The following is a 72,089-nucleotide window of genomic DNA, read 5'->3' as shown; positions in this document are numbered from 1 at the left end:
AGATATGTAATATAATAAATAATAGATATAGATAATACAGAAATTATCAGTGTATGATAATAGTTGTTTAAGACATGTGTAAACAATGACGGGTCAGAATGCTTCACAGCAGAAGGATAACAAGAGTGTCAAAATACTTAAATACTCTCTACCTGCACACTCGTCTTTGCAGGACAGTGGCTCACACGTATAAAAGTTCTGTTTTTAGAGGTGGTTGAGGCCATGTGGAAGGTCCCAGGGGGCAGCCTGGTGTTAAGGAGTCTAACAGCATGGGGGTAAAAACTCTCCTGCAGCCTGGCAGAGCTTTTGATGCTGCAGTATCTTCTCTTGGATGGCAGAAGTGTGAAAAGTCCATGTAAGGGGTCCTGCACAATGCTGCAGGCCTTGCGGACACTGCGTTTGTAAAATATGTCCTGTAGTGAAGGGAGAGGCACCCCAATAATGTTCTCTGCTGTCTTCACTATCCTTTGCAGGCGCTTGCGGTCGGATATGTTGCAGTTGCCATACCAGGCCGTGATGCAGCAGGTCAGAACACTCTCAATGGTGCCTCTGTAGAACATGGTGAGGATGGAAGGGGGAAGACTTGCTCGCTTCAGCCGCCTCAGGAAGTGTAGTCTCTGCTGGGCTTTCTTGATTAGTGATGAGGTGTTATGTGTCCACGTAAGTTCCTCAGTTATGTGCACACCAAGGAACTTGGTACTCCTAACAGTCTCCACATCTAAACTGTTGATGCTGAGTGGAATGTGGGCAGGACGTGATTTCCTGAAGTCCACGATTATCTCTTTTGTCTTGTCGACATTGAGAGATAGATTGTTGTCTTCACACCATGCAGACAGCCGTTCCACCTCATCTCTGTATGCTGTTTCATCGTCCTACTAACTACTATATCCTATTAACTACTATACTGTTGAAAATGACAAGAATTAATAATGTACCATGTTTATGATTATGCCATTCGTGTTTGTTGATCTTTTAAGTCAGCAAGAGACAATAGGAAAAGATGTAATAATAAAAATAAGTTAATATAATAGTTCCATAATTTTAAAGTCAGCAGTTATAAAAAGCCCTGATTCTGAGTCAGTAAACCTCAAACACTAAAGTAAAAGAAAATGTCAACGTTAAGACCCTCTAGGATCAGCGAAGGTGTGCTGCTGTCCTTGCGTTCAATGTTGATCTTTTAAAGCAAAAGCCAAAAAAAATGAATAGGAAAAAAAGCCGCTGGTCATGTCTGAGGTAGGACATGTCCTGATAATATGAGGATATGTATTGTATCATAATAAAGAGTAACATGCTAAGCAGGTTCACTTGCACACCTCCATAATTAATTACTAGACCTCTACTTTATTAATACCTTTTTATTAGTAAGATATTAAAAATACAAAATGTTCTGAGGGTCTTCTAGTAAAATTGAAACACTCCTAAAAGCTGATAAGTCTGGTCAGGCACTGGTCTTGATGATTTTCTGTCAGATGTTTTGTGCTTTTATTCAGTGTATTAAAAGTCTTATTTTTATCAATGTTTAGTTGAAGCCATAATGTACTACGTCATTGGCCTGCTATGGACTTCTGCTCCACCTCTCCTGGTTTCCCTTTTGATTAGTTGCTGAAAAGACTGTCACTGTCTGTCACATGTCTTGCTATTTTATGACAGTCATATAAACCTTTCCACGTTTTCCAGTAACACACCATACACCAATCAGCTTCACGCTTAAAGTTGCAGGCACTCAGTCTTGAGATATTGCTTTCTGTTTCTTGGTTTTAATAGACATTTGTTAAACATTTGAAGGTTTTGAACAGCTGCTGACTTGTGGTTGTTACGTTTTTGCTCAGCAGTTCCTCACACAGAATAATGCTTATTTCTACCAAGCTCTGATTTTTAAAAAGGTGGACAAGAGCCTTTCATTTCAGTTTGTTCTGCTTGCTCCCTCCCTACAGGCTCAGAATGGCAAGAAGTCTGATTTGGTGACAAATTTGGAATGCATTGACAGACTGTGAGCAGACACAGAAGAGAAGAGCACACTGGTGAGTAACCTTTAATGATTTTATGAGGTTTTTATCAGCTTTGTCCTTAGTGACGCAAACATATGAGGGACTAGTCAGCTGCTCACGGTCATGAACAAGTAGGTGCCATCCATATGATTCTCAAAAGCACAAAGAACAATGACATTTTTCAGACTGTTTCTTGTACTTCTCTGTTGAATGTAAACTTGTCAGGCAGGATGAGATTGTAGATATGAGCCGTGAACTATCAAAGCTCCAGAATGGTTTATTCAACTCCTGAACGAACACATTAGAAAAATATATCACAGTTTGAGTATAAGGATTTAGCAGCAGTCAGTGCTTACAACAAAAACAAACACATTTCTCTTTATAGCACATGTTCATACAAAAAATAGAATTTAAAGTGCTTTACAAGATGTCAAAGAGAAAGTTACAAGAAAAGAAATACAAATAAGAGTAAGCAAGAATATTAATGAATAAGTAACAAATAAAAAAACAAATCTATATGATCTTATAAAACAGATAAAGAACTAGTAGAAGAGTACCATCCTTGCATACGGTATCATTATGTAAGTCTCTAAAGATGAATCAGAGTGTTACAGCAGCTTGAAGTGGTAATTAAGTTAATCACATTTATCCTACCATGTGTGGATTTTTTATAAAATAATGGCCCATTATTATAGTGCTAATACAGTGCACATCTATGAGTGAAATAATAATTTAGTCATTTGCATTTATGCAGCTCTGTCCAGGTTTTCTTAGGTAGACAATATTCTGTTGTTATAGTTCTGATAAGTGCATATCTATAGGTGAACCCACTACAGAGTTATCACATTGTAACATGGAATTATACTAAACATTAGGACAAAAGATACATAAGTCAAAAAAAAAAAGATTGCCTTTGAGATAGTGTCAAAGAGTACGCGGGGACTGAATCTGTTTGGATATAGGCAGTTATGTTTGGAAAAAAGCAGTCTCTCCCAAAACAGATCCCTGTTCTAAAAGAAGACAATGTTTCGTCGACTCGCTGTGGACAACCAGGGGGCGAACCAGCCACCCAAACCGACACAGACAGGAAAAGACAAAAGTGAAGGTGCAACACACGTTTATTTTTCCCACTTCCATGGGAAACCCATTCTCCAGATTCCCGCATGTAGAGCAGAGTTTAGCTATACACATTTTGGTTTCACTTCGAAGCCAGTCATGCCTGCTTTAAATCGAACCCAAATATATGTTTGTGGCTGTTTCGCTTCACCAGCAGGGTGAGACTATAGGGGGCTATTTTCTGTCGCACTCCTGTCATGTGCCGACCTGTTTTAAGCATTAATGTCCGCGTTGACTCTAAAGAGGTAGAACCCAGAGCTAAATGAAACCATTCCTGCTGTTCACCAGCAAGTCTCCTCTGAAGTAAAGCCTTAGTTTTAACTGTGAAAGCGTTTGTAGAAGAGGAGCATTCCAAGAAGTGTTTACTTTAAGGGATAAGTGCTGTGAGACTTGAAACACGAGTATCTATTGCTATTTCGTGACGTCTAGAACGGCCAACAAATCCCTGGGGATGATGCGTTTGGTTTCATTTTGAAGCCAGTCATGCCTGCTTTAAATCAAACCCAAATATATGTTTGTGGCTGTTTCGTTTCACCAGCAGGATGAGACTATAATGGTCTATTTTGTTTGGCACTCCCATCACATGTCGTCCTGTTGTAAGCATTAATTTCCACGTTGACTCTAAATAGGTAGAACCCAGAGCTAAACGAACCCATTCCTGCTGTTCAACAGCAAGTCTCCTCTGAAGTAAAGCCTTAGTTTTAACTGTGAAGTCGATTGAAGAGTAGGAGCCTTCTGGGAAGTGTTTAAGGGATATGTGCTGTGAGACTTGAAACGCAAGTGTCTATTGCTCTATCGTGAAGTCTAGAACAGCCCACAAAAACCTAGGGATGATGCGTTTGGTTTCATTTCGAAGCCAGTCGTGCCAGCTTTAAATCAAACCCAAATATGTTTGTGGCTGTTTCACCAGCAGGATGAGAGTATATGGGGCTATTTTCTGTCGCACTCCCATCACATGCCGACATGTTTTATTTATTAGTGTCCGCGTTGACTCTAAAGAGGTAGAACCCAGAGCTAAACAAACCCATTCCTGATGTTCACCAGCAAGTCTCCTCTCAATTAAAGCCTTAGCTTTTACTATGAAGTCGTTTGGAGAAGAGGAGCATTCCAAGAAGTATTTAAGGGATAAGTGCTGTGAGACTTGAAACGTTAGCGTCTATTGCTCTATCATGAAGTCTAGAACAGCCCACAAAACCCTAGGGATGATGCGTTTGGTTTCATTTCGAAGGCAGTTGTGCCTGCTTTAAATTGAACCCAAATATATGTTTGTGGCTTTTTCGATTCACCAGCAGGACGAGACTAAAGGGGGCTATTTTGTTCCGCACTCCCGTCACGTGCCGACCTGGTTTAAGCATTAATGTCCGTGTTGAATCTAAAGAGGTAAAACCCAGAGCTAAATGAACCCAGTCCTGCTGTTCACCAGCAAATCTCCTCTCAATTAAAGCCTTAGTTTTAACTGTGAAGGCGTTTGTAGAAGAGGAGCCTTCCAACAAGTGTTTAAGGGATAAGTGCTGTGAGACTTGAAACGCGAGTGTCTATTGCTCTTTCGTGAAGTCTGGAACGGCCCACAAAACCTTGAGGATGATGCGTTTAGTTTCATTTCGTAAACCAGTCATGCCTGCTTTAAATCAAAACCAAATATATATTTGTGTCTGTTTCGTGTCACCTGCAGGATGAGACTATAGTGGGCTATTTTGTTTGGCTCTCCGGTCACATGCCGTCTTGTTTTAAGCATTAATGTCCGCGTTGACTCTAAAGAGGTAGAACCCAGAGCTAAACGAACCCATTCCTGCTGTTCACCAGCAAGTCTCCTCTCAATTAAAGCCTTAGTTTAACTGTGAAGTCATTTGGAGAAGGGGAGCTTTCCAAGAAGTGTTTAAGGGATAAGTGCTGTGAGACGTGAAACGCGAGTGTCGGAGAGTAACATAAAGGCACAGTGAATTTCTCAAATACACATTCCTAACATTCATATTTTTGTAACAGTGAGAATATAGGAAGTTTGATGAACAAGAGAAAACAATTCAGTGCATCAGGCTCATTCGTTTAGCTAATATCTACATTGTGTCAATATATTATCCAGAGGCCTCATACAGATTGTCAACTACATAACTTGGTAGATTGTTCCAGATTCCCACAATCCTTTGTGGTAAGTAGTGTTTCCTGATTTCAGTCTTAAATACTATTACTATTTACTTGAAATAATTCTGCTGGATCCAGTTCATCAATGCCTTTGAGAATTTGGAGTACCAGAATTAGGTCTCCATGTAGCCATAAACTACACTGTAGCCATTAATCTAAATCCCCCTCAGATTTAACATGCTCCGTTTTACAATGTAATTTGTTGATTTGTGTTACAAGATAAGAATGTGGTTCACAAAAAAAATTGACATTGACTTCGAAATGAACTTTTATAGATCAACTACTGTAGCTGATTACCCAGTGGCTTCGCTCACTGAGTGCAAGGGAAAAAAATAAAATGTAGTATTTATAAAATAAGTTTGTTAATTGCCAATTTTATTTTTCAACAAATAAAGAGCACTTACAATAACATAGAAATCAATATAAACAACATTATTAACATCATTATCATATGAGAATATGAAGTAATATATAAGAAGCACATTGCATATAAATATAAATTATTAAACAGTAAAATCCTCTTCTATAATACGCTACCGTGGCTATTCGTTTGTCTGTCCAGGATTTTAAATCACCTGTAGCTCGCAAACCGTTTCACCTATTGACTTGAAATTTGGTACACATATACTACGTGACGTCTAGTATCCGCTTTCGGGGTGATGATTTGTATTACTCTTCATTTTTATTTTATTTTATTGTTGAATCAACTCTCTGCAGCGCACAGCAGGGCGGCCGTGAGGCGGATGTGTATGGGCGCCATTCTCATTCCCGACCACCTTCGTAATCATTCTTGAGGCAGATTGAAGATTTAAGTGCCAGATTAAGTGAGAGGTTAAAGACAACGTACTAAGTAATTGCAACACAAAAACTAACTTAATCAGTTTTAACGCGAAAAGATGCTGACGAAGAGAAGCAGCGGGCCACTAGGGTGGAGTAAAGAAGAGCTGCTCAGGAAGCAGCAAGCACATCAACTTCTGAGCAAACGAATGGTAAACGTACAGAAAAAGAGGATGAATACTATGAATGCTCAAGTCAAGTGTATTCACTGCACGTTATCGTGCAGTGCGCCATTACTGGTATTTTGATAAAAGAATTTGAACAACATATAAGAAGAGTATAAATTATTAAACAGTAAAACATTAACATTTAAGAAGTAAAGATACATTGAGTGCTACTGCAGTGCTTTCGGTATACTACATTTTTTGTTTGCCCATTAAGTGCATAAATGTATAAATTTTCTGGTGTACCTACCTGAGAACACGCAACATATAACTGACTGTGGGATAAGCATGGATTTTAAACACGCGTTGAGTTCATCTGCTGGTGTCCCTCGTGGAATAACTGGTAATGTTTGACGAAAATCTCTTGTGAGTAAAACGACAGTACCTCCCATTATTTTGGTAGGATCGCTGAGATCTTGCATTGTTCGGTTCAAGGCTTCATAAGATCTTTTATGTGCCATGGTGCACTCATCCCAAACTATTATCTTTGAATGTTGCAAGACTTTTGCCTTTCCAGAGCCCTTGCGTATGTTGCAAATTGGATTTTCGTCGTGGGTGAGGTTTATTGGTAATTGCAATGCCGAATATGCTGTATGGCCTCCATCTAATAATGTAGAAGCAATTCCCCATGACGCTACAGCCACCGCTATGTCACCATTCGCTCTCTTGGCAAGAATCAGGTTTATTAAGAATGTTTTTCCTGTTCCTCTGTGGTCATACGTAATTTCCGTTTTAAATGCTCATAGGTAACTTCCGTTTCAAACGCGAAAAAAATTATATATATATATATATATATAGATAACTGTACTGTCTTTATTTAAGCTTCGATAATACCTTTTATACATAGAAGCTGACTTTTACATTAGTCACGTTCTTAAACATTTTATTAAGTAGAAAGTTGTCTTTAACTCAAACTCCCATTTTGTTCTCTGCTTCATTTTACAGTATACAATATTAACCCTTTAAACTTTTCCCCATTGTTTTAGACGCACCAGGAGGGCTGAACAATAAAGCAAAATTTAAAAAAAGAAATAAAATTCTTCATTTGCTTACTGCTATAATTAAAGTGCAGTGCTTTGCCATTAAAATGCCATATTGCACACCACAATACCACACTGCAATGATTTTCTTTCATTCCTCAAAAATGGCACTTACCCACACACACCCCCATCCAACCCCTCCCCAATGGCATGTCCTGATTGAATTGTGTGCAATTTGACGGACTGATTATTATCTAGTAAATATAAAAGGGTATTTCTGCTTTCAAATGACACTACATTCCACTTTCTATTTCTTTCACTTTATATATTTCAGACTTTTGTTTGTGAAGATGTTTCTGAATCTTGCAACTATTGGTGTTGTAATTTCGATGCACAATACACTTTCTTTACCAACTACATACAGTTAGGTCCATAAATTTTTGGACAGAGACAACTTTTTTCTAATTTTGGTTCTGTACATTACCACAATGAATTTTAAATGAAACAACTCAGATGCAGTTGAAGTGCAGACTTTCAGCTTTAATTCAGTGGGGTGAACAAAACGATTGCATAAAAATGTGAGGCAACTAAAGCATTTTTTGAACACAATCCCTTCATTTCAGGGGCTCAAAAGTAATTGGACAAATTAAATAACTGGAAATAAAATGTTCATTTCTAATACTTGGTTGAAAACCCTTTGCTGGCAATGACAGCCTGAAGTCTTGAACTCATGGACATCACCAGATGCTGGGTTTCCTCCTTTTTAATGCTCTGCTAGGCCTTTACTGCAGCGTCTTTCAGTTGCTGTTTGTTTGTGGGCCTTTCTGTCTGAAGTTTAGTCTTCAACAAGTGAAATGCCTGCTCAATTGGGTTAAGATCAGGTGACTGACTTGGCCATTCAAGAATTTTCCACTTCTTTGCTTTAATAAACTCCTGGGTTGCTTTGGCTATATGTTTTGGGTCATTGTCCATCTGTATCATGAAACGCCGCCCAATCAATTTGACTTCATTTAGCTGGATTTGAGCAGACAGTATGTCTCTGAACACCTCAGAATTAATTCAGCTGCTTCTGTCCTGTGTCACATCATTAATAAACACTAGTGTCCCAGTGCCACTGGCAGCCATGCACGCCCAAGCCATCACACTGCCTCCACCGTGTTTTACAGTGATGTGGTATGCTTTGGATAATGAGCTGTTCCACGCCTTCTCCATACTTTTTTCTTGCCATCATTCTGGTAGAGGTTGATCTTGGTTTCATCTGTCCAAAGAATGTTTTTCCAGAACTGTGCTGGCTTTTTTAGATGTTCTTCAGCAAAGTCCAATCTAGCCTTTCTATTCTTGAGGCTTATGAGTGGCTTGCACCTTGCAGTGCACCCTCTGTATTTACTTTCATGCAGTCTTCTCTTTATGGTAGACTTGGATATCGATACGCCTACCCCCTGGAGAGTGTTGTTCACTTGGTTGGCTGTTGTGAAGGGGTTTCTCTTCACCATGGAAATGATTCTGCGATTATCCACCACTGTTGTCTTCAGTGGACGTCCAGGTCTTTTTGCGTTGCTGAGTTCACCACTGCTTGCTTTCTTTCTCAGGATGTACCAAACTGTAGATTTTGCCACTCGTAATATTGTAGCAATTTCTCAGATGGGTTTTTTCTGTTTTCGCAGCTTAAGAATGGCTTCTTTCACCTGCATGGAGAGCTCCTTTGACCGCATGTTGTCTGTTCACAGCAAAATCTTCCACATGCAAGCACCACACCTCAAGTCAACTCCAGGCCTTTTATCTGCTTAATTGATAATGACATAACGACGGACTTGCCCACACCTGCCCATGAAATAGCCTTTGAGTCAATTGTCCAATTACTTTTGAGCCCCTGAAATGAAGGGATTGTGTTCAAAAAATGCTTTAGTTGCCTCACATTTTTATGCAATCGTTTTGTTCACCCCACTGAATTAAAGCTGAAAGTCTGCACTTCAACTGCATCCGAGTTGTTTCATTTAAAATTCATTGTGGTAATGTACAGAACCAAAATTAGAAAAAAGTTGTCTGTCCAAATATTTATGGACCTAACTGTATATTCTGACAGAGTAAGATCTGCCCTGCAAAATGATACACAGGCTATGTGTCTTCAATAATGGATACATATTGTGGTAGATGGCTGGGTCTCATGCCCAGTCGGGACGCCTGGAGGATGGAAGGACCAGGACAGGAGCAGTACCTCCCCTGGAACACTAGAGGGCAGTCTCCCTGGTGGGTGTTGGGGCCACGGGAACACAGCTTGGAAGCTCAACCTTGTGGGGACCGGTGGACACCGCCATGGGGCACCTAGATGGTTAAAAAGACATGGTATGCAGCAATCCCGCCGGACCAGGAAGCAGGTACACCCGGAGTGCTTCCAGGTGCCCTTGCAGCACTTCCGCCACACCTGGAGGTGCTGCAGGAAGGTCATCAGGGAGCACCTGGAGCACATCCAGGTGCATTATAAAAAGGGGCCACCTCACTCCATTCGAGGAGCCAGAGTCAGGAGGCAAAGGACAGAGCTTGAGGGTGGCAGAGAAGAAGGAAAGAAAGGACTGTGAATTATATTTGTGGTGATTTGTGCGTGATGTGTGAAGTGCAAAAGACTGTAAAGAAGAGAACTGAAAATAAGAGGCACACTTACACAAGTTCATGCTTTTTATGTCTGTCTGTGTCAGGTTAAGCACTGGTATAGCGCAATCTACTGTCACAATATGCTATGGATACTAAAAGCAGAGAAAAAGAGTCCAGTTTTTGTACTCCTTCAAAACAGTAAAACTTGACATACAACTTGTAGATATTTCAAAATAATTTATTTTCCTGGGTGTTTCTGACACATTCACTGATGCTTTTATAGTGTTTGGGAGTTTATTCCAACACCTAAGGAAATAAGAATAGCATTGAAAGTGCATTTTATATTCTGCTGTAACATATGTGTGCAATATAACTAATGCCAAGCTGTAACAATTTTGAAAGACAAAAATGCATGACCTTTGTTTTGAGGGGTAGAACATGAATATTGAGTGAAGTATGATAAACTTATAGCCAGTTTAATTAAAGTAGCAGATAACTAACATAAATGAGTTTAAAGGGTTAAAAAAATCCCCCAATTTCACACAGCTGAGGTAGCATCAGAAAATATGGTACTGATAAAAACAAAATCACAGTAAATATTCAGCATTCATTTCATGATATCACTTCTATTTCTATTTCAGAGAACCAGAGTCAACCGCTGTAGCCACTGAGAGTGCGGCAGGAACAAACCCTGGACAGAGTGGCAGTCAAACAGCCCAACATTAACACATGCAAAGACAGTTTTAGAGCTGCCAGTCAGTCCAACACAACTGGGCACTTGAACAAGGCCCTCAACCTGAAAACTGCTCTGGGGCGCTGTACAATGGCTGACCCTGCACTCTGACCTCCAAAGGTCATGTGAAAGGATAGTTTCCCCTCAGGGATTGATACAGTGTACCACATACCAAAAAAAGGAGAACCTCCTCAGAAAAAGTTAAGTCCACAAAGACAGTGGCCAGGCCAGGAATCAAGCAGCTGCTACAGAGCTAACCCAGGAAGCATCGTGCCACTCTGTTTCTTTTTATAATAAATCAAAATTGAAAGCATGCAAGAGCTGGACTGCCAAATACACTGAAGCACAACTGTTAGTGCAAGCCATTTCATTCCTAAATCCAGTTCAGCACTTCTGTTTCACAGCACTCTAAAAGGAGTTCCACAAAACCAGTGGAATTCTCAGCTTACATTTTCACACTTCCTTTTGCAGACAGGAATACTATTTCACAAACTATTTTTGGCATGGCAAAGTAATACTTTGATGAATGTGAGTAATCTGTTCTCTAAACATTCTATAAATACCAGTTCCTTCATTTTAAAACAACATGTTTATACATTGCCTCACATTTAATATAAAGGAATGTTCTGTACAGATTCAAAAAAAGGCCAGTTGTGCTATCCCTGTGAGCCGGGGGACCAGACACCCTGAATGTGACATACTGTGAATTGCTATAGGACTTGACACAATCCTCTTCTCTGCTCCTCTGTAAACCACATAGTGAAGGGGGGTTGGAGTGGTGGGAATGAGTTTTAGTCCTCCTTCGTACTTCCCAAATGTACATAAAAGACACACAAGCAGATCTTTGAAGTCCATCCAAAAAAACACTGCACAAGATAAACACGTCAAATATTCTGACACTTTTACTTAGAAAAGTCAGTATGAAGCACAGTGCCTTACAAAAGTAACCACCCCCTTAAAAGTTTTCAAATGTTTTAGTTATAAATTACACTTAAATATCTCGTTTCAGTTTGTATTTTTATTACAAATTCACATGTTCAAAAGGAAAAAAAAATGACCACATTTTCTCCCCTAAAGTTAAAAATGTAAATGTGCTGCTTTTATTAGTCCGACGGCTCAAAGTGCCCTAACAAGGTTCCCATTGGCCTGTTTGTGCATCTCTTAAGGCCATGTCACATTATGCGACTTTTCCAGAATTTAATTTACATAATCTTAGCAAGTCAGAAGTGATCAGCAGCACACTCCTGTGAAACCAGTGACATACACAGTGACTCAGTCCAACCGACTCATCCCAACTAAATCAGACAGGTTTCATTTTGTCTTTAGTTGTATTGGCGGGCTCTGTGTGCATGACAGCTGACAACCAATACGTGTAATACATCGATGAGGAATTTGAAACATGTGTGTTTTAGACCTGATAAACAGAAGAGAAGCTGCTTCCTCTGATGTTTCGTGTTTTACATACTGCGACAGAATGGAAAAAAAGAAAAAGGGGGCAGAGAATGCAGCTGAACTCGCCGTAGCTGTTAACCCCTCGAATAGCGCCAGGTCTATCAGGCAGCATGAAATTGGTTGTCATACTGTGCTAGAAAGACTATACTTCCTTAGAAGGCTGGTGTCCTTCAACATCTGCAATAAGATGCTGCAGATGTTCTATCAAACGGTTGTGGCGAGTGCCCTCTTCTACATGGTGGTGTGCAGGGGAGGCAGCATAAAGAAGAGAGACGCCTCACACATGGACAAACTGGTGAGGAAGGCAGGCTCTAGTGTAGGCATGGAGCTGGAGAGTTTGACATCCGTGGCAGAGCGACGGGCACTCAGCAGGCTCCTATCAATTATGGAGAATCCACTGCATCCATTAAACAGGATCATCTCCTGACAGACTGAGGAGATCGTTCCTCCCCCAAACTATGTGATTCTTCAATTCCACCCGGGGGGGTAAACGTTAAAATTATACAAAGTTATTGTCTGTTGAGTGATAAAAAATGCAGGTACTTTAATTTATTGTTCTTTATCAGTAAGCTGCTGCTGGAGTATGTGAATTTCCCCTTGGGATTAATAAAGTATCTATCTATCTATCTACAGTGCATCCGGAAAGTATTCACAGCGCATCACTTTTTCCACATTTTGTTATGTTACAGCCTTATTCCAAAATGGATTCAATTAATTTTTTTCCTCAGAATTCTACATACAACACCCCACAATGACAGCGTGAAAAAAGTTTGAGATTTTTGCAAATTTATTAAAAATAAAAAAATTGAGAAAGCACATGTACATACAGGTGCTGGTCATAAAATTAGAATATCATGACAAAGTTGATTTATTTCAGTAATTCCATTCAAAAAGTGAAACTTGTATATTAGATTCATTCATTACACACAGACTGATGTATTTCAGATGTTTATTTCTTTTAAAGTTGATGATTATAACTGACAACTAATGAAAGTCCCAAATTCAGTATCTCGGAAAATTAGAATATTGTGAAAAGGTTCAATATTGAAGACACCTGGTGCCACACTCTAATCAGCTAATTAACTCAAAACACCTGCAAAAGCCTTTAAATGGTCTCTCAGTCTAGTTCTGTAGGCTACACAATCATGGGGAAGACTGCTGACTTGACAGTTGTCCAAAAGATGACCATTGACACCTTGCACAAGGAGGGCAAGACACAAAAGGTCATTGCTAAAGAGGCTGGCTGTTCACAGAGCTCTGTGTCCAAGCACATTAATAGAGAAGCGAAGGGAAGGACAAGATGTGGTAGAAAAAAGTGTACAAGCCATAGGGATAACCGCACCCTGGAGAGGATTGTGAAACAAAACCCATTCAAAAATGTGGGGGAGATTCACAAAGAGTGGACTGCAGCTGGAGTCAGTGCTTCAAGAACCACCACACACAGACGTATGCAAGACATGGGTTTCAGCTGTCGCATTCCTTGTGTCAAGCCACTCTTGAACAAGAGACAGCGTCAGAAGCGTCTCGCCTTTGGACTGCTGCTGAGTGGTCCAAAGTTAAGTTCTCTGATGAAAGTAAATTTTGCATTTCCTTTGGAAATCAAGGTCCCAGAGTCTGGAGGAAGAGAGGAGAGGCACAGAATCCACGTTGCGTGAGGTCCAGTGTAAAGTTTCCACAGTCAGTGATGGTTTGGGGTGCCATGTCATCTGCTGGTGTTGGTCCATTGTGTTTTCTGAGGTCCAAGGTCAACACAGCCATCTACCAGGAAGTTTTAGAGCACTTCATGCTTCCTGCTGCTGACGAACTTTATGGAGATGCAGATTTAATTTTCCAACAGGACCTGGCACCTGCACACAGTGCCAAAGCTACCAGTACCTGGTTTAAGGACCATGGTATCCCTGTTCTTGATTGGCCAGCAAACTCGCCTGACCTTAACCCCATAGAAAATCTATGGGGTATTGTGAAGAGGAAGATGCAGTACGCCAGACCCAACAATTCAGAACAGCTGAAGGCCACTATCAGAGCAACATGGGCTCTCATAACACCTGAGCAGTGCCACAGACTGATCGACTCCATGCCACGCCGCATTGCTGCAGTAATCCAGGCCAAAGGAGCCCCAAGTAAATATTGAGTGCTGTACATGCTCATACTTATCATGTTCATACCTTTCAGTTGGCCAACATTTCTAAAAAATCCTTTTTTTGCATTGGTCTTAATTGATATTCTAATTTTCCAAGATACTGAATTTGGGACTTTCATTAGTTGTCAGTTATTATCATCAACATTAAAAGAAATATTTTTTAATTTTTTTTTTTATCTGGACTTTATATGTTATATGTTTATGTTTTAATCAGAGTTATAGAGTTATAGACGTGAGTGTGAAAATGTGGAAGTGATTAAAGTAGGATTCGTTTTATTTATTTATTTTTTTATTTCTTTTCTTTTTTTTTTATTTTTCTTTTTTTTTTTTTTTTAATTTATTTATTTATTTTTTTTATTTTACTATACCTTAAAGTAGACCGTTTAACTTCATACCCTTGGTTTATTGCTTGTTCTACTATTTATATAATTACCATTATACTATTACAGTATGAATTACCAGGTTTATCCTGGACTAGTTTTTAAAATCACTCCCAGGGTTGTTTTTTTTTTTTTTTGTTTTTTTTTTTTTTTTTTACCCTTAATATCTTAACTTAAAAGCGCTGAAGATTATTTCAAGCTTAAATATTGTTAATGAGAACATTTTCGGCAGATAGTATTAAGGATTTAACTGTAAAAGATATCTCTGTTTTAATTCTGTAACGCCGCTGCAGGGTGGGGTTTGTTTTGTTTTGGACGTGCTCTGTCTCTTCGTATGTCAGAGGACTGGAACATCGCGAAGTGGGGTCTAGCCTCATGTGGGGAGGCAAAATGGGGGGGGTGGGGGGATAAAGGGGGGGGAGAGAAGGAGAGCAGGTTATATCTAATCTATTCTTATAATCCTTATAATTATAAATATCAATGCAGCAACAGGCTAACATGCAACAACTCCTGGGGAATCTTGAAACTAAGATTAAAACTGCCATATTACCAATTAAAACTATAAAATGACATTAAAAACTCAGAATCAATGTCTCCATGATGGGACAGTTAACTTTGTGAGCTGGAATGTCAAAGGCCTGAATCACGAATTAAAGAGAAAGAAAGTATGCTCTCACCTAACAGGCTTAAACGCTAAAATAGTATTTTTACAGGAGACCCACTTACTAACCAAGGATCAGTTCAGATTACAAAAAGTCTGGACTGGCCAAATGTTCCATTCTAGCTTTATAAAGAAAACTAGAGGGGTGGGAATTCTCATACATAGAACAGTTCCATTTGTAGCATCAGAGGTAGTGTCGGACCCTGAAGGGAGATATGTGATGGTCATGGGCAACTTATATAACAGTAAAATGATTTTGATAAATGTTTATGCACCCAATGTTGATGATAAGGAATTCATGCAAAATCTATTTGCATCCATTCCCAGTGTGAACACTCATAAAATTATAATGGCTGGGGACTTTAATTGTGTTTTAAATCCACTCTTAGATAGGACTCCTGTGACAGGGGGGACGACATCTAATACTGCAAAGATAATTACACAGTTTTTAAATGATCACAACTTATCAGACCCCTGGAGGTTTCTTAACCCAAACTCAAGAACATACTCGTTCTACTCACCAGTGCATTATAGCTACTCAAGAATTGATTATTTTTTTATAGATAATAATTTCCTGCCTACAATTAAATCATGCAAATATGACACAATTGTTATCTCTGACCATGCCCCTCTAGTCTTGGAGCTAAAATCAATAAGCCCCTCGTACTCACCTCGCAGATGGCGTCTTAACCCTCTTTTATTGGCAGACGAGAACTGCACAGAATTTATATCCAAACAAATCAGCTTCTTCCTAGAGACAAACACGTCTACAGAGGTTTCTGCAGGAACACTCTGGGAAACTCTAAAGGCCTTCCTAAGAGGCCAGATTATTTCATATCTTTCCCATAGAAATAAATTAGAAACCAAGAAAGTGTCAGAGCTAAGAAATGAAATTACTAGAATAGATGAAGAACAAGCCAGGCATCCAAGTGAAGCTCTTCACAGGAAAAGGCAGGCCTTGCATACAGAACTTAACATCTTAACAACTAAAGAAACTGAACAACTTATTTATAAGTCTAGACAGCATTACTATGAACACGGAGAAAAAGCTAATAAGCTTTTAGCTCAACAAATTCATAAACAAGAAGTTCACAATGCAATACCAGTAATCACCAACAAGAATGGAGAAGAAATCATCGACCATAATAAAATAATGCACACATTTAGAGATTACTATAAGTCTTTATATTCCACTGAGCCCAAAGAAGACAACACGCAATCTAATGCATTTCTGGATAATTCACAAATACCACAAATAGATGCTTTAAGTGCTGAGGAACTAGATAAACCTCTAACGCTAACAGAATTACTAGACGCTATAAAGTCACTACAAAGCGGGAAATCATCAGGCCCTGATGGTTACCCCGTAGAGTTTTATAAGAAATTCTCCACTCAGCTAGCTCCACTCTTATTGGTAACATTTACAGAAGCTAAAGACCACCAAATACTACCCCAAACATTTCGACAAGCATTAATCACCGTCTTTCCTAAACAAAATAAGGACTTGTTACAATGTGCATCATATAGACCAATTTCACTCCTGAATAATGATGTTAAGATACTCTCAAAAATCCTAGCTAGAAGGATGGAGAAAGTGCTGCCCTCAGTAATATCACAAGATCAAACTGGATTTATTAAAGGCCGACATCTATCTTCAAATCTCCGACGCTTGTTTAATGTTATATATTCACCAGCAAAATCAAACACCCCAGAGATATTACTATCATTAGACGCAGAAAAGGCATTTGACATGATCGAATGGAATTACCTTTTCACTGCATTGGAGAAATTTGGGTTTGGCCCGAATATTTGTGCTTGGATTAAACTACTGTATACCAGTCCAGAAGCTTCAGTTTGTATTAATAAAATTTGCTCAGACTACTTTAAACTAGAACGTGGTACCAGACAAGGATGTCCCTTGTCGCCACTGTTGTTTGCAATCGCTATTGAACCACTGGCGGTTCACTGCCGAAATTCTCATCAGATAAAGGGGATTGTCAGAGAAGGACTGGAACAGAAAATTTCTCTATATGCAGATGATATGGTCTTATATATATCGGACCCAGAAAACACTGTCCCTGCTGTTTTAACAGCACTAACAGAATTTCAAAAGATATCTGGTCTTAGAATTAATCTGAATAAAAGTATACTCTTTCCAGTGAACTCACAAGCATATAATATTAAATTAGACACCCTACCTTTTACCATAGCAGATCAGTTTAAATACCTAGGGGTAAATATCACAAGTAAACATAAAGCTCTTTATCAACAAAATTTTGGCGTCTGTATGGAAAAAATTAAGCAAGACTTGCATAGATGGTCAACCCTTCATCTCACTCTAGCCGGAAGAATTAACAGTGTTAAGATGAATATCCTTCCTAAACTTCTCTTTTTATTTCAAAACATTTCAATATATATCAATAAATCGTTTTTTAAACAGTTAGATTCAATAATAACCTCATTCATTTGGAACTCAAAACACCCACGTATCCGAAGAGCGACCCTACAAAGACCTCAGGCAGAAGGTGGCATGGCTTTACCTAATTTTCAGTTTTATTACTGGGCAGCAAACATACAAGCCATAAAAACCTGGACACAAATAAATGCACATACACAGGCTTGGTCTGCAATAGAAGTAAAATCCTGTAGTACTTCTTTATATTCCCTGCTTTGCTCTCCAATAAATGAAAGTTATCGCAAATATACTAATAACCCAATTGTGCTTTACTCACTCAGAATATGGAACCAAATTAGGAAGCATTTTAAGATGGAAAATCTTTTATCAGTGGCACCTTTGCAAGGGAACCACCTCTTTCAACCTTCGCAAGTATATCCAGTTTTTAATACCTGGAAAAGTTTTGGGATTAAAATGCTCAGAGATCTTTATATAGACAACATATTTACATCTTTTGAACAATTACGTTCAAAATTTAACCTCCCAGCTACACATTTCTTTTACTATCTTCAAATTAGAAATTTTGTTAAACAGAAATTGCCCGATTTCCCCCACCTTGCACCCTCCACAATGCTGGAAAAAATACTGCTCAATTCCGAGGAAACAAACACTATTTCCGCAATATATAAAATCTTATTAGAGTCCCTACCTTTCAAAGATCCAAGAGGACATTGGGAAGAAGATCTCTTAATCAATATATCAGAAAAGGAGTGGAAGGTAGCAAAGCAGAGAATTCACTCGAGTTCTATATGCGCAAAGCATAGAATTATTCAACTAAAAATTATATATCGAGCTCATCTGTCTCGCTTAAAACTGTCCAAAATGTTTCCAGGCCAGGATCCAACCTGCGAGCGCTGCAACCAAGCTCCTGCCTCACTGGGTCACATGTTCTGGGCCTGCACCAAACTAACATCATTTTGGACAAAAATTTTTAAGTGCCTCTCAGACAGCCTTAGTATCACAATCCCTCCTAACCCACTAACAGCTGTGTTTGGTGTCCTTCCAGATGGACTTGAATTGGAGAAGGACAAACAAACGGTGATTGCATTCACTACACTCTTGGCACGCAGACTTATTTTGTTAAATTGGAAGAATCCTAATTCTCCTCTTATAAGTCAGTGGGAAACTGATGTTTTATATTATTTGAAATTGGAAAAAATCAAATTTTCAGTTAGAGGATCTGTACAAAATTTTTTCAAAACTTGGCAGGATTTAATCAATATTATTTTAGAATAAGAGAATTAACTATTATTGTATTTAACTCCCTTCTCCATCTCTTATTTATATAGATATTTACTTCTCCCCTTCTTTTGTCTAATGTTGCCTTATTAAAAAGCTTAAAGAAATTTTCCTTTAGCTAAGCTCTCCTTCTCAGGGATGGGGTTTGATTTGTTTTCAAATTTGTTGGGTTATAAATGGATCTGTTTGTATGGAATGATTACAATGAAAATTAATAAAATAAAAATATATAAAAGAAATAAACATTTGAAATACATCAGTCTGTGTGTAATGAATAAATCTAATATACAAGTTTCACTTTTTGAATGGAATTACTGAAATAAATCAACTTTGTCATGATATTCTAATTTTATGACCAGCACCTGTAAGTATTCACAGCCTTTGCCATGAAGCTCGAAATTGAGCTCAGGTGCATCCTGTTTCCCCTGATCATCCTTGAGATGTTTCTGCAGCTTAATTGGAGTCCACCTGTGGTAAATTCAGTTGATTGGACATGATTTGGAAAGGCACACACCTGTCTATATAAGGTCCCACAGCTGACAGTTCATGTCAAAGCACAAACCAAGCATGAAGTCAAAGGAACTGTCTGTAGACCTCCGACACAGGATTGTCTCGAGGCACAAATCTGGGGAAGGTTACAGAAAAATGTCTGCTGCTTTGAAGGTCCCAATGAGCACAGTGGCCTCCATCATCCATAAGTGGAAGAAGGTCAAAACTACCAGGACTCTTTCTAGAGCTGGCCGGCCATCAAAACTGAGCGATCGGGGGAGAAGGGCCTTAGTCAGGGAGGTGACCAAGAACCCGATGGTCACTCTGTCAGAGCTCAAGAGGTCCTCTGTGGAGAGAGGAGAACCTTCCAGAAGGACAACCATCTCTGCAGCAATCCACCAATCAGGCCTGTATGGTAGAGTGGCCAGACGGAAGCCACTCCTTAGTAAAAGGCACCTGGCAGCCCACCTGGAGTTTGCCAAAAGGCACCTGAAGGACTCTCAGACCATGAGAAAGAAAATTCTCTGGTCTGATGAGACAAAGATTGAACTCTTTGGTGTGAATGCCAGGCGTCACGTTTGGAGGAAACCTGGCAACGCTCATCACCAGGCCAATACCATCCCTACAGTGAAGCATGGTGGTGGCAGCATCATGCTGTGGGGATGTTTTTCAGCAGCAGGAACTGGGAGACTAGTCAGGATGAAGGGAAAGATGACTGCAGCAATGTACAGAGACATCCTGGATGAAAACCTGCTCCAGAGTGCTCTTGACCTCAGACTGGGGTGACGGTTCATCTTTCAGCAGGACAACGACCCTAAGCACACAGCCAAGATATCAAAGGAGTGGCTTCAGGACAACTCTGTGAATGTCCTTGAGTGGCCCAGCTAGAGCCCAGACTTGAATCCAATTGAACATCTCTGGAGAGATCTTAAAATGGCTGTGCACCGACGCTTCCCATCCAACCTGATGGAGCTTGAGAGGTGCTGCAAAGAGGAATGGGCGAAACTGAACAAGGATAGGTGTGCCAAGCTTGTGGCATCATATTCAAAAAGACTTGAGGCTGTAATTGCTGCCAAAGGTTCATCGACAAAGTATTGAGCAAAGGCTGTGAATACTTACGTACATGTGATTTCTCAGTTTGTTTATTTTTAATAAATTTGCAAAAACCTCAAGTAAACTTTTTCACATTGTCATTATGGGGTGTTGTGTGCAGAATTCTGAAGAAAAAAATGAATTTAATCCATTTTGGAATAAGGCTGTAACATAACAAAATGTGGAAAAAGTGATGCGCTGTGAATACTTTCCGGGTGCACTGTATCTATCTAGAAGGTTGGCAGTCAGTTGGACAAAAGTGACATCGGCAGTGATATTTAGTCATTCAAGGTCTGTTGATAAGATCGGTAAATCTCAAATTTCCCCAAGACTAGAATGTGACATTGGCTGTAATTAACCGTAACATTTTCATTATAAAAAATAAAATAAAATAAACAAAATATTTCAGTCTGCTTAGGAATCATTGGAAAGAAATGACTATGCTGGAAATGTATACAAATAAATGCTAAACTACCTTCTATGAAAGTCATATCTCTCTATTGTAACAATAAAATCTTGGCAAGAGAGACGACACGTGATTTTCTCAGAGAGACACTTTTACGTCCCGCGAGACAAGACTTTGTGCCAAGTGATTTAACCACACCCAGGGCCAGAAATAAGACAAAGAGTAGATGACAAAGTAGAACATCATAAAGAGTTCAAAAATGTTGGCGCGATACACATGCAGAGCAGGTTAGAGATAATGGAAGTACGAAAATTTGAAAGTCTCAAAAAAATGATAGTAAAGATTGCATTAGTGCAAACAAACGGAAATTATTACTTGGTGAAATAATGGAACAGCAGAAAGAGATCAAATATATTGTTTGGATTTAAACTTTAAATTGGAGACGTGTAGATCGTCTAATTCATGTTGCCATCAGAGAAAAGTAGTGTTTCTTCCCAATGAAGAGGCCTATCTGCGAGAATTAAAAGATTTGTTTTTTGGTGAAAATGAAATCCCGCGAGAGAAAATTTCAAGTACCACGAGACAAGACTTTATGCAAAGAGATTTGGAAAAGTCCTGCCCACATCTAAAACATTTTATCAACCACGCACACAGTTCAATCATTTCTCATTTGTGTGAATGCTATTGTCAGACACAGCTCATGTAGAGAGAAAGAAACGATATTCACTCACGGGCAGTTATACGTTGCGTTGTCACGATGTAATTACAAACACGGAATCAAAATTCAAAGAGCTTGAATATATGGACATACAGTATCTCACAAAAGTGAGTACACCCCTCATATTTTTGTAAATATTTATTATATCTTTTCATGGGACAACACTGATAATATGACACTTTGATACAATGTAAAGTAGTCAGTGTACAGCTTGTATAACAGTGTAAATTTGCTGTCCCTTCAAAATAACTCAACACACAGCCATTAATGTCTAAACCGCTGGCAACAAAAGGGAGTACACCCCTAAATGAAAAATGTCCAAATTGTGCCCAATTAGCCATTTTCCCTCCCCGGTGTCATGTGACTCATTAGTTTTACAAGGTCTCCGGTCACAGCAAATTTACACTGTTATACTGTACAAGCCAGTGTTAGTTATACACTCAAGAATGTTGTTCTAGTCTAGCCATTGTCATCTGCCGTGAGTACTTCTCTCACCACATCCTCCCTTAGAATATCAGCAATTCCTTGTATCACTTGAGGATGGTATTCAAATGTTTGAATCTCTGGCTACTGTTTGTCCAATGTATCTATTCATCTGGTGGTCTAGGTTCGTTCACATCAGGTCTTCATACTCCCCTGTCGACTTTGTTTCTTCTTCTTTCATCACTAATGCAAGTTTAAACTTTTACCAAATTACAACTATGACGGGGGGTTTTCTTTCCTACAGTGACAGAGCTGTCTTTTTTTTCTCACTGCACAACACTGATCAGAGGGCTTTAAAGCCCAAGTCCAAGACACAAAAATATTTGTACATGTTTGAAACAGTCATCGATTGTCATAAACCCTCCATGCTGAACCACACCACAGAGCACCCATGTCTGTTACAGTTAATTGTCCTCAAGCACACCACTAGACAGTGGAAGGGAACTGTAGCACAGGAACGAAGGAGAAAATAATTTAGTCCCAGAAACAGCAAAAAAAAATTAGCCTAGCGTTCATCATGACCTCCAAAAGATCACAACCTAAAGTCTCTTCAAATGCTTTTTTGTGACTTTCTCGGAGTCAGCATGTCTTTTTCTTATGGTCAGATCTGGAGGTTTATTGAGGAATTTCTCTTCAGTCTCCAAAAGATGATTTACAGAAGATGATATCTAGGAATAAGAAAGTAATTTTAAGAAAAATCTGATATGATATGATATTAACGTGATGAGTATTTATCCATCCATCCATTATCCAACCCGCTATATCCTAACTACAGGGTCACAGGTGTCTGCAGGAGCCAATCCCAGCCAACACAGGGCACAAGGCAGGAAACAAACCCCGGGCAGGGCGCCAGCCCACCGCAGTGATGAGTATTTAGGGATATTTTATAAAGTACCTTAGGTAGCATCACAGTGCATGCAGTGCTGTTTAAAGCTTGAAGGGAAGTACTAGCTGATGCCTTTTCAAGGGACAATGGCCAGCACTACACATTTAAGTGTATCTGCATGAATTATAACAGTGGGCACCCAAAATCCCAGAATGAGAGTATCAAAAGTAACACTCCTGGTGGGATTTTCACATATTTCAGTGTCACATTATGAATGGGTCCACACACCAAAAAAAAAACATCCATCAAATAGCTACAAATAGCTACAAATGGGTCACAGATGAAGGGGGCATAAAGATGCTGCCATGGATTTTAGAGAGTATTAAACAAGCCGCAGTTAGTCACAACAGAGGTGTATCAGAACACACAACTCAAACTTTTTAGTGGAATGGGATTGGCAGCCAGTGATTAACTTAAGTTTTAACTGTGAGCAAACAACAAACAGGTGCAGGCATGCTAAGGAACAGAAACACTTAAATAAAAAGGGGAAAAAACAAAATCTTTCTGATTCACACTTATGAGAAACCTGGGATGGCAAAGACTTCATGCAATAAATGTAGCAGTTTACATATTGGTAAAAAATGCAGATTAGGCTCCTTTGAGTATTGTTTTTATGATTCATTTTTTACTGAATCAAATTATTTAACATCAGGCCAGTTGGAAAGGGAAAAGCTATATACCCTATATGGCGCTCTGTATCCCATGCACCATCCACCCCAAACAGGGCCGAGGAGCAGAGCAAAAACCATCTAAGTACCTATATGACCTGCAATGAACCTAAAAGAGCTATGACTGTGATGTCAATGGACCCTAAAAAAATAGGGTTTTCATTGTCAAGACTGAGGTGGACCAGTTCTCAATTTAACTCCAAGAACACACTATTAATTGGAGACCTGGACACTTCTACGTGAATTAGATTATACATGAGGATTGTCAACTATAAAAAGAAAGAGGCTCAGGAGATTTCCATCAAGTAGTAATTTAGCTGTTAAAGTACCGAGATGGATGTTGGGGAGAGGTTAGCAAACGCTTTGAAGGAAAGGAAAGTTTCAAGGATACAGAAATAAAGAGAGAAACTGGCTTATCTGTAAGCAGAAGTAGAAGACAGGAGGACAATGCCAAAACATATGGAGAGGTAGAGTACTGTTTAAATGCAGCAAGATATCTCATTGTTAAAGGGTCTGGTGAGTCCCTTTATTACAACAAGGGTCACATTTCCAAATCGTCTTTCAAAACTGTAAATAAAGCTCTAGGCCGTAAGACTAGTAAAAATGCTGGAATGGACCCTGGATCATGTCAATGAGTTCTGCATGATGCAGTGGCCTACAAAATAAACAGAAGTCAACTGAAAGTTATTTGTGGAACACAAACAATTCAGAATAAACCTCTACCACCAGGTAATTTACAACAACTGTGGGACTCACACCCTCTCATGTTGCACTTGTCATATATTGTTGACACCACGTCCAAATGAATTCAGGATGTTCTGAGTGCAAATGGAGGTCTACCTTACTTTAAGGCAGGTATAACTAATAAGGCTGATCCTTGGCTTGAAGTTTCTACGACATTTTAGTTTTATGTAATGCATTTCAATCCTTTCATCACTTCTGTAAAATGCCACTTTTTGGTCAAAAATTGAAAATTGTAAATACTGTCCCATAAATTTCACAATTAAGTCTGCCTTGATAATCATGTAAGAATCAGAAACAGGGCTTTACCTTCACGGAACAGCTTTCACCAGTTTCATTTGCAAAAATGTTCTGATTGGGTTGTGGATTCAAGGACACACTAGGCATGTTTGATCCTGTTAAATAAAAAGAATAAAACATTTTATAATACTTTCTAGGGGATTCCATTCACAGTAGTTGTAGTGAATTTTCCAATCCTATAATTCCTCTCATATATGGATTACTGTCACCAGAGTAAGATGCAGATTTTTTTTTGTAATATTCATCCATCCATCCTCTTCCGCTTATTCGAGATCGGGTCGCGGGGGCAGCAGCTTGAGCAGAGATGCCCAAACTTCCCTCTCCCTATATTTTTTGTAAATAACTTGGCTCTGGGTGGCACGGTGGCACAGTGGCAGAGACCTGGGTTTGTGTCTCCTGCTTGAAGTTCACATGTTCTCCCAGTGTTTGCATGGGTTTTCTTCGAGTGCTCCGGTTTCTTCCCACTGTCCAAAGACATCCCGGTTTGGTGAATTGGCGATGCTAATTTGGCCATTGTGTGTTTTTTCCCTGCGATGAACTGGTGCCCTCTCCAGTGTTTGTTACTGACTTGCACCCTATGCTAGCTGAGATATGTATGCCCATAAATAAGAGTAGTGTGTTCATAAGGAATGGAATTATGGCACACAGGCATGTCTTGACCTGCTTCACTCACATTACCTCATGTTAACATTTCAAAAAATGGTTTACTGGTAACTGAAAATCTTTTGGAACCTTAAGTGCTCATAATATTTATTATCAACTTTCCATTCTGGAAAATACAACTGAACAAAAAAGAAGCCACTGCAGTGGAGAAGCACAGGGTGCTTATACAATTTCTATGCCAATTTATATACATTTTCAATGAAATATCATAAGCTCACATATAGTATAAGAGACTACCAGTTCTCTTAATTCAACTGGAGTAATTAACTCCACTCATATTGCAATAAGGTTACTTAGCGAGAATTTGTTAACCGTAAGCAGTTATTTCCATTAACGCCCAAGCCAATTGTGATGCCATGATGACACTGACAAATGTTACAGCTCGCTGGCCCGTGTCAACTCATTTTTTATTTATTCTGAGACAATGCAGCATCGTTAGAAGACTTGTGGATGGTGCTGCACTTGGAGGCTGGCTTGTTGGAAAGTTAACTGTCCGAACTCTCAGTTTTCATATGGCCTATACTATTCATTGTAACAGCAATGGTGTAATTACACATACCAGGTGATAGCGTCTATGCCATTCCTGGATCCCCAGAACACAGCGGAGAGGTGCTACAATGCCACACATGCTCTTGTGTGCTCACATACTTTTTAATATTATTGTGTTTTACTTTGTCAAGACATTCACACTGATCTACTGAATTTGTTTATTCTAGGTCCTCTACTTGATAGAGTACTTTATGATCTTTTAGGAGCAATAGCACTTGTATTTGGACAGAAGCACACTGCTGCCCTCTGCTCACCCCTCTGTGATCCCTTTATGTTTATTCTTTTTCTGTGACCTTAGGTTCTCTCTACTGCATAAAGCTAATTTGGCATTTATAAATGACAGCATCCTCAGATCTATCGCCCTGTGCTTGAATCCTTGTAAAGTTTTATAAATAACACCCCAGGAGTTTATGCCAATATCGTCAGGCAGAAGACTGAAGTCCACCCAGAGTGGGATATCAGTCTGTTGTAGGGTACACTCATACTTACACACCATTTCAGTTTATGCTCAGCACATTCAGTAAATAGTTTTGTTGAAAGACAACATACCATCAGAAGGGATGCTTCCAAGCTGGATCAGTAACCAGATGTTTTGCCTCTGGCCCCAGTCTCCTGGTGCCTCCACTTCATAGAGACGATCCCGTTCTTCTGGATGTGCTGTCAGAAACTTCCTGCATACTACAAGGTAAAAGGGAAAGTGAAATCGGTGTTAAAATATCATAGGCATAAAAAAATCTTATCTTGAAAATCTAAATCTTAAAAAATTTATGACTGGAGAAATCAAAAACTATCAACAATGGCAAACAGACTACAGCACTGATTCACACTGACAGCTGGAGACAGGAATTATTTCTTTGGTTCAATTTTTGACTGATCTGTAAACTGCAAATGCAAATTTCTTCTCAACAAACAGTGTGATAAAATGCTCTTGTGTAATATAAACTTTCATTTTTTTGTATACAGGAACAAAGAATTAAGTAATACCCCTTTTTAAAAGTGTAAAATGATTCAGACAACACAGCAAAGAGGTTTTGGGGCAGCTACCCATATACTTGAAAGTAGGCAGTCAAAAGCAAGATTTGTTCCAATGGTCTTAACAGACATTAGTCCAAAGACGAAACATGGTGGTTTTAAAACCAGTCAGGGAAAATAACGTCATCCGGGCAGGAACTGGAAGTGATATCATCGAGCCCAGGCAGAGGTCTGCAGAGGAAGAAGAGAAAGGATCAGTGCACTCTGCCACCCCCTGGTCCGGCATGGAATTATCCTTTTTTGAGCCCTTTAATTGTCTCTGAGGCACACATGCCTGACAAAAGGAACAACAGTTGAAAATGCTGTTAAGAAAAAGAATTGCAACTGTGTTATTCATTCATTTTCCAAACTTGCTTTGTCTAGCAAAGGCTGAACTGGTCCTAATCCATTGAAAAATAGACTGGCATACTGGGCTAGTTTAGTGTTACCAATACACCATTATTGGGATGTCAGTGAAAACACGAGGATTAAGTTTAAAAAAAAAACCCTATGCAGACAACACTAAAATACACCAAACAGCTGACAGGATGGAAATCAACCCAAGGTCTCTGTGGCTCTATGAAAGTAGCAGTGACTTCAATTCTAGGGTGGATTTAAATTCAAATTTGTTTTCAGGGGCAAAAACTAAGTATGAAGTACGTAAAATCACACTGTTTAATAGCTGATGGTCCAAGATGTAGAGTTATTTTTTTGGGTAAAAAAAGGAATAAGCATAGCCACTCATGTGGAACAATAACAAACAGGTATTTTATCAATGTCCTCAGAACATAAAATTCATACAAATTAAAAAAAAAAAATCACCAGCAAACTTCCCAGACTATCCCAAATCATGCTGATCATTTAGTTGTCAGTACACAGTTGTTGTGACGTGTAAAAGCAATCTAGCCCAGTATTATCTGTTATTTCCTCCTCATCAAAGCAGGGCCATCAAACCTGGCTCTTGCATCGATAAAGTATAGCTTTCCAAAATGATATTAAAAAAAAAGTAAAAGACTGTACAGAAAACATTTTGATAATGTTCTCAGAAGAGGAAAATCCACAATATTAGAAATGTGCGAAATAGCAAAATAGATTAATAAGCCAGTGTTTGGGGATCACCTTCAAGGCTCTGCCAAGGTAAGCGATGCCACTCTTGCATGGGAGGGATTGTCAACACTTTCAACTTCTTCTCCTGTGCCCACAGCCCTGAGAGACCCACCCAGTGAGGATGCCTTGTCCCTCCCATGACAGTCTGCACAAATCCCACTGCTGCCACCAAATAAACAATAAATAATCCTTTAAAACAAGGTTAAAACACTGGGCGATTTCCTTTCTAAAAACATGAGCCCCAGTGTATATTTTCTACAATAACGTCTCCTCTGCTAACCCCAGACACCAACAGAAAGGTTCAGAACCATTAAAATCTGGCTTGTGTCCCATGCTGCCATATCCTGGCCTTACATGGTGGACCCTGCGAGCCCTTCTCCTACTCCAGCGATTATTCTCTCGACTTTCCATGGAAACTTATTCCAAGTGCATAGGTCGCTCCAGCTGAACACCTCACAACCTCTTCTGTCCTGACTGCCTTATGTATTTAAAATGGCACAATTGCCATAGGCCTTACCGTACCACACCAACTGAAAGGAGGCATCTATTTGAGACTTGATCCTAAAGGAGAATGGAGCTCCTACATGTTGATCATCTGCTCCAAAAGAGCATTGTGTCTGGAATACAATACACCAGCAGACATTTATGTGCTATCGTGCAACCTTCATTTTTGGTTTTGTTATTAAATAGGGCTCCTTCTGGTTGGTTGCCTCAACATTTTTCAAGGTGGTCTGCGTGGTTTGTCGCTGGTCACAAGCCCTAGATTTAAATGATGTGATTAATTCTCAGCATGGACGGTTATGGATGAAATGCAATGCTCAACTGAGGTGCTGTTAATGTTTATGTTAATCAGCAAACAACTGAAAGGAGAATAACACCTGTGTGTCCTTAAGCAGCTGAGAAGTCAAAACTTTGAAACACAGCTCTTTAGGTCTTTGTGGGGATAAGAGGTTCCATCTTGGAGGAGCTTCCACAAATCAGGATTCTGTTTCTTCTCCTTCTGTTGTCATCGTTTGTCTGCATCAGAGTAAATATTTATTTCCATATGTTGAAAGTTAGTTATAGACTATGTCAGGCCTCAGCAAAATATTCTGAATTTCTTTTGCAGAGTGGGTGAAAAGGCACATTCATCTGTACTGTATATTACTAGATGCATGTATCCACAATTACATATTAGTGACTGTGGTGGTTGTATGCGCACTCCCCCTTGGGAAGTAAATTCAGATTCTAGTGGTTGCTGTACCCTCCCTGCAAAGCTTCAAAGAATAAAAGCCCATAGATAAAAATAACATTCCACACCATAACATTCTCAAACCTCAAATAGCTAAAGGACAATCCCTTAGCTTGAGTGACTCTTTGGTAATAATGGATTATGTCACTTGCAAACCAGCACACCAGGTGAAGGCTCACCTAACTCCAATAAATGTTAAATGGTCACTGCTGCTAAGCTGGAAGGAAAGCTTTAGGGAATTCAAATGTATCAAAAACAACAGGAATAGGGATAAAAAAAAATACTACACTTGTTATGAATTGAGACAAAAATAAAAACTCCAGGCAACATCATTTCAGGAGAGAAAAAATCTCTGGGGGGCTCTACAAACTGTTTTAACTGTGAAGGCTTTGCTTGTGAAATTAAATAAATCAAACACTTCAGTGATTGAGCAGTCTAAAGTAACGTTTATTGATGGACACACCAATGCATGCTCATTGTGCTTCCCCGACTGTACACCAAGCAGGTCTTTTATGAGCTGGCACATAGTTACACATACATCAGGTATCCTTAATCTTGCACTGTTTCTAAGAAAGAACAATAATTAAATAATCAGTAAAAGCTAAATTAAAAATGAGTCAAGCGTCTCTCACTTGCTGTCATTTAATTGTCTTAACATTTCAAAATAAGTTCCTGTGACCTAAGGGAATTGCCTCTCCACTCCCTCCTGGACATTCTTTAATATTATTAGTATGTGCTTAGAGGTCTAATATGAAGATTACATCCCTTCACCCTTGAATTCCAGAACTCCCAGTATCTCTTGGTGTCACTTTTCATGGGAATGAGTATGAAACTTGGCAATAAGTGCCACAGCAGGATACAGAGAAGAGAACTAGAATACATGGTGGTCAGTAACAGTTCATAATGTCCTTTGTACAAGTGACTAGCACACAGAGTTATAATATGAGCAGCTAATCAGCAGATGTAATCAGGGTGGGCTTAACTACCATTTACAGTCTGGTTTTAAAAGCAGAGGCTGATGGGGTTTCTTTTACATAAGCAACCAGATTATTCCACTAATTTGGGGCCCTGTAGGTAAAAGCTCAACCTCTCTGTTATTTTATTAATCTTTGGAATCTTTAGTAGACTGGTGTTGTAGATTTTCACATATTCTGTAGTAGCAGAATAATGATATGCTCAGAAAAGCAGACAGGACCTACATAGGCCATTTAAGGCTTTATATGTAAGAAAAAGGATTTTAAACATCAGCCCTCAACTTAACTGGAAGCCAGCGCTACGAATTAAAAATGAAAGTTACGTGGTCTCATTTCCTACTTCTACGAATGGCTCTTACAACACTATTTTGAATTAAATGAAAACTACAAATACAATGATTTGTTAAGCCCGTAAATAATACATTGTTGCTTTTAATTATAGTAGAAATAAATGCATACTCTTTGTATACAGTAATTACAAAACACATTAAATTCCCTATTGCTTTAAGCTAAAGAAGCAGTGATACTGTTTTAAAGTGCTCTGTAAAAGTCAGAGTGGTGTAAGTGAGAATATCAGAGTTAAGTACTAGTTAAGGAAAGTTAACGTGACTCCACCAATTAATGTTTCTTTTTTAATTCATTCAGTGACGAGTACCTACTACTCACCCATTTGCTGACACAATTAAGCATACATTAGACCAATACATCTGCTTTCTTATTCTTTACTTGTACTGTTTGACAAGTAGTTTGGTTGGCAAAATTTATGTAGCAAATTTGCTGGGTTGATAAGTTTTTCCCTGAAAATTCACAATGTGGCCGTCTTAGGCACATGTTTTCTTCTTAGCACCCCACCATACTTGGAAAGGTCAGAATGACATCAAAGTGCTGTAGTAGCCAGTATTGAATATGCCACCTCGGTTCTGTCCTTACCAGCAAGCTGGATGAACCTGCCCCTCTCCACCCCCTAGGCCACCTCTCCACATGTCCATCTGAGAGCTGTCAGTAGCAGAAACAGTGGCAGCAGCTGGCATGGTGATGGCAGTCTGATGGATGCGTGGAGAGACTATTTACAGCCCTCAAAGACCCAGTCAGACACAGGAAGGTAGGATGACCCCATGCTGTTCTGGGTCACGAGGCTTGATTTAAGCTGCAAGCTCACTCTCTACTCTGCACTCTGCACTGAAAGTGCTGTGTTGTCCATTTTCCACCTTACTGTCTGAGTGGACTGTTCATGCCGCAGGCAGCGGTCAGTCTGTCCACAGACCAACAGATATTCATAAAAATGAATAAGTCCAGGGTAATCAGGGGCGATTTCCAGCCCTTTACTCCTGGTTCTAGGGACTAAATAGGTTGCTCCCCTGTTATGGTTCAGGTTGGCTCCATGGTCTCTGGCAGCTGAAACCATCAATATCCATAGGCCAAGGATGAGCTAGGCAAATGAGGACACACACACACACAGTGAGGAAGAGGTAATGTAGGTGCAAGTGCTTTGTGCTTTATCTACAAAGAAAAAAGTGTCCAAAGTGCACTGCTTCAACTAATAAACAAATATTCCATAAAATCTGTGAAAGTCACACCTCAGAGTTGCTCCATCACGCTACCACATACAACTACATGTAAGCCGGAAGCACATATTTATTTATTTAAAACCACACAATCGCCTCAGACCCCACAATTCCACATTGTATGTCCCTATTACTCTCCTCTGGTTTTCTGTAACTTTTATTTGCAGTGGTCTTGTGGAGTTCCAAGCCTCTGTGAATTCATGCTTCTTGCTCCTGCTGCCGCTGTCTGCAAGAAATTTTACTTTTCAGATACTTAATTCTATAAATTTTATCTCAAAGAGGCATGGTGGTGCAGTAGTAAACATTGCCGACTCAAAGCTCATGTCATAATTTTGACCACAATAATCAGTCGAGCATTGTCATCAGACATTTCCCTATCCTTTGGAGACACTTAAAAGACCATTACCCCATCATAATCTATTCAAAACTCATTCAGTTTCTCCTTCCCCACTGAGTTCAATACATTTCACAGAATTTGGTAAAATTTCTGAACCATTCTACGATTTCACTGAACTCAAGACAGAGTGAATCCAGCAGGGTTTGCTCATCACTATTAACAAGGCTTTTACAGGCTTTTGACTAAGGTGATGCCTTGAGTTGCACTCTAATAATTTCCCCGAGAATCATTCATATACTTGTGAAAACACTTAATGTGTTCTCTAACTATACCACCCAGTGCCAGCGTGTAAAGTGAAAACTTCAGTGCTCCAAGTACTGAGCCTTGTGGGACACCATAACTAACCTCAGAATGCAATGATGTAGTACTATCCTCCCATTTCTGTCAGTCAGTCAGTCATTTTCTAACCTGCTTAGTCCTAAACAGGGTTGCAGGGGTCTGCTGGAGCCTAAGCCCGCTAGCATTGGGCAGAAGGTAGGAACAAACCCTGGGCAGGGCACCAGTGCATTACAAGGCAAACACACACACACACACACCAAACACACACTTGGGCCAATTTAATATTGGCAGTTCACCTAACCAGCATGCCTTTGGACTGTGGGAGGAACCCACGCAGACACAGGGAAAACATGCAAACTCCATGCAGGGAGGATTTTTGGATTTTTCTTCAGCGTTCAATACTATAGAGCCTCATATACTGATTGGGAAATTGAACAGTATGAATGTAAACCCATTTATTACACTATGGATTCAGAACTTTCTTTTAAATTGTTCAGAGACAGTTAAAGTACAGGACACTTTTTCAATAGTCATTCATTCAAACACAGGAAGTCCGCAGGGGTGTGTCTTATCACCATTACTGTTTACTCTGTACACAAGTGACCTGAGACAGAACAATGACCACTGCTCCATTATTAAGTATGTGGATGACACCATGCTCATAGGACGCATATCTGGGGAGAATGAAAGCCACTTTCTAAATCAAGTGGACTGTATGGTAAACTGGTGCAATAAAAACTCTCTCACTCTGAATGTAAAAAAGACCAAAGAAATGATATTTGATTTTAAGAGACAGAAATTTGTATGTTCACCTATTGTAGTTCTGGGAGAGGAGGTAGAAATAGTGACTAAATATAAATACTTAGGAACTTACCTAGATAACAATCTTAACTGGAATACTAATACAAAAAAATTATTCTCTAAATGTAACCAGCGCTTATTTCTCCTCCATAAACTCAAATTATTTAAAGTAGACAAGGACCTCATGTTGTCCTTTTATCGCAGTATGATCCAGTCTGTCATCACTTTCAGTTTCATTGCCTGGTTTAAAAGTCTGACAAACCAAAACTCAAAAAAGCTCCAGCAGATTACGAAGTATGCAGCTAAAGTGATTGGGGCTGATGTAGATGATTTGACTAGTGTGTGTGTCAGAGGGCAATGTTAAAGAAACTGGAAATCTTCTCAACTGATGACAGACATCCATTACATGTAGAACTAAACTTTCAATAAGAAATATCAGAGATAATGATTTAGGTTTTGATATATATCCTGTAACCTTTTTTGGGTTTTTTTTGTGTAAATATGTATTATCTAACTGCCTTACCTTAACCTTTCTTTTTTCTATTTGTCTGTTTTATTTAATTCTGTCTGTTATTAGATGCAACTGAGAAGGCAAATTTCATGTTTTCTTGTGTAAACTTGACTAAATAAAGAAACCTTAAACCCCAGACGCGAACCCTGGTCTCCTTACTGCGAGGTAGCAGTGCTACCACTGCGTCACCATGCTGCCCCATCCCATTTCTGTACATAAATATTCATACAACAGATTTGATAAACATGACTTTTATCTTTCTGGAACAATACTTGAGACCCCAACATTATTTTGAGGCCTGTTTAACTAAACAGAGTGGCCAATGGTGTTAACGACTACACTTAAATTTAACTAGATAATAAATTTAGTACTTCCTTCATCAGAAGACATTAAAATGCTTTTGACTTCATGAATTAATGTCATTTCTATACTGTGAATGGTGCAAAAACCAGGCTAAAACATTTAAAGTAAACTGATGAGTAAGGTGACACTGTGTGTCAAATACTATTTCAAGTACTCTGGAAAGAAAAAGGTAATTTAAAATTGGTCTATAATTGTTAAGCACATTTGGGTCCAGTTGACTTTTTCGATAATGGCCTGACAATTGTCATTTGTAGTGCATTATGAGCTGTGCCAGTCAATAATGATCTACTGATAATGATAAGAAGTAAAGCTCCCAAGATAGTGATTGAGCTTTTCAACAGTTTTGCTGGGACTCTGTCTAATAGACAGTCAGTAAGCTTCATTATGGCAATTCAAGTTATTATTTCTTTTTCTGCTTTAAGGTTAAAATAACCATGGTGGCATACATTGTAAAAGCTAAACGTCTGGGTACCCCTGGCCAAATGATATATTTAATATACATTTGAAGTACTATTCAGTAAATACAGCAAACAGCACACAAAATAATGACACTTTTATGAACATGTGTTAATTTACAGGTACAATTTATTTGATAAACTAAAACAATGTTTTTTAAAAAAGTAAAAGAATACCTCCTCTGTTAACCTCCTCTGACAGCCCACTTCTAAAGAATGTTTGCTGAAGTTTTAAAAGAAATAATAACATCATCAATTGATTTTGTCACATATTTACTGTACATGTTAATAGTTTACTGCAGGGGTCTCCAACCTCTTTTCCCCTGAGAGCTACTCATGTTTTCTAACATTTATTCTCATAGTTTATCTCAACCCAAACAAAATGAATATGCTTGTTTTGCCTGAACATTTACAAAATGTCGGTGTCCACAACTCACACTTTACATTAAAACATCACAAAAAAATATTTAGTTCACCTACAAGTGCATTTTGTATGTCCATATACATTTTCTAGTGTATCTCACACTATTGAATTAAAACATGAATGCTGTCAAAATAAAACAATGCAATTCCAAATACACAGATATGCCTTGTTCATTTGTAATTTTGTTCCATGTCACTGTTTCACTTTATTCACATATCCAGTTGCATGTGTGATGTGTTTTTCAGTTAGTCAGATGACTGGCACTGCATGGAGTCAACAAGAGAGACAGGTGTCTGGTGGAGTGGAGCCACTTAGGTTCACTCTTCTGGGGTCATTTCAATGTTCATCCGTCAGTCTTCCTCAGAACTTTGATTTCATGACATTCATGTCAGACTCACAGAGGTATGGAGACCCAAACAAAGCAGACATTTTCAGAGTCTTTCCACTTATGTAACGGCCGATCCCTTACCCAGCTGGCAGCTACACCTCCAAGACCTGTGGCCTGGATGAATTACTGAGAGGAATCTAAATATCAAGCCGTACCTCTAACAAATAAACTTTTCCCCACAATCAACGGTGTAAACATAAGCACAAAAGAAAAGCAGATATGTAAAAATAAGTGAATATATTAAAACAGAACACAACAAAACACTATTGCACATACCTCATGTAGAATATATATATATATATATATATATCCCTCCACCAGAGCAATACTGTGACACTATATATATACACAACAAACCCTCCCTTGCCCCTGTAACATAACAAACAACAACGAATAACAACAATGAATGAAACATGGAAAACGGCAATGATATTGAACTTGAGTCCGAGTGTACAACTGTTCTGAATGCGGATGACTGGTCAACTGATAAGAGATGCGTTTGTATTTCCCGGATTAAACGGAGCAACCTCACCATGAACCCTCGGCGCGTGGAGGATGATGTAATCTGACCCCGGGGTCTCTGGTGATGAGGGAATTGAAGTCAGTCCAGCAGAATGAAAACAAACTGGTTACAAAAGCGCGATGTGGAAAAACAGCAAGTAAGTTGATTCATGGAGGTGAAAAATGGTCTCTGTCTTTCTCCTCCCTCCGTTTCCTCCTGATTGCTTAAATAGTATGCTGGATGTAAATGATTGTGATTGAAAACAGGTGCTTTCCATCTTGGGGCTGCGGTCTCTTTCCATCAACCATTCCCCCTGAATTTACGGGGACGACATTTACTGACACACACATAAACAGCAAACGGGACGATGGAAACAAAACACACTACCCCCCTCCCCCACCTTGGACAGGGGAGGGCCGAAGTAAGGCTTGACATTGGCCACATGAATAGTGTCAAGCTTAGAGTTATTGCCGATACCCATTTTAATCTGGAAATTGACTGGACCTGTTTGAGAAATGATTTTGGCTGGACCTAACGATTTAGGCACTAGCCTGCAAGGAGAACCTTTTGCTGCCATCCGAGAGATTGTAAGCTCTAATCCAGATCAAATCACCCGGCTGAAAGTGCGCTTCCTTACGCCGGGCATTGTACAATTTGGCGTGTCTAGATGTCGAACTCACCAACCTCTGTTGGATTCTCCGCCGCAATTCCTCAAGCTTAAATAAATTATTGTAACTGGTGGTTTCTGGATTAGGGGCTCTGGAAAAGACTCGGTCAAGCGGGCCCTTCAGCTGTCTGCCCAGCGCAACCAAAGCAGGCGTCTCACCTGTGGCTTCAAGCACAGCGGAGTTCAGGGCAAACCGGAGCGCGGGGAGCTATTTATCCCAATCCTGATGGCTACAAAAATTCTTCTAGTTATCTGGCTCTACTAAGCTTCAGAAATGCCGAGAATGCTGTTGAGACTTTAACTGCACATTATTTTGAAGGTTTACTAATATATAATACTAGCCATGTGCGCCCAACTATGTTGAGTGTGTTAAAGTTGTCTGTGAAGGGCTCCCTGTTTAAACGCGGCTGCCAGTCGTGAACTGGGCCCTTCGTCGCACAGCATTATGATTTTTTATAAGGGAAACAAAATTACAAAATAAAACCCTTGGATATTGATTCGATAGGAACGGCCTACTCGGAATCACTGTCCGAATAGTAATTATGTGGTGGTGTAGGAGCATTTCTGCTTCTCTCCGTTCACAGTCTGTCTCGTTTTCACGACACTGTCGTTTCCTCTCATGATCTCTTCTCAACCTTTCTCCAATCTCGCAGGTTGCTTTGTGGCAATCCAAAGAGTAAGGCAATATACACGGAGCAATGGTTATAAAAGGGGGACACATAGGTATCCAGGCTCTTTAAAGCATAAATAGGGATCACTTCACTGACATGTGACCAAGCCACGGTACAACTGTGAGATGCGCAGCACTCGCCAGCTACAATGTAAAATAATAATTTCCGGAACATGCTGTTACGTTGTCATTCATTTTACTCACTGACTTTCTTTCATTCATATGTTACGTTGGCACGTACCTTTTATCTTCGGCAATCTCATTCTCTAACCAGGCCTCAGGAGCTAACCAGTGTAACACTGTCCACCACCCCTTTCGTTATTCTGGCACATTGTTGACATCCGTGAGTAACAACAACGTACTAAACTGGAAGGTGGTCTACGCATGCGTGGAATTCGCGGACAAACAAAGATCAAGATCCAAATGAAGATTATATATAAAGATTAGTTAATTTAAAGCACAACAATTTGTTTAGTTTGAATGTCTGTGTTTTGAGGTGTGACTGGAGTATTACAGTCTTCAGTAGTATAAGCCTGGAGGAGATTCTTAATGCAATGCCTATGTTTTAGCTGTCTCTCTACTGCCATCTAGTGCTTCTTCTAATTCATTCGCGGACAAACAAAGATCAAGATCCAAATGAAGATTATATATAGAGATAGAAAATCCAATGTTTCTCTGTCTATCCGCTTTTCACAAGAGAACTACTTAACGGATTTAGATCGGGTTTTTCCTATAATTTGCTTGAACATTCTGGTCTGGCGGTACCGATTTATTTGCTTGAATCCAAGAGAGACGCAGCAGGCCAAGGGGAGGGGCCTTCGTCACTCACTCGCCAGCTTCAGGGCATGTACCTTAACTCCGCTTAGCTAGCGAATGAGAGAACAATTGAATTCAACTTTGTTTGATATTTAAAATAAAGTGTTACTTAGGTCTTGATGAGTCTGAGTCCGGCTATTCTCTTAAGTGTATGCCACTTTGAAAAGACAGATTGAAATTCAGATTGTAGATTGTGATTTTGTGTTAAAAGGATTGTGATATGACTTTATGGAAAGATCGCCCATCTCTAATTTAACTAATCAAGTTTTCAAATTTAAGTAGGATTCATTAACCTGTTGGCAAGCTACTTGGAAAGGGGTTGTGAGCTACCAGTAGCTCACGAGCGACGTGTTGGAGACCCCTGGTTTACTGTATTCAGTACACTTCTTGTCAAGGTGTTAAAAAAAAAAAAAAACTCAAGAGAACTCTTTGACAAAAGCTCCTAAATTATACGTGCATGGATGTTTATTAGCATTGTCACTCATGGACATCTGAAATTTGCCTTCCAAGTCCATTGGAGGTAAAGCAGTACCACTTCAAGACATGAGGAGGCACTGTCACTGATGGTATCATCCCCTTTCGGTCTGTCCACTATAAAGCTGAGACACTGCCTCAGTCGTTCGGTCAATGACAGCATATAGTGCAGGTGTCCATTCAGAGACTTATCTACAGGTAGGGAAATCACTCCTCGCTCTAAGTAGTATTACCTGGTTGTTGATCAAAGCTAAGCTTACATTGGTTAATGAATCCACAAAATGTATTTAGGTCACCTAGTACACTGGCTGGAATAATGCTAGAGGTAGAACCACCACTTAATCCCCTCCAATTGTTGCTATAATTTTGTTACTTCAGCGATTAACTGTTAGACAGTAGCAGTAAGTTTGTCGGTTTACTTTCATAATCCCCTGGTTTTTCCTTGAGTGACTAATTTCAGCTACAAAAATGGTCATCTTGGGGTCACTTATAACCCCTTGATACATTAAGGACAAGATAGAGAAGCCCTTAATTGTTATTGGCATGAGGAAATTGATCAGGAGATAATCACAAATTGGACAGGCAAAGCAACTGTTAGAGTAGAATGAAGCTCAGAGCCAGAGAGATCAATAAAATCCTGAAGTATATTATTTGAAAAGGAGCAAACAAGAATGAAAGCCTTAGACAAAAGGATAGTCAAAAACTGAAATGAAACCTGATGCTAAGCACTTTGAATGCTAATTAATACTAAGAATGTTTTGTAAGAGATTAACCATTGGGTGAACCTGAATACACAAACCGCTGCCCTATTTATGGAAGGTGTAACAACATTACTAATCATGATGACTGCTATCATATATTAGGAATGTAGCTGTGCCCAATATAGTGCTGTGGAAAACAATAAACACTAAAATAAATCAACTAATTCAAAATCACTGCGAATATGCATAAGGAAGATATACAGTACTTGGAATCTGCATATTCCAAAACCTCAGAAAAAAAGTTTATAAAACCACCAAAATAAATTTATTACATTAAAAAATAAACCATAGTCACAGAATTATAACAGCTGCCAATTTTTGGAATAAAAGACTTTTTTTTGGTTATTTGTAATATGCTCTTGCAATTATGCATTACTAGTGCTTAAAACACAGAATTTTCAGATTACAAATGCTATGCTATATACATAAACCAGCAAAAAATATATATGTATGTTTAAATGTCTCCATTTCCAAAGGCAAGGAAAACCGGGGCACTATAGTAATTAGTATAACTATGAGAGGATGGGACTGTTGTTTCAAGTGTTAGGCTCGGTCTTGCATGTAGCCACTGCTACCAGGCTGCAAGTCGGCAGCCAGCCTGTGCTGGGAAAAACTGGTGGGGCGGACTGAAAACCTCTCCTCATGTAGATGCCCAAAGCAGTGCCTCACTTTCTCTCTCACCCTTATGTTTGTGAGTTATAACTCTATTTATATATACTGTATACACTAACCACATTATCTGCCAAAGACAGTTAATAGAATACATTTAAAAATATTTGATAGCTGTTGCCCTAAGTGCACCTTCCCTTTGTAACTTCTCTTGACCATCATTCCCTTAATTGAGTGCCTTCCCATAAAGCCAGCTTCTCAGTCTCTATCATTTCGAGGCGTCTCTCTCTTGTCCACTTACTCTGAGGGACCAAACATACACAGAGACCTTTTATTATATTGTAGGTCTATATATACACTCAACGGCCACTTTATTAGGTACACCTTGCTAGTACCAGGTTTTACCTTCAGAACTGCCATACTTCTTCATGGCATAGATTCAACAAAGTGCTGGAAAAATTCCTCTGGGATTTTGGTCCATATTGACATCAAGTATTACAGAGTTGCTACAGATTTGTCAGCTGCACATCCATGATGCGAGTCTCCCGTTCCACCACATCCTAAAGGTGCTCTATCAGATTGAGATCTGTTGACTGTGGAGTCCATTTGAATACAGTGAACTCATTGTCATGTTCAAGAAAACAGTTTGAGATGATTTGAGCTTTGTGACATGGCGAGTTATCCTGCTGGTTTTAGCCATAAGAAGATGGGTACACACCGTGGTCATAAAAGGATTGAGATGGTCTGCGACAATACTGTACTCAAGTGGGCTGTGGCACATAAACAATGCTGAGTTGGTACAAAGGGGCCGAAAGTGTGCCAAGAGAATGTCCCCCACATCATTATGCCACCAGCCTGAACTGTTGATACAAGGCAGGATGGATCTATGCGTTCATGTTGTTGATGCCAATTTTAGTGAGCCCGTAAAAAGTGTAACCTTAGTTGCCTCTTCATAGCTGACAGGAGTGGCATCCAGAGTGGTATCCTACTGCTGTAGCCCATCTGCTTCAAGGTTTGACGTCTTGTGCGTTCAGAGGTGGTCTTCTGTATACCTTAGTTGTAACGAGTGGTTGACTTACTGTTCCGTTTCTATCAGCTTGAACCAGTCCGGCCATTCTACTCTGACCTCTGGCATCAACAAGGCATTTTTGCCCAGAGAACTGGTGCTCACTGGATATTTTGTTTCTGATCTTTGCAGATGGCTTGCACTTTTTTCTTCCATCAAGGAGATAAAAACACCTTGTAAATAGTAATAATTCTTTTATTAATATTATTATTATCATCTCACAGGGACTCGTATGTTTTCTGACTCTTGGAGAGCCCTTTAAGGTTTGTTTTTATCAAAGCTGCTCCATGTGGCTAATTCTTATGTATTCAGTATCTTCCCACTTACTTTACACCAGCGTTTCTCAATCTTTATGGTCCTACAACCCAGTATTTTCCTTTATAAATTCAATGATGACCATTAGTAGCAATTTCAAACTGTACCTTGGTAAAACGAGCATGATCAGGGGTCCCCCTTTGTAATACAACCTCACTTAGAAATTGGGGAACATATTGCACAGAGCTTTCAAGCGCTTAGGCAACCCACTCGCAAACCAGTGGCAGCAATTCTGTGTCCGGCCAAGTGGTTCAGAAACACTGCCTTACACAGACCCATCTTTCACACGGCAAGACTTGAGGATCAGCTTACGCTACTCTGTACTGGCAATTAAAGTAGGTATACCAGTGACCCACACCAGACCAATATAGCCTCAATTTCAATGACCAGTACACTTTGTAACCAACATATGGCTATTTATCGCACGTGGAACTGTAAGTCTGCACATGACTGTATTGATTCATAAAGAGTTATTGGTAAGATTTTGAGAGTTTTTTTGCAGCCCATCAGCTGGAAACCATATGGCCAACCTCCCAGATGCTTCATTTACCCTCCACTCTTAAAAGGTAAATTGTTTAACGCTAATGGATTTTAGCAGGGTTTCTTGCAGCCCACAATGGCACGAGGCTATCCACCCCCATCTGCACGCAAAACCCATGGTTGATTCACACAAGGAAGAATTTGTCCAGGAAATGGATTAACATATTGCAGAAATGATATAAATTTGACCTTTAAAACATGCAGTACTGAAACTTTAAAAGCTTAAGTGTCATGGTTTAGGCAATGGCTGTGAAATGACTGTCTGTAGGGTAAAACCCAGCATCTTTCAAACTTGCTTCGTCCTGAGAGCGGTTACAGGAGAGCTGCAGCCCAGAAACAATCCCTGGAAAAAACTGGCAGTCATGAAAACACAAACTAGAGCCAATTTAGCATTGCTAGTCCAACTAACCAGCATTTCTTTGGACTACAGGAGGAAACCAAAGCACTGAGAGGAAAGAACAAGGGACACAGGGAGGACGTCATTTTTGCAAGGCAGAAGCACTACCACTGTCCTACCATGCCACCCTAGGGTAAAACCTTGTGAGTAATAAGGAATAAATGCTTCAAATGTTAGAAATAGTACATACCACAATAGCTACAGTAACTGAATATTAAGTGCAATGAGGCAGCTGAAAACAAATAAAGGAGATTTTAAATATATATATATATTTGTATTACAGCATTAAAGTAGAACAAATCTGTCAAGCTAGTGAAAATAGTGAGCATGATCAATGGAAGTAAATGGTCACAGGTGGACAAATAAGGTTCCATCTATTTTACATACTAGTATGATGCTAAATTATGATAAATCCATAAACCATTACAAGGTAACTTCCAATTGATTTTCATTTATAGTTTATACAAGAATGCAGTACTCCATAGTTTACAAAGTGCAAGGTGGTTACAATGCAAAAGCTTCATTGTTTTCACTAGAGAGTCCCCCAACTGGTACAATTAAAAAAAAACACTAGACATGTTTGTATTGGCTATGAAATAACATTTCATTATTTGAAAGAAGAATCCCCAATAACAATCAATTAGTGCTTTACCTTGGTACATGCCTTCAGAGATTGGAGAGCTGATTCCCAAGACTTCATACTTGCCGAAAGTTCCGCAGAAGTCTGCCAGCATCTCCAAGGCCAGTCCTTTTCTCCTCCAGTTCTTTCGGACAAACAAGGTGTCAAGAACGGGGAGCTGATAACAGCGACTTACACAGCTGTCAGTCAGACTGCCTAGAAGAAAAAAAACTTTCTTGTCTAATCAGTCACTTAATCAACTTCACACAACTGGGTGACAGCATTGATTATATTCTAGAAATTCATTGTCTTGATATGAATACTGCATTTGTCAGACAACTGTTCACAATGCAGAGTCTTAGCTGGTGTTTCAGTAATGTTCATCCTGTTCTTTGAAAATTATACACTAAGAATTACTGATTGAAATGAACATATTCTTCCTTCCAGATGGTAGCTCTGGCATTTAGAGTGAAAGTTTCTCTTCAAAAATAATTTATTTTCAGAAGCTGAAGATTATCCCTGAATTACTTCACTTTGAAATTTGGAAAATCTGTTTTACTTGTAAAGACTGTGTTATAAAATATGTATTTTATTTCACATACATCTTGTTAACACACACATCTTCTTATATAATACACTACCGTGGCTGTTCGTTTGTCTGTCCAGGATTTTAAATAACCTGTGGCTCACAAACCATTTGCACTATTGACCTGAAATTTGGTACACATATACTACGTGACATCCACTACCTGCTTTCGGCTTTTACTACTCTTTTTATTTTTATTTTATTTTATTGTAGAATAAACTCTCGGCAGCGCACAGCAGTGCGTCCGTGCGGCGCATGTGTACAGGCACCGTTCTCATTCCCTACCTCCTTCGACGTCACTTCCCCTACCTCTTCATATCTTAAATCATTCTTGAGGCAGATTGAAGACTTAAGTGCCATCTTAAGTGAATCAGTTTTAACGTGAAAAGATGCCGACGGAAGAAGAGAAGAAGCGGGCCGCTAGAGTGGAGAAAAGAAGAGCTGCTTAGGAAGCAGCAAGCGCATCAACCTCTGAGCAAACAAATGCTAAATGTACAGAGAAAGAGTATGAAAATTATAAGTCAAGTGTATTCACTGCACGTTATCGTGCAGTACGCAGTTACTGGTAGATTATAAATGGCCTTCTGCCCTATATTATGTTGTAGAGGCTACTTAACCCTTTATTCAGGAGCTGCAGCTCAGGATTGCAAAAAAGCCTGGGGCACAACACACACTTCTGACCCCATACGTGTTTCAGGAATAGCCCAGGAATTATACATTTTTCAGGGCTCAAAAGCATATCACTGAACTTGGGGTAAGCAGTACAAGGGTTTTACTTGTAGGAGTAACAGTATGAGAAAGTTTATTTTTAAATAGTGGGCAACTGTGTTAGGCATCCTGCCATACTGCCAGAGGGACAAACGCAATGTTTTGTTAGGCCCAGTGGAACAGAGAGTTGCTGTTTATGTTACTTTTCACATCCATGTATTTATCACTTCTTCTGTGGTTATATGTTATAAAAAACATACAATAAATTCTTAATAATAATTCTTTACATTTATATAGCACTTTTTTTTACAGGACTCGAAGCACTTTACATAGTGAATGGGGAGCCACATCAACCACCACTTATGTGCAGCATTATCCACCTGGATGATGACACAACAGCCATTTATGTTCCAGTATGCTCACCACACATTAACTTTTAGGTGTGAGAGTTAGTTAGTCATTTCGAGACAGGGAATGATTAGGGGGCCAGAATGACTAGGCCAGGTCATCGGGATATACCCTACTGTTTACAAAGGATGCCCAGGGATCTTTTATGACTACAGAGAGTCAGGACCTCGGTTTTACATCTCATAATAAGGACGGTGCCATGTTTATAACAGTGTCCCCATTCCTGCACAGAGCATTGCGAACCACATTCAGGCCACAGGGTATGTGCTCCCTGCTGACCTCAGCATCACTTCTTCCAGCAGCAACCCAAGCTTTTCCTACATGGTCTCACATCCAATTATTGGCCGGGCCCGAACATGCTTAGCTTCAGGTGGATTAATCGTTCTGAAGTCCATGTAGTATGGCTGGCCAAACAAGAAAAAAGCCATCTACAGTATGCATTAGATTTCTGCAGTTATGGGGCACAGTATACAGAAAATGATTTTTTTTAATTTTATTAATATTATTATCCATGATTTGTGTTGGAAAAAAGTTACCTGGAAAGCAAAACCTTTTTTCCAAATGAATTCTGTCCAAGAAAGGCAACAATAAAACAAATCTACAAACACTGATGTAGTACAAAGAAGAAGCAAAGACAAATCAGCTGCAGATAAAAAAAAAAAAAAAGGAGTTGTTAGTGATCTAAAAACTCATTATCCTCCCAAACCATTAAGATATGTGTGTTAAGTTAACTAGCCTGAGCTGGTATGGGTACAAGAGCATGTGTATACTGTAAGTGTGCCCTTGGATGGACTGGTGCCTCGTCCAAGGTTCACTCCTGTTGTGTAGCACAATTTTTTTCTCTATTTTTGCAAGATTAGACAGTTTATAGCACCATGAAAAAGCATTTTTTTCTGGATTGTACAGTTTTATTTTGCATCAGTTTTTTAGATTTAGAAGTAAATAAAGAATGGTGATAGAGGAAAAAAAAGAATGTAATTCTTGCTGTGAAAAAAAAAGAACTTACCAGCCTGCTCCCAGTTAGTGAATTCCACCTAAATAAAATGGTTATTAGGATCAGCTGTTTGCATAGTTTGGTAAACATTCAAGCTTGATTTTGGCCTGCCTTGACAAACTTTGGCTCTTACTTTCAGAGTGACGTTTTCAGGTTCTTTAGGCATATCACGCAATGATCAAAAAAAGAATCTGAAAACATATGGAAGAAAGTTTGTCTGAGAAATGTTCCAAAACCATTTCCAGGGCTCTGAGGCTCACTGAACCACAGTCAGACAGCTATACTGTCCAAATGGAGAAGGTTTGTGACAATGATTAATCTTCCCAGGACTAGCCATCCAGCCAAAATCTGTCCAAGAAATGAAAGCATAATGTTTTCAACAGAGTTAAAAAAGAGCCCTAAAACAAAAGGATCTGCATGCCGCTCTTGCTTTGATTAAAGTTCAGTGCTCATGACTTGTGTTCGGAAGGAGTTGACGAACAAAAACATCCATGTTAAAAAAGAATTGAAGCCAACACCACTGCTCAATGTTAAAACAGAAGTGTTAGCATCACATTGGCCAAAATGTCCAGTCCAGGATGGTCCTTAAGTGTGAAACAATGTTCAATGGGCAGATAAGTCAAAACTGAAACTTTCTGGTTAACATGAATGCTGTTATGTCTAAAGAAAAACTTACACAGACAAAATCACTTCTTGTGAAAAATGCTTCCATTTACGAAAATGGAAGTGACATGAAGCAAGCTCACACTATTTATCAAGTGAAAACCAGATTTTATCCATGTTTCTTAAAAAATAAACAATACTTAAGAATAAGTCTTCATATCACTGTATTTGGCTCTGTCATTTTTCATTTTCTTATTCATAATGTTATTTATAAACAAGTAAATAACCAATAATAGAGTGCCTATACACAGTGAACTTCAACTTTTAGTTGTTCACAAATGCAGAACTACACTACATCCATTTTCTTTCACCAATTTCTTCCGATTCAGGATTGTGAGAAGCCATAGTCAATTCAAGCAGCATCGAATGCAAGGTAGGAAGCAACCCTAAACAAAGTGCCAGTCCATTACTGGTAAGAAGGTAAGAACTATAGGACAATTGTTTTAATGTTTCCTTATAATTGGTTTGGGTCACGTGGTGAGACAGAAATTATGATTAATCCATTTCCAGTCTAGCACTTAACCACTGAACCACACTGTCCAATAAGTATAGTTTTGTGATTCAAGGACACTGCCCAAAAAAGAACATGACCACATTCCTCGGTATGTCAAATTCTAATAGAAAACAATGCAGAAAATGCCAACATTCATTAAACAAGAAGTCTTAAATGTTAAGCATTTGCCTTAATCCACAAGTTATCTTGGGCTGTCTTCACATATTAATGCTCTCAGTCCAGAAGATGAACAGATCACATTTATGTCTATGTCTATCTTTCATTCCAGTGCCAAAAACTGTAGACCATCCCCAAGTTCACAACGCCCTTAACCATGTTTGTCTCTGGATTTGTTTCACATCACACTTTGCAGGACAAAATTGGTACTGTGAAAGTAATCCTGTCCATCATCAACTTCATTAATTCCAAGAAGTTTTTGAACCCCGCAGACTACACATTTTGCATCTGTTGATTATTTCAAAAATAAGTATATGAAGAAATTTCTAGTAGACTTTTTTGCCACAATAAACACTTCTCCAACCTTACCAAAGGTGAATTTCATGTGCCACACACTCTCCACCATTGACATTATATTGTCATCAAAAGTGGTAGTCAGGCAGAAAGACCTTTATATTTCAAAAGCTTTAAAGCAAAAGCAGATGATTACCAGCAGGAGGTAAGCTCTACCATTTCTTTTCACATCAGCAGAAAGAAATTGACTCCCCATGCTAACCGCCTCATTACTGAAAACTCACAGATATCTCAGTTTTACCTTCTCCTCAAAATCCACAAACTGGACTATCCTTGACACTCTAATGTTTCTGCATGCAACTGCCTCATTGCTCATCTTTTAGATTTCCTCTCAAACTGCCTCATTGCTCATCTTTTAGATTTCCTCAACAGTCTTATGAGACCGCTGTTTGAATTTTAGTCATGAGTGCTTTATCATTACCATGGATGTCACATCTCAGTACACAGTCGTTCCTTACAATGAAGGTCCAGGACTCTCAACAGATGTCCAGTCCTGGATTCTCTCACAAACACCCTCATCAGACTAGCAGAACTGGTTCTTACCCCTCCGTTCTTTCTCTTTTGATAGCAACATTTTTCATCAGATCACAGAAGTTGCAATGGATGCTAGAATGGGGCCTATCTATTCCAACATCTTTGTTCGCTGGTTAGAAGAGCATTTCATTTCCTCCTACCTAGACCTTGTACTGGACCTGTACAAAAGATATTCAGTATTGATGATTGTGTTGGTGCTGCTTCTTGTTCCAGAAGCCAGCTACGGGAATTCATTAATGATTTTACAAGTTTTCATCAATTTCTCAGGTTTACAGTCAATATTTCCACCACAAGTCTACCAATTGTAGATATCGTTCTTTCTATCACCTTTCCAGGACTTAAAATATCTGTCTATTACAAGCCTACTGACAAAGTTATATTCTGTACCGTTCCTTCAATCCCTGGAATAGTAAAAGCACTCTGCTTTTTTCACAGTTTCTTAAGACTCCGCTGCCTCTTGGGTCATGAGGTTGACTTTTACAATGAAGCACTCAGAATGAAGAATTTCTTTGTCACTTGCAAATATGTCACCAACAATATGATTGCCCTCCAATAAATTCAATATTAAACAATAGGAATCTTGCCTGTCTAAAAAAATAATCTTTTTTACTGCCTTTCTTGTACAAAGTGTCCAGCCATCTACATGAATGAAACAGGGAGAAGGCTAGCAGACTGTTTCAGGTAGTATGTTTGAGCTATTAAAAACAAATGATCTAAGTCTATTGTAGACCACTTAACATCCCATGGTCATAGCCACATTAATCTCTCTGTTTGTGTTCTTTCACAGGGCTTCAAAAACAAAAGAAGCTAAACATATTTTCCCACTGGGATCACATATTTCTCCAGGGACTTCATTTATAAAGTTTGCACACATGTGAACAGATGTTCAAAATGTGTGTATGCAACTTTACATGCAAAAGTCCAGAATTATAAAAGAAAACTGTATATGCATGTTGCCCCATCAGGTTAGGTCCAGAAATATTTGGACAGAGACCACTTTTTTCTAATTTTGGTTCTGTACATTACCACAATGAATTTTAAATGAAACAATTCAGATGCAGTTGAAGTGCAGACTTTCAGCTTTAATTCAGTGGGGTGAACAAAACGACTGCATAAAAATGTGAGGCAACTAAAGCAGTTTTTTAACACAATCCCTTCATTTCAGGGGCTCAAAAGTAATTGGACAATTGACTCAAAGGCTATTTCATGGGCAGGTGTGGGCAAGTCCGTCGTTATGTCATTATCAATTAAGCAGATAAAAGGCCTGGAGTTGAGTTGAGGTGTGGTGCTTGCATGTGGAAGATTTTGCTGTGAACAGACAACATGTGGTCAAAGGAGCTCTCCATGCAGGTGAAAGAAGCCATCCTTAAGCTGCAAAAACAGAAAAAACCTATCCGAGAAATTGCACAATATTACGAGTAGCAAAATCTACAGTTTGGTACATCCTGAGAAAGAATGCAAGCACTGGTGGACTCAGCAACGCAAAAAGACCTGGACATCCACGGAAGACAACAGTGGTGGATGATCGCAGAATCATTTCCATGGTGAAGAGAAACCCCTTCACAATAGCCAACCAAGTGAACAACACTCTCCAGGGGGTAGGCGTATCGATATCCAAGTCTACCATAAAGAGAAGACTGCATGAAAGTAAATACAGAGGGTGCACTGCAAGGTGCAAGCCACTCATAAGCCTCAAGAATAGAAAGGCTAGATTGGACTTTGCTAAAGAACATCTAAAAAAGCCAGCACAGTTCTGGAAAAACATTCTTTGGACAGATGAAACCAAGATCAACCTCTACCAGAATGATGGCAAGAAAAAAATATGGAGAAGGCGTGGAACAGCTCACTATCCAAAGCATACCACATCATCTGCAAAACATGGTGGAGGCAGTGTGATGGCTTGGGCATGCATGGCTGCCAGTGGCACTGGGACACTAGTGTTTATTGATGATGTGACACAGGACAGAAGCAGCCGAATTAATTCTGAGGTGTTCAGAGACATACTGTCTGCTCAAATCCAGCTAAATGCAGTCAAATTGATTGGGCGGCGTATCACGATACAGATGAACAATGACCCAAAACATACAGCCAAAGCAACCCAGGAGTTTATTAAAGCAAAGAAGTGGAAAATTCTTGAATGGCCAAGTCAGTCACCTGATCTTAACCCAATTGAGCAGGCATTTCACTTGTTGAAGACTAAACTTCAGACAGAAAGGCCCACAAACAAACAGCAACTGAAAGCCGCTGCAGTAAAGGCCTGGCAGAGCAGGCCTTAAAAAGGAGGAAACCCAGCATCTGGTGATGTCCATGAGTTCAAGACTTCAGGCTGTCATTGCCAGCAATGGCTTTTCAACCAAGTATTAGAAATTAACATTTTATTTCCAGTTATTTAATTTGTCCAATTACTTTTGAGCCCCTGAAAGGTGTTACAAAATGCTTTAGTTGCCTCACATTTTTATGCAATCGTTTTGTTCACCCCACTGAATTAAAGCTGAAAGTCTGCACTTCAACTGCATCTGAGTTGTTTCATTTAAAATTCATTGTGATAATGTACAGAACCAAAATTAGAAAAAAGTTGTCTCTGTCCAAATATTTATGGACCTAACTGTATTTACAGCAACTTTGACCCATGCTTCTGGAACAATTTGGAGAAACTGAGAAATAAGGACACCCTTAATCAAACAGGGAAACACAGACAAACCTGATAAATGATGACTCGTGTGCATAACAATTCATACCACTGACTAGTTATTATAATATATGTTGAAGTAACAAACATTTTACATTTGAAAAATTATGAATATGATGCAGAGACAGTATTTCAGTTCCCTATCAAGAGGACCAATGCTACGTATTTGCACTGAAGTACTTTTTTAGCTTTTCATCTATTTATTTTAACTACCTGTTGTCACTTCTCAGAAAACTGGTCAACAGGTCAACATTATCTTAGCCAAGCTTCACTCCATCTTGCCTGCTGTTTTGTAAGCCATTTATCGACACTATATCCAGTTTTTATATGGTGTAGATGTACATATATAAAACATTTTGCCAACATAAAAATGCAATTTGCAGTAGTGTCTGGTCCTTCTAACGTAATCAGAGCAGTTGACTACACTCATATTGCAATAAGGGCACGAATAAAGCTGCTTTTGTTAACCTTAAGTAGTTATATTCGATTAATGCACAAGTTATCTGTGATGCCATGATGTACCTGGCAAACCTTGTGTCTCAGTGGCTGGAGTCAACCGGTGATTCATTTATTTTGAGGTAAAGCAGTTGTGGCAGACAGAACAGTACTGTATGTGGTAAATAACTTGTTGGTAAGTTAACTGGCTGAACCCTTTGTTGTTACAATGAATAGTACAACTAGGGGTGGGCGGTATGACCAAAATTCTATATCACGGTATTTTTCTAAATTATCCCAGTTTCACGGTATTCAACGGTATTTTTTTCCCATGCGTGAATGGATGTTAACCACATTTTCCACTGCAGTTACTGGCTAAGAATTACCTATTCCACTGTCAAGTGCATTGTACAAAAAAACATTTTAATGTGCACACAAGTATTAATACAGGTTTGCATGGCCCCATAAAGTGATAGTTTTCAAGGGGGTGACACTAGTGAAGAGAAGGAATCACATTGCATGACAGATGCAGTCAAAATATAGAACCTTTTTATTGAACAAATTTTGCAAAAACTTAAACTATAATTTTGACAACATATTTTCAACCATCCAAGGAGGCATTTAGACTTAGTAAAATATCCAGAAGTGCTTGTCAAAAGTTGTATTGCACTGAACATGTCTTAGAAAAGTAATAAATAGTAAATATTTTTTGTAAAACAACTACACTTTCTGTTAATGTTAACCATCTCTGTCCACCGACACGTTAAAGTGACTTTTTAAACAACTTTACCATCATTAAACTGCATAATATTTAAACTAATAAATAATAACAATAAAATAAATAATAGTATTATTACTGATAGTTGCACTATTACTTCAAGGCTTCAAGCCCAGGTGCATTACACAGTATTCACCAAATTAAAATAAAATAAAATAAAAAGTGCAATCTTGGTGATGACATCTTTACCAACTGAACCATCATTTAGGCAAACTGCATTAATATGGACCTTGCTTCAAGCTAAGCTATATGCATAAATAATAAAACTAAAACTTGCATTTATAATGCTATTTGTGGTATAGCGCTACAGAATCGTATTAGGACCACGGTGAAGACAAAGATACGGTCACGGGGAAGAAAAAATCAAACTATATGTCGAGAATAAAGTCGACATTTCCACTTTATTCTCGCCAATTATGTTGAGATTAAATTCGACATTTCCACTTTTTTCTCATAGTTTACTTTATAATTAAAGTAGAATGTCGTAAACTAAACTTCATCCTAAAATCATTGTTTAATTTACTAGATTTTCTCAAACCCCGTCATAAATTAATGTAGCACATTAAATGCTTTGTGTTAAGTGTTCCCCGACCCAGTTGTTAATCACTACGCTTCTTAAACTGACTTCTCCCGCACTAAGAGGACACAGCGATCACCGCACAGAATCCATTCACTTCATGATATTCCTGCTTTCTGAAAGTTTAGAATGCTAAGATAAATACTTGATATCATTTTCATGATGAAATGCATTAAAGCAGGTATTACACATGCACAGTAGTGAGGCGGTAGTGCTGCTCCCTCGCAGTAAGGGGTCCCCAGGTGTATGTTCAGTGTAGAGAACTTTATGGCAGGTGTGACGAGGCTCCAAAAAACTGGATGTATGAATGGGTATCGCACAGGTTTAACTTAAATATTGTGTAAATGTTGGGTTTGTGATCTGGTGGTCGGAGACACGAACACAGAATTCAATGCATGTTCTTCTGAGCGGGCTTTCTTTATTCCACGCGTGCTGTCTATCTGACGTACCAAAACCCCAATTCCTATCTTTCATTTTTCTTTCTCCACATAACCAATCACCACACGATAAACGTCTTTGTGAAATTAAAACTAGTTATAAACTTAGCCCACGGAGTGTTCAGAACTTTAAAAATATCTTCGTTATACATGTTTAATTATACCATCCATTCAGGGTGGCGCCCATCCCTGAACGAGTCGCCAGCACTGGGTGAATACGAGCAAAACATACACTAGCAGGGTCAATATAGCATAACAAAACCCCACATTCTACGTGACTTTGAAAGGAAACTGAAATAAACCCACCAGAAAAACATGCAAATGCAAGGCAGGGTACACCCGAGACACCCTTTCTGCAAGGCAGCAGTGCAACCTCCACGCCGCCATACGCCCACATGATTAATGCATGCTTTGATGCATTTCACCATGAAAATTATATCAAGTATTTATCTTAGCATTCTAAATGTTCAGAGAGCAGGAATATCATGAAGTGAATGTATTCTGTGCGGCGATTGCTGCCGGAGCCTCCTCTTAGTGCAAGAGGAAGTCAGTTTAAGAAGCTCGGGGAACACTTAACACAAAGCATTTAATGTGCTATACAACTTATGACGGGGTTTGAGAAAATCTAGTAAATTAAATATTCATTTTACGATGAAGTTTAGTTTACGATGTTCTACTTTAATGACAAAGTACGAGAATAAAGTCAACATGTCGACTTTAATATTGACATAAATGGCGAGAATAAAGTAGAAATGTTGAGAATAAAGTCAACATGTCGACTTTATTCTTGTCATAAGCGTCGAGATTAAAGTCAACATGTCGTCACACTATTACACAGTACCCAGGTACATTACACTGTATTGAAAACAAATAAAACAAGTACAACTTGGCTTGCAGTATTATCCAGTAGTATAGAAACAGTATTCACACATTTGAACATAATCGTCCACATCTGACCTTTTTAAAACCAAAGTATCTCCAGACAACGGACGTGACTCCTTTTTTTTTTTTTTTGGCAAAAGTTCTTCTGTGTCATCATGATCAACTTTATCGTCAGCTACAGCTTCAGTTTCGGAATGTTCTCTGTCCATTTTCACCGCGCAGTACCTACACTACCACACCTATTTAGCGGTGTAGAAGTGAAAAAGAGCCCCCGTGCAACACCTCTGTGTTTAGCGGTGTAGCAGTGAAAAAGGTCCCCACTTGAACAGTTTCCAGCTGCGCCACGTTCCGAATGTCGTTTAGGCAATTTAAACCGGTGTTGCGGTATAAGAAAAATCCATATCATAACAAAAATAAAAAACGGTTTTCGGTATGAACCGGTATACCGCCCAGCACTAAGTACAACCATATGAAAAATTATCACATCATTACGCATGCCAAGTGATAGTGGCTATCCGCTCAGATGCAGGCACCTTACGCCTTACCTGGACCCCCAGATAATAGAGGAAAGGCGTTACAATGTTGCATACGATCTTGCGCTCTCAGTTACAGAGCAAAGTCAGATACTCTTGAATGCAGGTGGCAGGGTCTCAATGCACCAGGAGTGAGACTGCTCTAGCCACCAGTGAAGTTCTGCAGCATCATGACTGGAGGATGACTAGCAGGCTGCATAAATGGATGTTTTAATAAGGTAATGAAGGCGCATTCACGTATGCATATTTACAAGGTGATTTGTGATTTATAAATGGTAAATTGCATAAAAATGTGAGTATGGCAGGTTTAATAAATCTAATTTTTTTTTTTTTATTTGCCATACCCATTGTCCTGTTTTTCTGGTGTGTGCATATTTGCATGCTCAAGTCCACATAAAGATTTATAAATGAGGTCGAGGGTCTTCAGGACCAAATTACTTTTTAATCTCTCTTTTCATCTCCTCGCATAGCAGCTTTTTCTCACCTACTCTCACCATTTCTACTTTCATCTGCCCTGACTGTTCCATCTTATATACGTTATCTGCTCTTTCCTTTACAGTTGCACACCTAATGAAAGCTACAGAGCTGAAATATTGTGTCTTTAACCTTTTCATTTTCAGCATGGAAATAGCCTTTAACATTTTTTCCTTTGTAAATGCATGCTGATGCAGCCCTACAACTGACACCCTGATGTATGAACAAGCAAATCCCATTAAAGTCCTGAGGTGGCTGAGCTTGCAATGTTTGCGTTACATGGCAACGTAGTTTTTTGGTTGGTACAATGTCACTTCCTATAGTCATTGCCTCTTGCTATCAGTAGCCAACAGTGCAGAGCACAAAGGACCAAAAATGTAACATATTCATAAGTACACATACACCGTCTTGATACAGTGGTCCAAAAGGTGTATTGAATCTATTAATAAAGACAATCCCAAAGGCAGTCTTGTAGTTATTCTTCTTCCATCTGTTTCCCAATTGTTTTTTTACTTACCTTTCCATATACAGTGGTGTGAAAAACTATTTGCCCCCTTCCTGATTTCTTATTCTTTTGCATGTTTGTCACACAAAATGTTTCTGATCATCAAACACATTTAACCATTAGTCAAATATAACACAAGTAAACACAAAATGCAGTTTTTAAATGATGGTTTTTATTATTTAGGGAGAAAAAAAATCCAAACCTACATGGCCCTGTGTGAAAAAGTAATTGCCCCCTTGTTAAAAAATAACCTAACTGTGGTGTATCACACCTGAGTTCAATTTCCGTAGCCACCCCCAGGCCTGATTACTGCCACACCTGTTTCAATCAAGAAATCACTTAAATAGGAGCTGCCTGACACAGAGAAGTAGACCAAAAGCACCTCAAAAGCTAGACATCATGCCAAGATCCAAAGAAATTCAGGAACAAACGAGAACAGAAGTAATTGAGATCTATCAGTCTGGTAAAGGTTATAAAGCCATTTCTAAAGCTTTGGGACTCCAGCGAACCACAGTGAGAGCCATTATCCACAAATGGCAAAAACATGGAACAGTGGTGAACCTTCCCAGGAGTGGCCGGCCGACCAAAATTACCCCAAGAGCGCAGAGACGACTCATCCGAGAGGTCACAAAAGACCCCAGGACAACGTCTAAAGAACTGCAGGCCTCACTTGCCTCAATTAAGGTCAGTGTTCACGACTCCACCATAAGAAAGAGACTGGGCAAAAACGGCCTGCATGGCAGATTTCCAAGACGCAAACCACTGTTAAGCAAAAAGAACATTAGGGCTCGTCTCAATTTTGCTAAGAAACATCTCAATGATTGCCAAGACTTTTGGGAAAATACCTTGTGGACTGATGAGTCAAAAGTTGAACTTTTTGGAAGGCAAATGTCCCGTTACATCTGGCGTAAAAGGAACACAGCATTTCAGAAAAAGAACATCATACCAACAGTAAAATATGGTGGTGGTAGTGTGATGGTCTGGGGTTGTTTTGCTGCTTCAGGACCTGGAAGGCTTGCTGTGATAGATGGAACCATGAATTCTACTGTCTACCAAAAAATCTTGAAGGAGAATGTCTGGCCATCTGTTCGTCAACTCAAGCTGAAGCGATCTTGGGTGCTGCAACAGGACAATGACCCAAAACACACCAGCAAATCCATCTCTGAATGGCTGAAGAAAAACAAAATGAAGACTTTGGAGTGGCCTAGTCAAAGTCCTGACCTGAATCCAATTGAGATGCTATGGCATGACCTTAAAAAGGCGGTTCATGCTAGAAAACCCTCAAATAAAGCTGAATTACAACAATTTTGCAAAGATGAGTGGGCCAAAATTCCTCCAGAGCGCTGTAAAAGACTCATTGCAAGTTATCGCAAACGCTTGATTGCAGTTATTGCTGCTAAGGGTGGCCCAACCAGTTATTAGGTTCAGGGGGCAATTACTTTTTCACACAGGGCTATGTAGGTTTGGATTTTTTTTTCTCCCTAAATAATAAAAACCACCATTTACAAACTGCATTTTGTGTTTACTTGTGTTATATTTGACTAATGGTTAAATGTGTTTGATGATCAGAAACATTTTGTGTGACAAACATGCAAAAGAATAAGAAATCAGGAAGGGGGCAAATAGTTTTTCACACCACTGTATACTGTATCTAACTTTACATAAAGTTAACTATCAATCATTTTACTGAAATTCCTTTATCTAATTATTTGGTCATCAGGAGCCAAAGTCAATCAGGCAACACTTGGTATATTATTGCTTATTTTGTTTTACTTGCCATTTATACCACTTGAAAACATTTCAGACAAGGCTTCCGCTACATTACCTTTTCGTTTGAAGGTGTAAAATCCAACAGCTTCACCATCCTGCCAAGAAATCTTGCCATACTCATTTGCAGGATGAGGACTGAAGCAGATGTGCTGGTAAGGCGCTCTCTCCACAGACCCAAAAATAATCATATTCAAGATGAACAAGACTACTCTTTGTCCGGCACGTTGTACCTATAGATTAAACACAGAGTGAGCACACCTCTTACTGACTGGGTCCCTAACAAATATTAAATTATCCATCCATCCATCCATTTTCCAACCCGCTGAATCCAAACACAGGGTCACAGGGGTCTGCTGGAGCCAATCCCAGCCAACACAGGGCACAAGGCAGGAAACAATCCTGGGCAGGGTGCCAACCCACCGCAGGACACACACAAACACACCCACACACCAAGCACACACTAGGGCCAATTTAGAATCGCCAATCCACCTAACCGGCATGTCTTTGGACTGTGGGAGGAAACCGGAGCGCCCGGAGGAAACCCACGCAGACACGGGGAGAACATGCAAACTCCACGCAGGGAGGACCCGGGAAGCGAACCCGGGTCCCCAGGTCTCCCAACTGCGAGGCAGCAGTGCTACCCACTGCGCCACCGTGCCGCCCAATATTAAATTATATACTCTGCAAATAAACCATTTAAATGTTGTTTATATATTGATGCATCCCTGCTAAAACCCAGGTATTTCACAGACTATGCTCTTTATTTCATTTTAAGTGATAAAGTCCCTGCACAAAATGAAAAATGTGCTTGCCCACCTGTATCAGTCCCTGCCTGGTAGGGTTGTTTGTTTTTAAGGCTTCATCCACAGACCACCACCTCTTGTGCACATACAGTGCGATCACTATATTGGGAAGGAGAACATATCTGGATATTTCAAACAAAACTGCACAATTATAATTAAATCACTTTTATTACTTTGACTTAAGGTATGGACAAAAATAAAATGTTCAAATCCAAAAGTATTCCAGATATTTAAAAAAATTACCAGTAAAAGTAAAAAGATATTTTTAAAAAATTACATATTGGGAAAGCTCCATGGATTTAGCAGACTTAGAAGCTCCGGACAATGAATGTTGATTCTCTCCATGATAATGAACTACTTAACTTTAAGACCACAGTTTGTGTGGCTTGAGAACTGTGTATCGGACATAATCATGAGTAACAGAGGAGTTCCAAAGTTTACGCTGAACACCTCACACTTTAGATGCAATACCGAATCTTGTCATCTACACAAATTGTCTCATGACACAACCATAGTAGGGTGTATCAGCAGAAGGCAGGAGACTAAATACAGGAAACTAGTGAAGGACTTTGTTGATTTGAGCAAACTGAACCACCTGCACCTCAACATCAATAAGACAAAGGAGATAATCATAGACTTTGGGAGGGTCAAGCCCACTCTGCCTCCAGTTCCCACTGGTGGTGATAAGGTGGAGGTGGTGAGGACATACAGACTCCTTGGGATGCATCTAAAAGACAGGAATGAATGGAGTACCAACACAGAGGCCATCTGTACACAAGAAGAGTCAGAGTCGCCTGCATTTGCTGAGGAGGCCGAGGTCATTTGGTGTATGCAGGCCACTCTCACATGTTTTCTATCAGTCTGTGGTGGCCAGCGTATATTTCTATGCTGTAGTGTGATGGGAAATGGCATTAGTGCAGGTGATGCCAACAGTCTAAATAAACTAATTGAAAAAGCTGGTTCAATCTTGGGAGTCAGGCTGGACTCACTTGGGGAAGTGGTAGAATAGACGGTCATTCGGAAATTAGCTGACTATCCTAGACAATGACACTCACTACCTGTATGAGGCTTTGGCTAAACACTCATTCAGTAACAGACTGAGACAACTGTGGTGCTCCAAGAAGTTTTACATGAGGCTGTTTCCACTCTCAGCTATTGGCTCTATAATTAGTCACCCCATGACCGAGGTGGTATTGTTCCCTGTTGAATGGTAGTGAGATGATCTAACACACGTGTGATATACTGTGTCAGTGCTGTACTGTAACACTATAACTTTTAAGTATCTTTAATTTTAATAACTTTACACTTAGTTCATCTACTTACAGATAACTCATGTTTCATATGTATTTGTACCTTGTTAGCATACCTGAGACTATTATAATTGTTTTTTATATTTATAATTGTACCTTTTCTGCCTCTACAAGTTCATTTGAGATTAATTAAGTTTCTATTTGTCTTTGTGCCACAGTAGCACAAATAGAGATTTTTTTAATGGATGGAAGTATGGTGGTACAGTGGTTAGCAATTCTGCCTCATAACTTGAGGACAACAGGCTCAAGTCATGGCCCCATTCACTGACATCGTGAAATTTGTATTTTTTCTCTGTATCTCTATAGGTATTTCTGTGAGTACTCTGGATTTCCTCCAACATCTCAAATACATCCAGATTATGTGGATTGGTATCTCTGAAATGGCCCATTGTGAGCAAGTGTGAGTGAAAAACTAAGCTGGCATGTCCTGTGAAGGACTGGCACCAAGCCCAGGATTGGTTACTATGTCGCACTCGATGCTACTGGGATAGGCTCCAGGTTCCTGTGTCCATAAAACTGGATAAAATGAGTCATGAATGTGCATGGATATAGTATAGAAACTATCAGTCCTCCTTGTGAACTGGATTATTCAGTTACAGGGCTGTGAAAAGCTGAAGGCTATCCAGGCAACATTGGAAAAAAGACAAGGAATAAATTTGTGCACTCATGCACACATCCACAGTACTATTCCAAGCCAATTTAGCTAAAATATGCATCTCTGAAATTCAGGAGAAAAACAGAGTACCCTGAGAAGACGTACATAGACAATCAGAGAACAGGCAAACTAATACTTGACACTGACTTGGCTGGGAATCAAACTCAGGCCTGTGAAATTGCACCATTGATCCTCCGAAATAATACTAGCCTTAATATTTACAGTTTAAAGTCTTGAACGTTGTTGCCTTAATGTCACTACAAATAGCCATGTGCTATCTCCAGTGTGCCCTGCGTTGGACTGACACCCTATCCAGGGTGGTTCCCATCTTTTATCCTATACAATCTGGGATGTTTACAGCTGTTATGACCATAAATTGGAATAAGTGGTTGAAAATGAATAAATGGATAAGTATACCTATATACTTTAGTCAATTTCAACTACAATAGTCATTCAGGTTAAAATGGGAGCAAGCATGCAGTGTACCTTTACCTTGAGATTTCTGCAGCACCAGGAGCCGATAAATGGGGGTATCCTCTCCAAACAGTGAAAGAAATGAGACACTGTCCTTTGTAATTTGCACCTATTAGGTTGTATTATACAAAAAAGCAGCCTGAAATATTGCTTTGTGGAACCTATACTGATACCATCAGAATCACAAACTTAAAAAGAAGTGGAATGCCAACCTTATCCCCATTAGGTAAGGAAAACCATTCACTCTGATCAGGTGGGTCAGAATTCAGCCTACTGACATACTCTTCAGCACTCTCTGAAATATCTTCATAGCCAAGAGAGTCCAATATATCAACCAGAGTGTCATGTCCTATAAGAAAAAAGAAAGAGCCATATTGTTTTAAACTAAAGTGTGGACAGAATCACATGTTCTAGCATTGCTGTAAAAACACAGACATTAGAAAATGATATTTAAGGAGTGTTGCTTGCCAAGGAGTTGCACGTTTACAATCTGTTCCTTTAAATTAAATATTTGTCAAAGGGAAAACCCCACTCTGGGTTTATAAACAGTTTTTATAAAAAGAACCACTCATTTTATTCAACTGAACACCCTGCTGTGATTTAAGAGATGACTGGGCAAGCACCTTGGATCAGCTAGCTAAGTAAACAAATTGAAAGGACTTGACAGAATCCTCAAGTTTTAAACTAGTAAACACCAAATACAACTGTAAAATCACTGGGTAAATACACAAGTATTTCTAAGGGTACTGTCACAATGTAGATAAAGTGACTTGTGCACATAGGAACACGGCTATGTAATGACATGCCATGATGGAGAATCAGCACCCCTAAACAAACTGACCAAGCTGTGCTTCACCACTCTATCTAGATGACAATGCACATGCAACAAATTCTTCTAAAGTTTCCCTCTCACCTATGGACAAAATATTCGACAGTATCTAGGCGTGCTAACCTTCCTCCACTAAAAAAGGATTCTTTCAAAGTAAAACCATATTAAGGATATCTGATTAAATGCATGCAGTTAGGGGTTGCTCAAACATGCCTTAAAATGCCATAAAGTGTCACATGTTAGAGCTCCTTTTAAGCAACATTCACTTATGAAATCCTCTCCATTCCCTGACCTAGTCCTTAACCCTGGATTTATACATTGTGGCTTAACGGCCAAAGAATTGTAACTTCTAGTTTTAATACGTTCTCCCTCAAAAAAATCCATGTCTGAGATGTCATATACCTATAACTGGCTTACTACAGAACCCCCTGATTTGAGAAGGGTACTTCACTATCTAGTATTTTTTCCCAATCATTATACAGAATTTATAAATTATTTTTGTTATTCCAGAATATTTCTTTCAGTACCGTCATCATGTTGGTGAAAATGGGGGTGAGGGATAATCTATCCCAGCAGCACTAAGCATAACAAGGCAGGATGCCAGTAAACTTCATTTATTTAGTTCCAAAAAACATTCAAAGCCTCAAGAGACAAAAAATTAAATTATTGCATGACAGAAGAAAATGAAGTATACAGTAAAAAAAAAGGCTCTGACCATAGACAAAAAACAAAACACTGCTGCAAAACCTTATGATGATTTTTGACAAAAACAGGACATTCAGCCCAACATAACAGTATCCCATCAACCCCTATTTAAATAACTTGTACAAAATATCAAGTGAACATCTGAAGGTCCCCAAAATACTACCATCTACCACAACACTTGGCAGCTTTTTCCATAGTTCTCTATGTACAGAAAAGGTTTCTAACATTTGTGCAGAACTCACCCTTAACCGTCGCTATTCGTGTCCCTGTATTCATGTTGATAAAATAATTAAAAAGCAATAACTGTATTGATTTCTATCACGTTTCATCTTAAGGCCATGTCATATTACACAACTTTTCCAGCGATTTTCAGTCATAGCCTTCATTAAGGCCAGACATTGACCATGCGATTTTTAGAAATCATGGTTACTGCACGAGACACCAGTCATATACAGTATGTGCTCAAACCATTCGAGCATGTTTGGTCCAAATGACATACCATGCCTGGGCCAGATTAAGACCTTTAGAGGCCCTAAGCACTTAAAAGATTTTGGTGCCCCCATATACTGTATGTGAGCTTCACTCACTCTCAGTGGATGACTGAACAGGACGACCAACACGACTAAGACAAGAATGATCATGTGAGCCTCCATGGACCAGGTGGCAGTTATCAGATTCTGATTTTGTTGTATTCAAAAGATTAATATACACCATTAAACTCTATTATTACTATTTAATTATTATTTTTACAATTGTATATAAATGTATATAATTTTTAAGCCCCTTTTTGTGAAATCTGGTTCAACTGCACCATTTGTAGTTTTGCACCATATGGTCCAAGGTAAATCCGGAAATGGAAAATTTCTTTGGTGTCCCCCCACCCCACTACCCTTAAAGCCCTAAGCACGTGCTTATTCTGCTTAATGGTTACTCCTGCCCTGTGCCACGACGTGGCTGTTTAGACTATATGTTTATAGGGTGCCAACAGACAGCTTTACTCATTGATATTTTGTAATACAGTAATCCCTCCTCCATCGCGGGGGTTGCATTCCACAGCCACCCGCGAAATAAGAAAATCCGCGAAGTAGAAACAATATGTTTATATGGTTATTTTTATATTGTCATGCTTGGGTCACAGATTTGCGCAGAAACACAGGAGGTTGTAGAGAGACAGGAACGTTATTCAAACACTGCAAACAAACATTTGTCTCTTTTTCAAAAGCTTAAACTGTGCTCCATGACAAGACAGAGATGACAGTTCCGTCTCACAATTAAAAGAATGCAAACATATCTTCCTCTTCAAAGGAGTGCGCGTCAGGAGCACAGAATGTCAGAAAGAGAGAGGAAAGCAAACAAATCAATAGGGCTGTTTGGCTTTTAAGTATGCGAAGCACTGCGGCACAAAGCTGTTGAAGGCGGCAGCTCACACCCCCTCCGTCAGGAGCAGACAAAGAGAGAGAGAGACAGAGACAGAGAAAAACAAACAAGCAAAAATCAATACGTGCCCTTCGAGCTTTTAAGTATGCGAAGCACCGTGCAGCATGTCGCTTCACGAAGCAGCTGCACAGAAGGGAGCAACATGAAGATAATCTTTCAGCATTTTTAGACGAGCGTCCGTATCGTCTAGGTGTGCGAACAGCCCCCCTGCTCAATCCCCCTACGTCAGGATCAGAGAAAGTCAGCGCAAGAGAGAGAGAGAGAAAAGTAAGTTGGGTTTCTTCTCAGCCATCTGCCAATAGCGTCCCTTGTATGAAATCAACTGGGTAAACCAACTAAGGAAGAATGTACCAGAAATTAAAAGACCCATTGTCCGCAGAAATCCGCGAACCAGCAAAAAATCCGCGATATATATTTAAATATGCTTACATATAAAATCCGCGATAGAGTGAAGCCGCGAAAGGCGAAGCGCGATATAGCGAGGGATCACTGTAAACGTTTACCCATCCAAATAAAAAAACTATATGGTCACAGACTTGGCTATATTGCTGACTCTTGCTGAACTTGTGCTCTGAAATTACAAAAAACAAAAAAAAAAGAAAAAGGTATAATTGGACAGCAGAGAGATGGTTAAGAAGGCATTGACAATGTGGCCTGTGTATTTTACAAACAGAATTGGGGGTGTTATTTAATTTACCATTGTGTGTGTTTATTTCAGGATCTTCAGTAAACGTTTCCCAAGATACTTTTGTCAATGGCCATTTAGTTGTATGTGTGTTGCTACATGATAGTTAGCTTTTTCAAACAAAAAAAGTGAAAATAAGTAGCAATACCCAATGTACAACGTCCAGCTACTATACTTCAACGTACTGAAATACAATGCCAATCACTTCTTAGTTCTGTTATAACAGTTCTCTTCAAAGTCAAATTCAATATGTTATCTGAACAACCTGTTGATCTAATTATCATTTTTAATCATGGTATTCATCATACTCACTACAGTTGCTGCACAATGAATTTCAGGAAATGTGATGGCAACAACAGGAAATCGGCTTACAAGACTGCACACCCTACGTCCAACAACCGAATCATAAGATACTGTCAAGAATCGCAAGATTTACAACCCCACTCAAACTGCATATGAAATAATGAAGCTGAATTTTAGGCCGACTAAGAAAATCAGTCAGCAACTGAAAATCAGTCCTCAGTTGTTCTCATGAGGTTTACTTTCAAGTTTCAGACCCACTATAGTATAATCATATTTAATATTTTCAATTCTTAAGTTAATTCCTTAGGCACAACCATTTTAACATCATTTAAAGTTTATTGTCCCGTAAACTTTTGCCTTCTGTGTTCTGGACAGTTTTTCGCCATTCTACACCCTGCAATAGAAGTCCCACCCCCCTTCTGTTATTATGAGTGCTAGTCTCAGTTTCAGATCAGACAAAGCATTATGCTAATGTGCTTAACCTGTACAGTACATACAGTAACTCATATTAGTTGCAATATGAGTGGAAATTCAATTCTCAGTCAGTTTCAGGAGTTCATATTAACCTCAGGCAGAGTAAATTCCTACTCCCATCCATTAGCGTTCAAAAATATTAGTTATGAACTACTTTAGTACAGACCAATAGACCTCCCCTGGCTCAGTGGCTCAGTGCATCATTGGGACGGGCCTCTCATATCTGGACAGTGTCTATGTTGGCTGACTGAGGAAGAGGACTAGTAGCATCAACAGACAGAACAAACCTCAGGTATTCCCTGTTTGATCCGCTACCTTCTGGTAGGTGTTATTGGATAATCAAATCCCACAGAAGCAGTATGAAAAATAGCTTTTTTTACCCCCAGAGTTGTGGCCTCCATCATCCACCTATTCAGCTTCTGAGAACTGATCTAAACCCCACCCTAGACTGTTAATATACACACAGACACAATTCAGCACCCAAATACTGAATCTATTTATTGACTATTTCATTGTAGTTATAATTTACTGCTCTTTCATTTGTATATACGTAAGTCTGATTTATTTTCCTTTGATATTGTGCACCTTTTATGAGAGATGTCACACCAAACATCTCTGTTTATAGGTATATTGACAATAAAGTTATTTCTTCTGTTTTCTTTTTCAATAGGATGTCAATTAATGTCGAATTAAAGCTATATCGCACATAATTAGAAAAAATACTATACAAGAATGAGTAAAGGAGCCCTATGGTTTATTACTACAAGGTTTAATTATTTGCCAAATACTCCAATGCACATGCATTCAAGTGAGCTTGATGTGTAAAAATGGTGGTGTACTAGGCAGAAACTGCGGTGTAGTGGTTAAAGCATTTGGACTTCAAGCCCTGAGATTGTAGGTTCTGCTACAAACACGGTGTGACCATGAGCAAGTCACTTCACCTGCCTGTGGTCCAGCCGTAAAACCAAAAGAAACGAAACCATTTGTACTGTATCTCAAATGTTGTAAGACGCTTTGGATAAAGGTGGAAGTTAAGTAAGCAAATATGCATGTTTTCAGGTCCATCTTTGTATAGAAAGTGCACAAAGGTGATGTATATTAAAAAAAAATAGATTCATACAATAACATTTGTCTTTATTGAAATGTGAACTGTTTATCCAAACTAAATTGTTCAAAAATTAAAGGAAGTAACAGTATATTTATTTGCTTCTGTAATGAACAGGTGTCTTGTTTATTGATGGTGAAAGTGTACTTTGAAAAAGTTTCTTTTTTTATTTTTATAATTTCAGCTTCAGAGTTTCATTAAAGTGCACATAATATATTTCAGTTACACAGAGTATTACGTTTTAAAGACTTTATCTAACAATCTCTGCCTCTGTTACTCCTACGCATTGGCTTTCACAAAACCATATACTGTATAATGTCCTGCGGTGGGTTGGCACCCTGCACGGGTTTGGTTCCTGCCTTGTGCCCTGTGTTGGCTGGGATTGGCTCCAGCAGACCCCCGTGACCCTGTGTTCGGATTCAGCGGGTTGGACAATGGATGGATGGATGGATATACTGTATAATGGATTAAACATATCATTAGACAGGCAATCATTTAATCCAATTTCCAAAATATATACGACTCCAATTAAACTATTAATCAAGTCAAATCGACCCTGTATTGGAGTAAATTAGGCAACTACATTTTATGAAGAAAGAATGACAGAAACATTTGATATAACAAAATTCCATTTCAGGAGCAGAACGATATCATCACTGTCAGAACACTAAGCTTTTTTATAAACGTGGAAAACGACAAAAATTGCGTATATAAAAATAAAATGTGAAAAGCGTAAAAATGGCCAACTGCTTTCCCAACACGTTACCATTCGTGTATCCGGAACACTTTACCGTCACGTCTGTTTTCCAGACGGAAAAAATAAAAGTGGCATTTGGAATCTGAGCAGCTCTTGAGGCTGATTGGTTACTTGTACATGAAAGCGGCCAATTACCAAAAAGACCTGGTGTCCGTAACGCCCCCACTGAGCTATGGGGTATTGAATTCACAGTGCAAAAGAAAAACAACTCCAAAAAGCCACGTACGAACGATAAGCCATCCTCTTTAAAGGTCGTCCCAGGTGTATAGACCCATATAACACTGACGGGAATGATTAGAAAAGAGGGGTCGCGCCCCGTTCGGTGTCTTCACCTTGTACTACTTGCTTCGCTTCAGACATGTTCGCCGTTTTGCCAGCTGTCTTGTTCGAAGTGTGGCGCGTACTCTTACTCCGCTGTGGGTCGCTGACAGGTGAAGGTGGTCAGTGGACAGGAAGTGAGTGTAACGACGGAACAGAGAAATCATCAAAACGGCAAGGCGAGGATTCTGTTTCCGTTTGGGGAGGTGGCGGGGATCCGTTCGGTTTATCAGGTCACTTAAGTAGGGCCGCTCCCTAAGCGAGACGCCAATGCAAGAACCCTGCAGGCGATATATTTAGAAAGAAGGTCTAATAAAAGTGTCAGGTTTATTTTCAGTCTGCTTATTATTTGCACAGTATGCAGTAAATAATTGCAGCTTAACTTTGACAGGGCAAATAATGCGGCAAAGTCTAAAAGGGATAAACTGGGACAAAGTTTAAAATGTGGAGACAGTTGAGCAGATTTTAAAACGTTTTACATACATTTATAATACAGGGCAGGTTCAACACAAAATTTGAAATTAGCACAAGTGTGTTTCTTCGTGCCGGTCCCAAGCCTGGATAAATGGGGAGGAGGGTTACGTCAGGAAGGGCATCCGGTGTAAAATTTTGCCAAATCAATATGCGGATCCGCTGTGGCAACCCCTAACGGGAGCAGCCGAAATATGAAGAAGTAAGGAATAAAAAAAGCTGTGCACTGGATACATAAGAAGATAACAAAAAGCTACAAAGGAAAAAGAACAGTTGTGTAAGGCATAAATTCCCCTGCGAACTATATGAGAGACATCATTGTGAAGAATAACATAAAAGGCATATACTCTAGATAGGATTATTGTCTATAAAGTAAAAGATGACCCAAAGAGATTCGGTATATTATTAATAAAAGAATAATTAAGGAGAAGTGAATTGTATCAGGATCAGTAAAGGAGAATTAAAATATAGAGTGAAATAGCAGATGCTGTAAACGAGTTTTTATGTTTTCACTTGTGAGGAAGGGGATGGTGGCCCAGCAATAGGGACTACTAAGGAGGTACTGAGTGATTTGGAAATTGAGAAGTACTGCATAGAATAAATTTGCCGGAATCAAATCACCAAAAACAGATAATATTTATCCTCGAGGAAGTGGTGGAACCCTAAAAACATCACACCCTCCATTTGCTATACAATATTCCTTGCTCTCCCTTTAATATTAGTATTTTTGAGGTGACAGCAAAGTGTTCTGTATGATGATGATGTTCAGCTGTATACTGTTCTTGTCCCATTTTTCAATCTGAACAAAGGAAAGCTGAACATTTGCAATAAACATGAAGCAGACAACACAGAGTGTGCTGAATGATTGTTTACTGTGCAGCCTAACTCAACAGCAGTTGCTCTCAGCTCTTGCTTACTTTTGGGGCTGAAGCGATGGGTTTTCCAGACCAGCTGCAGAACATTATACACCTTTTTAACCAGTTGATGATGTTTATGAGTGTTTCACATAGCTATTTCCAGTCTGTGCAGTAAGCAGTGAAATGGACTTCATGTTCTCCTATATCTCCTCTTAGCAGTTTACCTATTCTGGCTGATGCACCCACGTTAATGCTGGCTCCATCTGCCTCAGACCCACAGATTTTATATTGCTACCAATTAGTCTAGTTTGCACTTCACAGGAAGGTGAATGTTTGAGAATCAGAACAGGGCTAACAAAACAACCATTGGAACTTGTGAACACTGCAGCTGAATATGATGAGTGAATTTATGGAATTTTTAGTTAATATATAATGTTTTACAATCTATTATAAGTATATACACAATATATATCTATAATAATAAAAGGCAAAGCCCTCACTGACTGACTCACTCATTGACTGACTGACTCACTCATCACTAATTATCCAACTTCCCGTGTAGGTGGAAGGCTGAAATTTGGCAGGCTCATTCCTTACAGCTTACTTACAAAAGTTAGGTAGGTTTCATTTCGAAATTCAAAGCGTAATGGTCATAACTGGAACCTGTTTTTTGTCTAATGGAGGAGACGAAGTCAAGTATCGCATCATCACGTATTACGCCTCCTACGTAATCACGTGAAGTGAAAACAAGGAAGAGATTTACAGCACGAGTCAAACGCGGGAACGAAGGTAAATGACGTTAATTGTTGAGTGTCTTTTAATACTGTGTAAGCATACATATTAACACATGTGCAATTAAACGTGTGCATTTACAGGGTGATTTCTCAGGCTTAAAAGCTCGCCTTTTATTAAAAAGGTAAATGCTAACTGTTTTCATTCTGAAGGGCACAAACCACGTTAGATTTCATGCTCAAGAGTAAGCTCAGCACACAGCTTGGTCATATTACAACCGGAAGGGCGAACTGACAATATGGTATACAAAGAGATCCTTAAGAAATAATTATTGATTCATTTTCCCTCAGTTTAGAAAGGTTTACTTTTCTTCTTAATAAAAATTTTAAAGCAGTACTTCGCCGCTGCGAAGCGCGGGTATTTTGATATATATCAAAATATATCGCGTCATCACGCCTCCCATGTAAGCACGTGAAGTGACTCGCTGCCGTTTGCAATGCCATATTCGCGAGATACAAGTTTAATGACAAGACACGAGGTATAAACGACAGTTTGGATCACTTTGTGACAGAGTTAAAATTGCTGTAGCCAGAACCTTTTAACTGCCGGGTCTTAGCTAACATTAAATAAACCCGTGGACATCGCAACATCACACAAGAGAGCGGCTCACGTGAAGTGACTGAACGCAGCAGGAGTGATCACTTCGATGAATCAAACCTGTTCAAAAAACACATTACACAATTGCTAACGTGCGAAAACAATATGAAACCGATTGTGGATTTGCGTACAGCCACTGAAACTTTGTGACGGCACGAGACTTCACGTCACGTGTCTGCAAAAGAACCTCATTCAGGCAACTATTTTAACTGGTGGTGGCACAGGGGAGAGAGTTTTTATTCCTCGCATCCCCGTTATACCCTCTGATCTCCCATTTCAATTCAAACGCCTCCAATTTCCACTAAGGCTCTGCTTCGCAATGACAATTAATAAGTCTCAGAGACAGACCCTACAAAAGGTTGACATTCATTTGATATATATATATATATATATATATATATATATATATAGATATAGATATGTATATATATATAAGCGTTACCTGGTAGGTAACCACCCACACTATCAGATTGTGACACAGACTTCGAATGCCGTGAATGTAATTACCCTGATCTACATGCTGTCAAATAAACGAACCACACGCCGTGGCGCAACGTTAGGGGCATCGCCTCTGACGCTGATGTCCGAGGTTCGATTCCCGAGAGGGAGTACAGTGGAGTGTGTACACCTGATGAGCCCAGAATGAGGGCGAAACACGTGTCGTGTACTCTTCGCATTTATTTGACAGTAAACTATTTCAACCATTCTATGATCTGCTCTTCACAAACTGAGGGCACCGTGGCGGATGTTAGCAGATTGCTGGCCAACCACAAAGCGTTACCTGGTAGGTAACCACCCACACTATCAGATTGTGACACAGACTTCGAATGCTGTGAATGTAATTACCCCGATCTACATGCTGTCAAATAAACGAACCACACACCGTGGTGCAACGTTAGGGGCATCGCCTCTGACGCTGACGTCCGAGGTTCAATTCCCGAGAGGGAGTGCAGTGGAGTGTGTACACCTGATGAGCCCAGAATGAGGGCGAAACACGTGTCGTGTACTCTTCGCATTTATTTGACAGTAAACTATTTCATATATATATATATATATATATATATATATATACATATATATGTCAATGTATGTATGTATATATGTATGTCTAGATATATGTAGATATGTATATATATGTGTAGATATTGTAGCAGTTAAGGCGTGGAGCCACCTCTCGAACCCTCAGGTATCACTCGAGACCAGGTGAATGTATAATAAATCTTCTTTTTATTATTGTACAGTGCACCAAGCACCCTTTCCACCACACTATTCATAAATCAATAAACTCTTTCTCTCAAAACCAATCCTCCTCGCCCAGACACGTCGCCACCCTACCTCCCAGCTCAGCTCAGTGTTCTGGGCTTCCCATAGTCCTTTTATAGCTCCTGACCCGGAAGTGGTTCCAAGCACAACCCACAAGTCCATTTCCTTCCGGGTCAGGGTAAACAGTCCTCTTCTTCATCCCGGGAGCACGTTGTTTCTTACGGACACGTGATGCTGACGCACTCCCGGGTTATAGGGCATACAAGAGCCCACTAGCCCCCCTACAGCGACTCCTGGCGGCCCCCAAGGTATCCAGCAGGGCTGTGTCACAACACTACAAAGTCCGTGAGGCCCTGCTGGAACTCGGGGCACGAATATGCTGTCCGGAGGGCTCCTCCTAGCGGCCTGGGGGTGAGGGCCGGACTGGGAAGCTGGCAATCCTCCACAATATGTATATATATATGTGTATATATATATATGTAGATATGTAAATATATATATATATGTGTGTGTGTGTATATATGTATATATATGTGTGTGTGTATATATGTATGTATGTATGTGTGTATATATATATGTATGTATATGTATATATGTATATGTGTGTATATGTATGTGTATATATATGTGTGATATGTGTATATATATATATATATATATATATATGTATATATATATATATATGTAGATATAGATATATATATGTTTATGTGTGTGTGTGTATATTATATATATATATATATGACAGCAACACTCATAACAGTGACAACACAATTACATATATATATATATATATATATATATATATATATATATATATATATATATATATATATATATATATATATATATGTAGATATGTATATATATATATCTGTCAATGTATTTTTGTATGTATGTCTAGATATATATGTAGATATGTATATATATATATGTGTATATATATATGTAGATGTGTATATATATGTAGATATGTGTATATATGTAGATATGTAAATATATATGTATATATATGTGTGTGTGTGTGTGTATCTATGTATGTATGTGTGTATATATATGTATGTGTGTGTATCTGTATCTATGTATGTTTATATGTATATATGTACTGTATATGTGTGTGTGTATGTATGTGTGTATATATATATATATATATATACTGTATATGTTGATATATATATATATATATATGTATGTGGATGTGTATATGTATATATATATGTAGATATGTGTATATGTAGATATGTATATATGTATATATATGTTTATGTGTGTGTGTGTGTATAGCAAGACTCATAACAATGACAACACAATTACATTGACAATCATGTTACGTTATTTTTAAAATGTTTCCTTTTCTTTTTCATAACCTCTTTAACACACTACTTCTCCGCTGCGAAGCGCGGGTATTTTGCTAGTATATATATATATATGAATGGAAGAGATGGTC

The 72,089-nt window shown here is 39.1% G+C and overlaps 1 protein-coding gene across 1 annotated transcript; it reads right to left on the bottom strand.

Annotated features, from left to right (window-relative positions):
- Nucleotides 1-21,759: 21,759 nt before the first annotated feature.
- LOC114667987 (protein FAM169B-like) lies at nucleotides 21,760-66,809 on the bottom strand. Its single transcript, XM_028823560.2, has 9 exons — nucleotides 66,677-66,809; nucleotides 60,262-60,398; nucleotides 60,068-60,158; nucleotides 57,624-57,709; nucleotides 56,863-57,037; nucleotides 42,844-43,026; nucleotides 26,418-26,546; nucleotides 24,666-24,751; nucleotides 21,760-22,729 (listed from the first exon to the last, which is right to left on the bottom strand). Exons 1-9 carry the CDS (start codon nucleotides 66,702-66,704, stop codon nucleotides 22,601-22,603), a joined length of 1,044 nt encoding a protein of 347 aa, XP_028679393.1. The 5' UTR covers nucleotides 66,705-66,809; the 3' UTR covers nucleotides 21,760-22,600.
- Between the last annotated feature and the right edge of the window lie 5,280 nt (nucleotides 66,810-72,089).

This window comes from Erpetoichthys calabaricus, chromosome 17, assembly GCF_900747795.2.
Source record: "Erpetoichthys calabaricus chromosome 17, fErpCal1.3, whole genome shotgun sequence".
Classification (NCBI taxonomy): Eukaryota; Metazoa; Chordata; class Cladistia; order Polypteriformes; family Polypteridae; genus Erpetoichthys; species Erpetoichthys calabaricus.
This window is presented reverse-complemented; position numbering and strand designations above follow the sequence as displayed.

What these genes read in the sequence shown, in the direction of transcription:
- LOC114667987 (XM_028823560.2), bottom strand. Translation starts at nt 66,704, where the DNA reads ATGTCTGAAGCGAAGCAAGTAGTACAAG. An exon ending in CCTTACCTAATGGGGATAAG is followed by an intron (nt 60,159 to 60,261) that starts GTTGGCATTCCA and finishes ACAACCTAATAG; the next exon opens with GTGCAAATTACAAAGGACAG. An exon ending in GGTGCTGCAGAAATCTCAAG is followed by an intron (nt 57,710 to 60,067) that starts GTAAAGGTACAC and finishes TTCCCAATATAG; the next exon opens with TGATCGCACTGTATGTGCAC.